The following is a 69,738-nucleotide window of genomic DNA, read 5'->3' as shown; positions in this document are numbered from 1 at the left end:
AATTAAAATCAGTCTTTAAAAAAAGCAAGCAATATGTTAGCTCATAAAGCTCAAACTGCGACCGTGTTCACTGAATGCTGTTAAGACATTAGCTCAAGAGATCATTTGTCGGCAAATTACAAACTCAGCAGTTCAGTTCAAGCAAAATACATAAACAAATCAGGATAGCATAGCAGGATAATGAATTGCTTGACAGGACTTGTAACAAATTATGTTGGAAAAATTACAATAAAAAGGATGACTTGAAAATCCTCAGACCAATATTATTATATACCAGGGATTACTACATATATGCTGGAGTATATAAATAATAAAATTATAAAACTTTCACATATAATTTTCTAGTCCTTACTAAATCACAGTCACATGCAACAGAATCAATTTCAACAAAATCAGTACCTCTACACATTCCTTATAAATTATATAATTATATTAGACACACACACACACACACATAATTATTTAATTATTTAAATAAATCGGTTCGGTTCAGTTTTAATCAATAACCAAAATCGAACTCATGAGCTCGGCTCGATTTTTTAATTTTCGGTTTCGGCTCGGGTTTTTCTGACTCGGTTTCCACTAGTTTCAATTTTTTGCTCAGCCCTAAATAGGGGTGGCAATTTCGAGTAATGGTTCGAGTTGTCTTACCCGGTCCAGTTTTTGGGTCAACCTGAATCCGAAATGGGTTGAAAATTTCAACCCAAACCGACCTATGCAGTACTCGATTGACCTGAAAATAACCTGATGTGTGATATTTAATATATATTCTCGTGTTTTTTTTGTAGGAAATAAAGAAGTCTTATAATAGAAGAAATGGAGTAAAACGTGCATTATTTAAAGTCATTTCTAGCAAAATTCGGATTTTGGGATAAATTGTGTTGTGTTCATTGTTTTGATCAAAATCGGAGTTCTTCAAGTCCGTTTTGTATTTGATGTGTGGAAATAAAAAAATTATAATGAAAAGAATGGAGCAAAAAGTGCATTATTTGAAGTCATTTCTAGCAAAATATGGATTTTGGGATAAATTGTGTTGTGTTCATTGTTTTGATCATAACCGGAGTTCTACAAGTCCGTTTTGGGCCCGTAAACAGTCGTTAGAAAGCTTGCGAGAAGACCTCTAATTCAAGTAAGGTTTCAGAATTTATTGAAAGTCCAATAAGCCCAGAAAATGACCAGAAGCAGAAAGTCCGAATTTTCTGTATTAGACTCCAATTCTATTTAGGAAACTCATTTATATTATTATTATTATAGTCAAAATATAGTATAGATTTCAGTTATTGTTTTATTTTGTAATGTGCTTGGGAGTTACATGAGTTAGAAGTTACATAAAAGAAGTTGCCCAAATGGGACAACCAATAGACACAGGGAGAGACATACCGGAAAAAGTTACGTGCAAGAGAGCAAGGAGGAAGAAAGGAACTGAAAGAAGACACCATATAGAGTTTTTCTTTTCTTCTTTACCTTTCTTCATTGTAACATGGATTTAATGTCTTCATACTTGTATTTAGTTCTTAGTAGTGTGATGTTGAACTAATTTCTCTTATAGGCCTTTAATGGATTCTATTGATTATATATAAGTTGTTTCTTCGTTTCTCTATTCTTGTGGTCATAGTAATTGCTTATATTGATTTGTGTCGATTGCTTCTTAAGGATTGATCACCTTTGAGATTGAATTGGTAACTTAAGAGGACTTGGGAGATAAATCTTAAGTTTAGGCTCAATCAATAAAGTCTAAGATTAAAACTTTATATTAATTTATGGTTGGAACAGGAATGTACCTAAACACCTTGGTTAGTCGATTAAGGTGATGTTTAATGCTATATGTGAGTTTAAATTCTACATAGGGATATGGGGGTTAATTCATAAATAAGAGACATTTGAGATTCAGAAAATCCTTATGAATACTTGTTAGCCTTAGATTAGTAATCAGACCATGAGAATTGATGTACGAGGAGATACTTGTTGATATCAAAAGATGAAATTTTAAGCCTATCTTGTTGATCTTGTGATTGAATTTGTGTTAGTTAATTCTCTAGTATAAATTATTTTAACTTTGTAAGCCAATGTGTATTTTCACTTGAATTAGGAGAACAATGGTGTACGGTACTTAACAACTTATTTCTAGTCTCTGTGGGAAAGAATAAATATACTACTTGTTACGATACGTGCACTTGCGTATAAGTTGTAAAATCGCTAAAATAACCCGTTTTGACCCGAAATTTATTAAAATTAATTATAAAAATTATATTAATCATGATATATTAAAAATATAAAAAATATAATTTAGTGAGATCATAGGTGAATAAATATATTTTTAATAATATATAAATATATCATAAATGTATATAATTTTGTAGTATAAATATATATAATTAACATAATATATTATATATATAAATATTTCGGGTCGGTTTCAGGTACACTGGGTCAACCCGAACCCGATCCGAGTTTTTCAGATAAAAAAACTACCCAACCCAAACCTGACTCGGAATACAAAATCTCCGACATTCATTCGTATTTTCTCGAGTCGGGTTCGTGTCGTGTTTCGGGTTGTGTCGGATTTACCCATAATTGTAACGTAAATGATGAAACTAGATTTGGACTTGTGAACTGGACCCTCTGGGAAATTGGGCCTCGTTGTAGAACAACAAGATTGCCGTCTTGTCTAAAACCACTGGTTGAGATAGATAAATTTAGATCTAAGCAGCTGGGAGTGAGAGATATCAAATCATCAATGGCGCCACCACCAGGACCTTATTCGGGAACCAGCACTCTTGCTTTGGTATACATCACCTCCTGTATATATTTATATTAGATTGTTTTGATCGCTCATTTTCATTTGTCTGTTTGTGTGTATATATTTATGTATAAGGTTGCTCGTGTATCTGCCTTTTCATTTGGACTAGTTTATGGAAGCATCAAGCTCAAGTATCTTCAGGTATTTGTACTGCCCTAATTTTTATTTTGTGTATAATTCATAATTTAAATTTTGTAAATCTATTGATATTTAAATGGGTTTCAGTGGATCAATCTTCCCCATGGATAGGTTAAGAATATACAGTCCCCTGAAATAAATTTAAATGTGACTGAAGCTAGTGGATGAAGGTTTTTTAAAGTTATAAAATTTGAGTTGAAATTTATATATATTGGGGATTTTAGAGCTTACGTCTAGAGCTAAATAGGATATGCTTATTGTTCTTGGGATTATATCCCCGGAAGCACACATGGCCTTGCTATGTCCAAACCCCTTGTTGGCGCAACACTAAAAGTTTGAAAGAACAAATAATGGATTATAATAGAGGAAGAATACATCTTTTGATATATGAGGTGGGGATCTTATTATTAAAGTAACCTTAATCGTCAGCTAATACCATTCTACACTTGATAAATAAGACATTTACTTTTATTACTATAATAACTAGAGTATTTCTGATAATCTGCTTATCCAATTTCATTATGTAACTGCTCAAGATATAATCTTACCGCCTTATGTAAAACTAATACTACATTGCAGTTAACTTTATTCTAATATAAAAACATTATAGATATACAGTTTTTTACTAATTCGTTCCTTCTTCCGCATCACTTAAGTTGTGTCTTAATTTCTTATGTCTTCTAGTGACAGGTGTTTGTTCTTAACTTGGTACAGATTAAGAAAATTGATGACAGCAAGGAAAACAATACTTGGCAGTTCTTAACTTTTAAACGCACTACATATATAACTCAATAGATATATCACTAGTGAAGCATAAATAAATGATAAATAATGTTCAACAATTTCATAGTCATTTAGTTCAATCTCCTGCTATCAAATTCTAGCGCTTCCTCTTCCTCGTCTTCTCCTACTTCTATGACTTGCGTATGATGTGGTCATTATTGTTAAATTGCGGTTAATCACTTAACAAGTAAGAGAAAGAATTTGAGGGAACTGAGATCAACCTAAATGATTTGGAAGCCTTTGTCTTATTAAATGTCACTGGCTGATAGTTGATATTCTCGCTAAGTTTCGACTTGTATTTATGTTTTAACAATTTCAAGTACTATTTTATTTTTTAATATATATATATATAGGCACTTGCTCAAATGAGAACTTTCTTAAAATGAGAACCGTGAGAACTTTTTTAATTTATCAATATCTCATTCATTTGAAGGGCCCCGCCAGGGGCACCTTCACAAAAAATGTATATAATTAAGGTCTCCACCTAGCTAGTCGAAAAAAAATAAATAAAAAAAATCACTGATGATGTGGCAGTGGACTTTTTTTTTTGAAATTTTTTTTGAAATTTTTTTTTTGACTAGCTAGGAAGAGATTAGTTTTATATACATTTTTTATATTGGGTACCCACTAGTTTGATGTTTAGATTAGCTAAAATATGATAAATTAAGGAAGTTCCCACGGTTCTCATTTTAAGAAGTTCTCACTGGAGTAACCCTCTATATAGTAGAAACCACTCTTAAAATAAAAACTACAAACTAGTTTCCCTACCACTATTTATAACTACGGGTATCACTAATTTATACTGCACTAATCACTGTTTTTATACAATATGTAAACAACGATTTTTATTATCATAATTAAGAAAATCTACTTATCTAAACTATTGATAATCGATTATAGATGATCAATTTCATCCGTATAAAGGTTCTTGGCGGTAGGAAGCCGCAAGAGAAGTTGTATGATGATGGTAAGTAGTCGTTAGTTTTGTAAGTTATGATGGAAAGTGTATGTGACTATTAGTGACGATAGACAATGGTGGCAAGTCATAGAAACGTCTGGTAATGGTGGTAAGAGGTCCATTATTACGATTTGGGTGAAGATGATGGTCATATACGTTGAATATATGTGTATATATATATTTATATCCGCGAGATATGGTATATATAAATTAGTGATATGTTATGTACAAATTAGTGATTTCTGTAGTTAAAAATAGTGATAAAAAACTGTCCAGAAACTGGTTTTTAGTTTTTAGGCTAATTTGGTTTCTATTGGAGTAGGACTCTATATATAGAGAGAGAGAGAGAGAAGGGGGGGGGGGGGGGGGGGGGGGGGGTCTTACACGAGTACAAGCCTCCTTAAAATACAAACTACAATGAGAACCGACAAATATTTCATACATATTGCTGGTGTTTATTGCCAATTAACTGCTGTTGGTTTGTTGATCCTTTGCCAGGCAAAGGCCAAGTCCCATCAGAAAGCTGCAGCCAAGGCGCACCACTGATACATATGGTCCTTCGTGGAGTCTGATAGAGTTATAATTCATGATGATAGATATATAGTTATGTCATTTTGTAAAGGCATAATAGGCTGTGATTCTGTTTGTATCTGTTTGATTTTTGTTTAAGAGGTGCTTAAAATGAAATGTGGAACATCTAGGAATAATCTGGTATAATTTGTATACAGAGCCAAGTACAATATTTTAGCAGGGGTTTTGTTTCATGCTATTCAGTTCATACTTTCAGAAAATGTCAAGTAATCCAAGCTTCATCAGGAGAATCTGATTTGTGTTCAATGCATATGCTAATTGGCGACTTGGCAAACTAGCAAAAATTTAAGGAAAGAGCTGGTACTCCAAAAGTGTTTCCAATTTTTGTCCCAGATCTAGTTGGCAACATACGATTCTCACAATAATAATAATGGGACCCCATGTATGCACGATGAATTCTTGATTTGACACATAATATAAAAGATTAATATTTTTAGCAAAGTTTGATAGCGAAACCTATGAGACAAAAGCTGAAAGTAATTTTTTTTTTCTTCCAAAAGTATAGACATAAAACTGCTCTTCAAATAAGGTACATTTAAGTTAAGAGCTTTGAGACAAAAGTTGAAAGTAATTTTTTTTTCTTCCAAAAGTATAGACATAAAACTGCCCTTCAAATAAGCTACTTAAGTTAAGAGCCTTTGTGGATTTTAAGTCAGAGGCTTAAAACTATTTCTAATTTTAAGCCGAAATTTATTTTTGTAAGAAACGGATCTAATATCAGAAATGGATCAGAAACTCAATTCAGAAGTTGGTTTGAGTACTTCTTTCAGTAACCTAATTTTTCAAAACTATCTTTTTGAAAAAAATTACTCATAAGTCATAAATTACTAATAAATTATTTATTTATTATTATTCTTATATTTTTAATAACCCATAAGTCATTAATATATCAAAATCACCCAAATAAACATTTTAAACTCCCAGCTTATCACATTGACTTCAAGTTAAATCGTAAGTCACAATTTAAACTAGTCAAACGAGCTCTAAGACCGCTCTTCATATAAGATCCTTTTGAGTTTACTTATCAAGTTTTACTTGTTTTTGTGTGCAAATTGTTGTCGTCTGCAATAATACCAAAAAGGGCCAAGGTAATCTTGCTCAAATAAGACAATACTATTATAACAATGGTCAAATTAATGGAAAGAAAGAGGTATAGTTAACCACTCTGAAATCTGAAGCTCACCAATTGTAGGCCAAAGTTGATACATTAAACAAAACATACATCATACAATAGAGCAGCTACTTAGGTGATCATACAAGATCACAAGCTGTATACCGAGATTTTGACACCTAGTATCTTGTAACAAGGTACAAAGAACCATAAATGTGTAGCAAAGAATAATAAAGAAAACCTAATACCTGTAGCCAAATCACTGAAAATGAACTGCTAACCAACAGATATGCCGTTGCGTTCATGATCTGTAAAACTCGTCATTAAAGAGTTGAGCAAACTACTTTACATAAATGATGCCTTCTTCATCGGGATCATCCCCATCCCAACTACTATCATCTTTGGTCAAATCAGAGGACCGGTCTCGGTCATCCGCTCTATCTACAACCGTCTTCTCATCTTTTAACCTATCTAATATTGCAATGACCTGAAGAGGTAAAGAGAGTAAGTGAAGACCTAGTTAGTTCAGAAGAATATCTATACATTTCTATTAGGCATTACCATATACATTGGAAATGAACAAGTAGTCAAGTGGTTACTGAAAGTAAATAATTACAAATGAATTTAATCTCAAGAAGCAAAAATGGTATAAACAAGCCAGAGTTTTTATATCAAGGGGTTATCCTAGTATTCTTGCCTTCACCATCTCATTATAAGAGCAAGTAGAAGCCACCATTTTCTTATCCCTATCACTCCTACTTGAGGAAATTGCGGATATATTTGAAATGATTATGTGGATGTATCATGTATCCACTGACCATCCAAGCTTGTGCAATATCCAACACAAACATGTAGCCTATTGAAAGAATTACTGCTTACAAGATAGCATCAACTACTGATGACTTCTGACATAATCTAGACATGTATGATGTATAATACTTTGGAAAACGAAACAAATATTAAAACATTTATGTTGTGTTTGGTTTGGGAGAATAGAATGGAATGAGTAAAATTACTTGAAGCTAACAAAAATAGGAGGAAAGTTTTGAGAAAAAATTAAGTGAGGGTCAAATTGCTATGATGAGATTTGAGAAGAAATTGGGTGTAGGAGAGAATGGAGCATTCCATCTCAAATTGAAGGAGTGATCCTTAGCATATGATGTAAGGAATGGAATGGAAGGAGGTTTGAAATTTCTTAATGTTGTGTTTGGTTGGGTTGAATGATAACGAATGGAATGGAATGAAAAATGAACTATATTATGGGCAATTGTTAAGAAATTTTATTCTTTCCTCCATTCCATTCCTTACATTATGTGCTCGAGATCATACCTTCAATTTGAGATGGAATGCTCCATTCTCTCCTACCCCCAATTTCTTCTCAAATCTCATCATAGCAATTTTGCACTCACTTACATTTATTCCAAAACTTCTCTCCTATCTCTATTAGTTTTAAGTATTTTACTCAAACCATTCTCCTCAACCAAACACAACATAATAATTGTCCATAACATAGTTCATTTTTCATTCCATTCCTTTCAGAATCATTCACCCCAACCAAACACAACAGTAATGTACATAATAACGACGGAAGGAAATCTGAGATAACAACTGGAAGAGGTGTATGAGTATGTAAAAGGCTAAAATCACATAATCCTGCCATATCGTCGTCACTATTGATTCGGTTAAAGGGATGGAGAGGGGGGAACTAGTATTGCATATCTCTATTACTCACATTCTTGATTATAGTTGGAAAATAATAAATCAAAGATATGAACATATATAAATTCTAACACAAGCTTCGAATTGCATTCTTACCCTGCTTCCCCTCTCTATCGATTCATCTTGAATAAACCGGATCTCCGGGGTCAATCTCAATTTCATACGCCTTCCCAACTCGGTGCGCACATATTTGGCTTTCGATTTAAGGCCGGAAATGGCAACATCCTTTCCCCTCTCATCACCAAACACAGATACATATACTTTAGCAACCTAGAACAAACAGTAAAAGGGAAAATCATGTAAAACTAATAATTGATTTATAGATAAGAAAAATTAAAATTAAAAAGCAACCTGCAAATCAGAGGAAACTTCAACATCACTAATAGTAGTGAGACAAGATAGATAGCGGTCAGCCCCTAAAGCAGCCTCAGGAAGCACAGCGAATTGCAAGACATTATCTGAAATCAGCATCGCCGATAGCTCTCTTCGTATCTGTTTGGCCACCATCTTCACTCTTCTCTCGTTAGCCATACACTTTATTAGTGACCCATTTCTGCTCACATTCATATTCATATTCCCTTGACTCCCTTGATTCTTTCTCATTCTTATTGCCCGCAAACTCGGCGCTGCAGCTCTGCATAATGGTATCGGATGCGTTATAACAGCAGGGGTTTGATGCTGGATTCTCAGGGATTGCAGCATCACGAGCTCCTTGTTTTTTCCTATCCTCTCGCTTTTCTTTGCACCCTCTGCCCTTTTGCCAATATCGTTGGATTTTATTGTTTATCAGCCTGTTTGCAAAAATTTAACAAGTTACGACATGTTACAAAAATAGGGAATCAATACTATAATTAATCAAAATTGATTAATTGAGAATTAGTTAGGATAAAAATTGGATGTATTTTAATATTTAATTATTATTATTATGATAATTATAAATTAACAAATATATATTTACTATATCATAAATTCCATAGCTCATATTTAAAAAGATATAATATTTTAATTTTAAAAGATACAATATATATTTCGTTAAGAAAAATTTATAAGAATTAATCGAATTTGAATCGGTGGGTCACATTGTGAGAGATTAATCAAGGATTAGTCAGTTAAATCAAAATATTTTAAAATATCGGTATATTATTATTATTATTATTATTATTATTATTATTATTATTATTATTATTATTATTATTATTATTATTATTATTATTATTATTATTATTTTAAAATGTCTACGTACTTGTAGATGAATTGTATCTCTAAATACAATTTACTCGAACCAGAGATGGACATCGGGTGATCGGGTCACTTCGGATCGGGGAGTGCTATACTCGTTCCCGTTCCTCGAATTCAAATCAAATCCCATCTCCGGCCCCATCTCCATCGGGGATGATTTTTTGTCCATCCCCGGCCCCATCTCCATCGGGGATGATTTTTTGTCCCATGCCCGTCCAAATAGGATTTCGGATATCCACGGTGATTCGGAAATTTTTAATTTAAACAAAAATTTATATTTAAATACTTCATACACAACTGCATGTAGTAAAAGTTTATTAATTTCAATAGGTGCGCACGAAAGTTTAAGAATTGTTGTCTTAAAATTTGTAGCAAAAGTCTTAACACACCAAAAATTAATACATAACACATTAAAAGCTGGCACTACACATGCGCGCGCACATATACATACACACACATGCGCACACATGAGTTGTAATATAACAATCGAGCCGGGTTCGGACCGACAATCGAGAAAGATCGGGTCGGGAGGCGGTACCTTAAATTAGCAAAATTAGTCCGGTTTTATTCGGCCCAAATTTTGCTGCATTCGTGTCCGCAGGTCGCGCACACACCCCATGATTTGCATCCCTGCACGCACGTAGGTGGTGGAGCAATACATTAGTAACACATTTTGACACTACCAAAGTTTTGCTATATAAAGCCTTCAAAGGTTTTTTATCAAACCAATGTGGGACTCAAGGTTTCCTTTTCAATTTTCTACCATCAAGAAAGCAACTTTGGATCATCACAACCCATATTCCTTAGTCGTTTTGAGTGAATAAACATGCATTGAAAAGCTCTCTCGGAGGAGGAGAACATAATCCAAGCATAACCCGCCACGAACACGTAGCCGAGCCTCACTCAGATTGATGCTCAAAATGACAATATTCCAACAAATATTTCTTTTCATTTCTTTGTTATTATAGTGTTGGGTAGTTGAGTCCGTAATAAAAATAGTAACAAATAGTGGAAAATCATAAATAACATTTTTTCAAAGTAAATTATGATTTTCAAATTTTTATAATATATTTTTGATAGACCTTTGTGCTTCGCACAAATTGGTAGAATAAATAAATTAACACGGTAGTTTCTTGTAAAGGTTAGGGCCGTTAGGCACATATTTGTATCACATGGGTGTTTATCATAGACAAGGATGATGTATTTTGCCAAATTCTTACAAATTATTCAGAATTTTTATTTAATCAATATCATGTAGACTTAATTAAAAGGATTAGTAATGGTTGGACACGCTCTTGCCAACCAAAACAAGCTCATCATATTCATGCTTATAAGTAAAAACTACTATCCACCTAATCAATCCAAACTTGAGTTCATTATCTCGGATAAGTGTTTGACGTTCTTATATGTATCAACTTGTTGTGAGGTCTAAGTGCATCCTTGAATTCGTACATACAGGAAGAGCAGTTATGATGGTCTATCCAGTTCTGTGGTTGATAATTTCAGGAGGTATCTACCTGTTGTTAATGCAGCCTTGGCAACCTCAAGTGATTTCTTTGACAAGGACTTAAAAGGAACGTGCAGAAATAACATTGATCCCAGCCTCACAAGAAAAACAAATGATGTTTATGAAGCATAAGGACTTGATCCGTGCGTACTTTCGAGGTTCTCCAGACACCACAGAATCTCAGGCCGGCCTAACTATCTTTTCTATATAAGGGCTCCAAACTAATTGTACTGCAAATTTCTCAAGTGTTCTGAAGAATTTATTAGTAAAACAAGACTCTGAAGCTATTCTGCTATAATCCCGGGTTTGCTCCTAAAGTATGGGGGTTCGTATTCATTCAGTGATAGTACAAGCCAGACAAGCTCTTAAAGAGAAACAGTTGGAAAAGAAACAACAATGCAAAGCAACAAAACCAGGGGTTCCGAAAGGATTCATACCAGTGTATGTTGGAGACGTTCAGCAGAGACGCTTTATAGTTCCAGTATCCTACTTGAATCATCCTAAATTTCAGGAGTTGCTCGAAAGAAGTGCAGAAGAGTTTGATTTCAGCCATCCCATGGGCGGTCTCACAATTCCATGCAAGGAAGATGATTTCATCAGTGTCATCTCCCAACTTAAATTGTTTTGAATCCTGTTGATTTCTGCAGATAAAGTCAATGGAATGGCTAGTTTGCTGTGTCTAGGCTCTTGCAATTTTTGTGATGAGGACTGTAACATTTTTTAGAGCACAAAACCATGAAACATGAATATCTTTACGCAGTCATAGCTGTGTTCCATTGAGCTGAGGAAGCATATCGTTTTCATAATTATCCAACAGGCGGTCTAAAAATTCAATGCAGAGCAGATGCAATTTTTAATTCCAGACCTCGGTAAATAGTTTGTGAATTTAGGAACAAGAAGTAATGCTCAGGAACATCATTACATCAAGATCTTGCAGCAAGGATGTTTGGGCTCGCTTAGTTTAAGAACTCTGTAAAATACTGTAAAACTTAATGTGAGAGAAGTCGCTACAGTTCCAACAGTCAACACAGTGATTTTTATTATTAATATCCACAGAATTCATCAGGTTAATAAAACTGTTTCCTAATTATATTTCTGTTGGTACACTCAAATCTCAATGTTTGGTTTGAATCAGCTTAAAACATTGAGTCCGCATTTGTACACACCTTCAAACATTGAAGGTTAAAAGGGCAATAAGCCAAAACAAAATTTGTTTGTGATTGTGCTTAGTTAGTATTGTAAATATTTCAACAAAACATCAATAATTATTGTGTATAGCAACTACAGTATTTATACTACAGTCTCTCAGACCCTGGCCATTATGAACCTTCATGTCTACTAGTGCTCTCAATTTACAAAATACTACCATCCATATGCCTCTTACATCTAGTATTCCTTGTTTGTCCATTCCGCAGAAATCACAATTTTGATACAATTTTTTCTGATAAACCTCAGACTATCCATGACAATGCTAAAGACATAACCAAGAAATTTTTCCTCATACTTTTTATACTTACTAACAAAAATGTTAGTGGCAACTCGATCTTTTGCTCCTTTGCGGACTACGAGTCAATTTTACTCTACAAGACAACACCATTCTGATCATCTTGATGGTCATTTTTAGTTCCCTTGTAAGGGATCAACAGCTGGAAACACGGAGGGACAATTTTCTGATCTGCGTTGGCGTTCCACCACCACTAGAGCTCCTTACTCCAGAGACAGATTACCAATTCGTATGTTACGTTGCTACAGAGAAATGTTTCTACCAAGGTGAGATTGAGACGAGTTCAAATTTGATAGTTTACCCCTGAAAGGGGAAGTAAGTTTTGGCTGCAACCATTTCTTTACAACTACTCCATTAATTCTAATTTTCCCAAATGATTCATTTCCTATGTATGGTATTGCCAGTCTTCTCAATAATGCTGCAACTGCACGGCTAGTCCTGTTTGCCAAGACAGAACACTCAAACATTCAGAGACATTACAATACTTCACTTCAAACATGGTAAATTATGCCCCCATCAACTTAGACAAGTATGCAAGCTGTTACAACTACTGAAAACATGTTCATCTATCTCTATTCCAGACCACTGCCCAAATCAGCAGTATAAATCTCTTTCTCAAATTTCCTATCTTTAGTGTGAACCGAAAATTGCAAATCAGATCTCCTATGCAATATTTTCAGAAAATATAACAGTTTGAGAAAAAAGGTTGCTCCAAAATATAATAATAACACGGTAGTTTCTTCTAAAGGTTATGCACATATATTCATCACATGGGTGTTAATCAAGTTTTTAGACAAGGATGATGTATTGCCCGAGTGAGCAAATTCTTACAAATTATTCAGAATTTTTATTTATGCAATGTCATGTAGACTTAATTAAACGGATTTGTAATGGTTGGACATGCTCTTTTCAACCAAATATTGAAACAAGCTCATATTCATGCTTATAAGTAAAAACTACTATCCACCTAATCCAACTTAAGTTCATTATCTCGGATAAGTATTTAGCGTGGCGTTCTTATATGTATCAACTTGTTGTGAGGTCTAAGCGCATCCTTGAATTCGTACATACAGAAAGAGCAGTTATGATGGTCTATCCAGTTCTGTGGTTGACAATTGCAGTAGTTATCTACTTGTTGTTAAAGAAGCCTTGACAACCTCAAGTGATTTCTTTGACAAGGACTTAAAGGGAACGTGCAGGAATGTCATAGTGTTTTAGAGTCGAGGGGCATTTCCCAGCCCCACAAGAAAAAACAATGACGTTTAACAAGCACAAGGACTTGATCCGTGCGTACTTTCGAGGTCCTCCAGACACCACAGAATCTGAGGCCGGCCTAACTATCTTTCTATATAAGGGCTCCAAACTAATTGTACTCCAGATTTCTCAAGTGTTCTGAAGAATTTATTAGTAAAACAAGACTCTGAAGCTTTTCTGCTACAATCCCGGGTTTGCTTCTAAAGTATGGGGGTTCGTATTCATTCAGTGATAGTACAAGCCAGGCAAGCTCTTAAAGAGAAACAATTGGAAAAGAAACAACAATGTACAGCAACAAAAACAGGGGTTCCAAAAGGATTCATACCAGTGTATGTTGGAGACGTTCAGCAGAGACGCTTTATAGTTCCAGTATCCTACTTGAATCATCCTAAATTTCAGGAGTTGCTCGAAAGAAGTGCAGAAGAGTTTGATTTTAGCCATCCCATGGGCGGTCTCACAATTCCATGCAAGGAAGATGATTTTATCAGTGTCATCTCCCAACTTAAATTGTTTTGAATCCTGTGAATTTATGCAGATAAAGCCAACGGAATTGCTAGTTTGCTGTGTCTAGGCTCTTGCCATTTTTGTGATGAGGACTGTAACATTTTTTAGAGCACAAAACCATGAATATCTTTACGCAGAAACAATTTTCAAAACAAGTTGTCTGTCATTATACTGTCGTAGCTGTGTTCCATTGAGCTGAGGAAGCATATCGTTTTCATAATTATCCAACAGGCGGACTAAAAATTTAATGCAGCGCAGATGCAATTTCTAATTCCACACCTCGGCAAATAGTTTGTGAACTCAGGAACAAGAAGTAATACTCAGGGACATCAAGATCCTGCAGCAAGGATGTTTGGGCTCCCTTAGTTCAAGAACTGTGTAATATACTGTAAAACTCAATGTGAGAGAAGTCACTAATCCAGAATACAATATATTGTTGCTTCACTACAGTTCAGCATTCAACACAGTGGTTTTTATTATCAATATCCACAGAATTCATCAGGATAATGGAACTGTTTCCTAATCAAATTTCTGTTGGTACACTGTCACAAATCATAATTGATAATTAAAAAAGCATTAAACATTGAGGGATAAAAGAAACATTTATGTATTATTTAGGGGTTAAAAATACCGAGCAAACTTTATTTTCTACAGTGTTCGTTGTCAAGTTTATCCTTCGTTATATACTGTTTTTTAGCTTCATCCAAATACGAGGGCTAATCAGAACATATCGGATACTTGGAGGGTTGAATCGGCCGAGTTAAAACATTGAACCCCATCGATACGCACCCCCCAAACATTGAGGGTTAAAAGGGCAATAAGCCAAAAATGGGTTTGTGATTGTGCTTAGTTATAAAAGAGAGAAAAATGAAAGTTTGTATTGTAAATATTTCAACCAAATCTCAACAATTCTTGTGTAAAGCAATTACAGTATTTATACTACAATCTCTCAGACCCTAGCCATTATGAACCTTCATGCCTACTAGTGCTCTCAATTTACAAAATACTACCATCCATATGCCTCTTACATCTAGTATTTCTTGTTTGTCCATTCCGCAACAATCACAATTTTGATACAATTTTTTCTGGTAAACCTTAGACTATCCACAACAATGCTAAAGACATAACCAAGAAATATTTCCTCATACTTTTTACACCTACGAACAAAAATGTTACAGTGGCAACTCAATCTTTTGCTCCTTCGCAGACTATGAGTCAATCATACTCTACAAGACAACACCATTCTGATCCATAGAGCTCCTCACTAGAGCTCCTCACTCCAGGGACAGATTACCGATTCGTATGTTACGTTGCTGCAGAGAAATGTTTCTACCAAGGTGAGATTGAGATGAGTTCAAATTTGATAGTTTACCCCTGAAAGGGGAAGTAAGTTTTGGCTGCAACCATTTCTTTACAACTACTCCATTAATTCTAATTTTCCCAAATGATTCATTTCCTATGTATGGTATTGCCAGTCTCCTCAATAATGCTGCAACTGCACGGCTAGTCCTGTTTTCCAAGACAGAACACTCAAATATTTAGAGACATTACAATACTTCACTCCAAACATGGTAAATTATGCCCCATCAACTTAGACAAGTAGGCAGGCTGTTACAACTACTGAAAACATGTTCTTCTATCTCTATTCCAGACCACTGCCCAAATCAGCAGCATAAACGTCTTTCTCAAATTTCCTATCTTTAGTGTGAACCGAAAATTGCAAATCAGATCTCCTACGCAATTACTCCAGAAAATATAACAGTTTGAGAAAAAAGGTTGCTACAAAAACTATAGTTTGAAAATAGAACAGAACAAAAGATATTAGAATAAAGGTTGTTACGAGAGCACGAATTCCAATTTTGGCTTGCCCTATTTGAAAACAACAATTTGGACTTCTTCTCTTCCTTCTAATAAATTACTGGTCTCAATATGTGTGCTTCTTATTGAAAATAATGGGGTGCATATACTTTTTATAAAATTCTGGCTTGCCCTATTTGAAAACAACAATTTGGACTTCTTCTCTTCCTTCTAATAAATTACTGGTCTCAATATGTGTGCTTCTTATTGAAAATAATGGGATGCATATACTTTTTAGTTTTATAATTTCTCATACACTGAGATTATTCAAATACAACATAGATCGGAGGTATAGCTGACATTATTGCATTGAAATTGCTAAAAGTATTTTATTGACTTGGGTGCGATTAGTTTTGAAAATGCTGTATCATACCTTCCAGCAAGGTTTATCATCTTGTCCCCCTTTGAAGACTGAACTTGTATTTTGTCTATTGGTAGTAATATAATTATATTAGGCAACTTTACACCTGAAAAAACCAAAGAACCAAAAAGAAGAAAAAAAGTGTTCAGTATAGAATGACTGGTATCCACTTCTTCATATTATCCAGTCATAATCTACAGCAATAATAACTTTCTACCATCGTATTCTGGTAACATTGTTCTGACAATACAGCAACAATTTTGAAAGATAAACAAAAATTATAAAAGAAGGCCAGCCAGATAAGTAAACCAAGCATCATGGCAGAAACTACAGGAGGTCCGAGATGTCAAGGTTAATAAAGCATACTCTCAGATTTATAAATCCTGCTTCAACTAAGATGTTGATATATAGAATTTCCCCAATGGAGAGCAAATGCACTGATAAATTTTCAGATTAATGAACTGAGGTCATTGTTACGATTTGGTCCTCAGCATTCTTAAACATAAGAAATTGTCAAGTAAATATTATTTAAATAAGGATGTATATATATACCAGCGGCAAGACGATGTTTCAGACTCTTTAGAACTGTAAGGAGAAACACCTGCGAATTCTCAGGAAAAAAAATCACAAACAGCATCAGGGAAGCAATATAGTTAGAACATACTAGAATAAAGATGTACATAAACGTGCTCGTAGGCTTTACACTTTCAGTAACATGTATATTACTGTGTCAAGATAGCCCCTAGATAGTTTAATTCATAAAAGTGCCACTACTCTAGGAAAACAAATACCGGTACTTGCAGGGAATATTACCCTCTGCTAAATTGTAAATGCAGTATTCTAGTGACACTTAAGGATAATCACCTCTGCACTATGAATCTGTAGGTTTCGCACATCAACAACTATTGGAATATCTTTGAAAGATACAGAAGGGAGAATTCCAAGTGAAGCAGCTTCCTGCAATGAAACACAAAAACAGATGATATTTCCACTCACTCACTATGTTACCCACACTCGGGTATGGGTGTCGAACACGTGTGCGGATCCAAGAGTCAGATTCATAGTTTTAGGATGATTATAATTCTTGGATATGGATCCTAATAAAAGTAAGCTTAATACAAGTAAAACATCATACAGGCTAATTTATTGTACATTCATAAAATTTAATTTCTACTACACATAAATCACATATGCTTGATTATGTATGTTAAATTGCAACATAAAAACAATTGAATAACATTTATACAAGTCAGTTATGAACCTTGCTCTTTTAAACAAGTCATTTATGGACCTTGCTCTTGTAAACAAGTTGTAACAACACCTTAATTTTCATTTTGAACTAGATGCTACAAGGGTAAAGTGCCCGGTTTTAAGATCATGGATCCGATTCAGATCAAGGATCCGATTCAGATCCCATACCCACACGCATAGCACGTCTGTTAGACACACGCAAAAGGACAAAAATGGAGAGTCCGAGTAACAAAGCTAAAATATAGACTCATTTTTGTGTAACGGAATCTTTTAAATATATATCAAAGACGTAAAGTTGTTTGTACACCTCAAGTAATGAGAAAGCACGGGGATCATATTCCCCGAATCCATCGAGTAGTGAGCAAAGGTTTGAGTTATTTGATGTACTATCAATAACTCCAAGATTTTCAATGAGTCTAGCTCTCAAAGACGAATCATGAGGAAGCCGCAAGCATCCCAAAACCTGTGAAAACTCTTCAGTTGTAGGAACCACACCAGCTATAATTGCTTCCCTGTAAACCCTTAAGACTATCGATGTCCTGCAGAAAAAACAGCTCATATCAGAAACTTCATTACTTCTTCATATTTCATTAAGCCATTAACATAATTGTTTTATGTAATTATTTGTTTGTGTGTCTATTGGCAAGTACGATTAAGGGGAGTCTTAAACAATATAAGAATTTGTTGAGGCCTTTTTCTGTGACCTTGAGATTTTAGATGGGCCGGTTAATTAAAAGAAAACAATGATTTTTTATAAGTAGGGGTGGCAAAACAATCCGATCCAACTGATGCCTGATTCATTTGGATCCAATTGTATTTTACCAAACCTGAAATTCGATTGGATTTAATTTTTTTAACTCGAAAAAGTTCGAATTTTGATTTGGAATAGAGGTGTAGACATGATCCAAAACCCAATTCAAACCCGATCCAAGCCCTAAACTCGATATGCCTGTTTGTGTATATATTACGGTAACATAATATCTAAGTTATAAGCATTACATTAATATCTCAAATATAAAAAAGAAAATATATATTTCATATATTTTATTAGGTCCAGTATTCAAGAATCGCGGAGTCTTAATCATATCTATGTTATACTATTATAACCAAACACAAGGATAATTTGTACGTTTGTTTTTTTTAAAAGGGGCTGAGCATGCTTAATTGGGCCATTACATAGAAAGACATTCACAGATATGCATTTGCTTACATCTCGTCAGCTATACGGCGTGTAAATGACTATATGAACGTAAGCATTTTTGAAACCTTTTTAGACGTATTTACAAATGAGCAAAAGTATGCTGATTTAACACTTTGACATATGCGAAGGAAAACAAGATATCTTCCGCACTGCAATTAAGTCAATGAACTAAACAAATGCTTAAGGTTATAACATAAAGATTTTTATTCATATCTCAAGGGCAATTGCTTATTTCTGCATTGATCTGTTACTATCCTCAATCAAAATACATGTACTAAAAAGCAGCTTAATGTTGAGTGAAGCAGATGTGTACCATTTACTATCGATCTGTGGCCTTCCAGAATTCAAAGACAAGACATCCTCTCCAAGTGTACAGGATTTCTCAAATCGGCGCAAGCATAAAGCTTCGGACATGTAAAACAGAAGATGACCAATTACAGAGTGAAGAACTAAGAAAGCAGCATACAGCATGATCACCCATATTATAACGGAGTTTCTAAATGAAAGATACAAGGATGTGGTTGAAGAAATGACAGCACGACATATTATGCAAAAATGTGTTGATTTCAAGACAGATCAACACAAGTACCATATAGGGAAAGCTTGACAACTACACACAGAAAACTAACTTTTATCCCCATTCTGCGGTTCTACTAGCTAACAGAGGTTGTCTATTCCTACTGTTAAAAGTACCAAACAAAAGAAGTGGGGAGCAAAGTCAAATTTGGACATAATTTTCCTCAGTCACTCTCTTACAAATATATGAAAGAATCTTGGGCTAATTATATCTACTTATCTATATGAGTTGCTTAATCTTGGCCTAACTGTTTACTTATCTATATGACTTGCCTCGGATTTGGTAGAATTAAGTACAGAATGTCATACAATATTGAATAATGAGATGAGCAAAAATGTTCTTGGCCAATTCAACTTTTCTATGAAATTTACATTCTTAGCAGATCGTGTATCTAAGTGTTAAAGATAGGGGATAACTGAGGATCAAGAAGTGTACGAGCCATAGCAAAGGTGCTCCTGGTACTAAAAGAGGTCCAGGGATATCCTTACTCACCCTATACTTGTAATGCATTTAAAAGTAAAAGGGAGATGATTATATCAGCTGAATCGAGAAAATGTTTTGGTGATAGATAGGATAAATTTCAAAAATACTCTGACCTTCGAATTAGCAATTTAATCACTAGTGAAGGGCGATAAGATTTGTATACATATTACATGCCTGTATGCTTATATTAGGTTTCTAGCTAGTAGAATCAGATCTTGTAAATAATTTTTACCTTCACTTTTAAATTACCAAAAGATAAGGAGTCATAACTGTCTGTTCTCTCTTGAAAATCAAACTTAACGCCTTGATATTAACATAGCCCTCCCTAAAATGTATCAAGCATCACAATGGATCGCATTTCCTCATTGTCTACAATTCAATCTTGATGCGACTCATTACAGACAAAAATAAAGTAACTTCAATATCTGGGGGGGGGGGGGGGGGGGGGGTACAGTTTTAGTGCAAAGAGACAAGGTTAAGAATATACTACATTTTAAACGTCGACCTCCGTACAGAATTATACAAGAAGGCACGGTATAACATAGTCAAGGTATTCGCAGCCATAATGAAGTACTAGTACATTCAATGAAGTGAAGACATATATATCAGCAATAATATTTAGAGTAAACTTCTGTGTTACCTATTAAACACCTGCACATAACAAGATTTGGGGCAATGCCGTCCTTTTTTGCTTGAGAAAGAAGCATAAGCCCAACTTCTAGGTCATCATTCCTACAATTGTATTACAACTTGATGAGATTCAGAGCACTGACTCACAAAATAAACATATATCACACTCTGAATTCTATACAAATAGCCCTGCTATGACGGTTTAGAGTCAAATTGTTAAGAATTATAATGTAAAATTGATGTGTTAAATTGCATCCTCGAATTAAAATACTTTAAGGCTTAATTACTTTGTAGTATGTCTACCTTATTACAATTCAATAATAATACCAACTAACAAGAAACATTTATGGGAGTCCATATTATTTTTAGAATTACGAATTTGCAAACGACTGAAAACGTCAAAACGAGACTATGTTGCATAACAAGAACATACTTTTTCTGTGTATAAACTTACTTTTCACATGCCACTAGTAAAATGGAGTATGTAATAGTGTTTGGACATAATCCTACTTTCTTCATGTCAGATAGAACTTCGAGTGCTTTCTGCAGTTGATCGCCATCACCTGCAGTGTAATTGCTCAATTTAATTTTCTATCCTAGTTCAATTAACAAAGAAACTATGATATGATTATTTAAGCAAAGGGAAGCATCCTTTACTCAATTCATCAGATGAAATAAATTATTAATAATAATAATCAAAGCACGATAGATAAGACATACACAAGGCAGTTATTAAGGCATTCATTGTTGAGATTGTTGGTTTTATATTCATGTCTTTAATTTCCTCATGGAGCTCCAGTGCCATCTGCCAATTTTTTGCCTGAAAAAAAAGTAATCTTTAAACCATAACCATAGACAGTGCCAAGCCACTCAAATTACAGATTTGACCTGAAATGAAGTCATGTCTTATTCAATCAAATTCCTAGAAATGGCCGAAGCGAGGGATTGCAGATTACATGTACTTGCAGAATTGAAGCCCCTTATATGATGCATAGACTATTCAACTGTCAGAGTAAAATTTAAGCTAAGACAATGGTCTCCACTGATAGGAAGTGGCAATATAAAGCTTCTTATGAGCATATCCACATTTTGTTATTTGTTGTCAATGCTGTTTAAGGAGTGAACTATGAAAAATTTATGGATGTATTATGCAAGGATATGGAGAAGACACGTCATTATGTTGGCTAAAAAAAAATAATGTTGTCTTTACACAGACCCTCCAAAACAAGCCAGATTGCATGTCACATATCGCTGGAATAAGAGTTTGTAGATTGTGAATTGTGATAGTCCTTCATAATTACATTATCATCAGATTCTTTTGAATTCCATGTGAAACATGGGCTAAATAAGTTGAGCCTATGAGTATCTAATAACTACTGTGTCATGAATTGCTATATCTAGTTCACCAAAGAAACTAAGCGTACTTAGCAATCTGTTTCATTCTATGTGTATGTTGCAAAACCAGTATAAACTTAAAAGACAACTAGAGTCTGCATTGATTGGGGTTTGTCCTTGCTAGTTTCATCAATAAATGGACATCGTGAGCTAGCAAGATAGAAACCAATACCTAAAAGAATTGAAAATCATTTTTTTTACAGTTCATTGCAAATTATAGATGCATATCTTAAATTCTCTGATTTTACTCGGCATAAGCTTACAGCCTATTGTAAGTTAGATTGCTAAAACTGCAGCCACTAAAGATAGGCATAAGTATTATTTGATTCCTCACAAGGTTAGCTTGAGTTTTAGGCTAGGCAGCCCGATTTTAATGCAATACGAGGTAAGTGGAGTAGACCAAACAACTTTGTTAAGAGAAAACAATAAACTTGTAAATGGGATTGGTTTCACATACATTGCTACATGCTCCCATCAACGAGCTGTATGATATGATTCCAACATTCATACCATCACTTTTAGCCTTTTGTAAGATTTCGAAGGCAGATTCCAGCTTATTAGAATGCCCTGCAACATCTATAAATGCACTGATAAACATCTGCAAAAATGAAAGTAATACTTGAGTAAGCTTTATGATATCCTAGCAAGCAGTTCAAAAGAATATAAGTCAGTTTCAAACTTTCAATATATAACGCAATTTTGATTTGTTGCAGATGGAATTTTTGAAATTGCCTGTACAGTGTAGGAAACCATAATAATTATACTTTATTAGAGTAATCACTACTTGAAGTGAATTGTGGTTTAATCAATAATCACGTTAAAAGACATGAGAAGTTTCAACTGTATCCTCCAGGCTCTGGCCTTCATCTTACCCTCTATGTTAGTCATGAGTAGCAACTTAGTGGTTAGTATCTAGAATACAATATGATCCTGGTAAGTCCTCCTCCAAACACCTTATGTTTTTTTGGGTTGGGGTTAATGAATTTGGAAGGACTGGAATGAAATTTGAAATATGTTATGAGTAATTGTTTATAAATTTCATTCCTTCCTCCATTCCATTCCTTGAACCCTATACTAGAGTTCACACCCCCAATTTGAGAAGAAATGCTCCATTCCCTCCTATAGTATAGTCAATGTTTTCTCAAATCTCATCATAACAATTTTGCACTTACAATTTTTTGTCAAAACTTCCTTCCTACCAGTATTACTTTCAATTATTTTTAGTCATTTCATTCCATTCCATTCCTATCCATTCTCCCAAACCAAAAACAACATTAAGGTTTTAGAAAAACTATGGACACGAATGCAAATTATTTCCCCAAGGGCGCCCGTGATCCCCTCTTCAATATAAAAATGGGTTTTTGAGTAAGGGGAGTGTTAATATTATAATATGATCATCGTAAGCCCTCCTAACACCTTATGGTTTTTGGAGAACTGTTCACTTGATAGTTAATATACCTCTTTTGTAATGCATGTGCCGCCTATTTACAATCAAGAGTCAGAACCGTATGATGGCTGAATACTTATTTCGGTAAGTTTCCATTAGCCATGTGATTGGGATACTAGATTCTTAGTCAAAACCATTAATTAATAATATAAATGAAGTGTAGACAAATTAATTGTATTATTCAATCCAACCATCTAACCATTCAGAAAAAAGCAACATTCAGGAATAAAATATAAGCCAATAGGCTATTTGTAACAAGACTTTTGACAGAATAGGAATACGTCAGATGGTCAACAAGTAGAAAGTGACAATACAGTGATACCTCATCAGGGATGACCCCTTTTTCTCTCATGTCATTATAAACATTGCAAGCAAATTCCCAATCACCAGTCAGGCTGCTACTGTTAATAGCAATGGTGTAAAGCTCTGGAGTGCCTCTTATGTTATATTTGCTGATCATATTGTACACCTCTTGTGCCCGAACAACCTAGAAACGTTAGATCATTAATAACTAAAACTGATGTAAAAACTGACAAAGATCGTTCCTCAAAGTGAGTATATATAAATCAACATGTAGGCAACTATTTCTAGTTAAAAGGATCATTCACCTGACCAGCATTTGCGCATGCCTTTATTAAAGCACCAACAGTAACATGGTCAGGATCAACTGGAATGGTCTCGGCTCTCATTTCTGCTAGTACATCAAACGCACGATCCACCGCCCCAGACTGACCACATGCTGAGATAAGTGCATTGAATACAACTCGGTCTGGTTTCACATTCTACTGCATGCAAAAATGCAATCGATATGGAAAAATAAAAAGATACAAGACACAGTAACCATGCTTGCAGATAAAAGGAAACGATGAAAATTGAAAATAAATGAAGACTTAAAAAAAGAGATAAAGATACATCATTGTAAAACCATACTTTAGATCTCATTATGCCATAAGCACCAAATGCCTTGGCAACCATCCCAACTTTAGCACAGCCGTCAATTAGAGCACCATATGTATGGACGTTGGGTTCCACTCCAGCATTAACCATTTCATGGAAAACCTACAACTTCATGAATGTCAATGAGCATGATATTATATTAAAACAACTATAATAAGACTAAATTGTAATTTGCGTCCCTCTATGTTGCCCAAAACTCACTCTAGCCTCTAAAGTCATCAGTATGCATACTTAAACTTTCAGTTGTGTTCCGACTTTACATTTCTCCCATCAAATATTAGTTGATATTGTCTATATTTTGGATTGTTTAACTATTTACTAATCATATAATACAACAATCAAAGAAATAAGTTTAGCCTCTTACAGGACTATGTTGCTTTCTGCTGCCTACATATCTACTTTATTTCCTAATACTCTCTTTCCTGTCTATTTTCTTGCTATCACCCCTCATCGAGAAGCCCATGTTTGGGATTGAAGAGTGGATCAGTATGACATGTATGTTAAGACAATATTTAAACTTGATGCTGAAATTATTTTTTGAGTAATTGGGGTACTGGGGGATTGGACGCAAGGACATTCAGTTATAGATAAAGTTTTGTTCCTAGATGGTATTGTGCAAAAGAAAAGAGACTTGCTAGTTTTGACATGTTTTATAATTAAATCAAAGAAAGATAATTACAAAATTAAAAACAAACAGTAAAATAAAATTTTAAAAATCTGATATATTATCTCAGATGCAGAATTCACAACTTCTAATTTACTTGTGGAACACTCAATAAAAGACTAATTTTACTTCCCAAATGCATATTTTGATTAACCTGTTTGATATTTATTACTCCCTAGTAATAATGTTAAGTGTTACTTACATATGCAAAATTTCTCATTATTATTTTCACATATATTATTACTTTTTATTATTATTCGCTGAGTCTTGCATGCAAGACTCTTAGATGATTGGTGAATCCCCGTACCCGTTTCCCATGTCGCCGTATTTGAGTCTGCGCTTCCTGGATTTTAACTAAAGTTAATACCAATGTACACAATTTAGTTATTCTTCAATTATCCTTGTAAGAGGGCAACCAAGCACTGAATTGACTAAAAAGTTGTCTATATTATATATTATTATAACCAAGATAAGTATATTTATTAATTTGGTTAAGCCCACATTTCGTTAGATCTTTCAAACATATAGATGAAAATCGTTAGATATGATATTAAAGAATGTTCTATATTTACTATTTAAAATATTACCAAGTTTAAGGTTCGAATCCTAACATAATAAATTTAAACAGATATATTATTAGGTTCAAGGATAAAGAAAATTGAGGTTCAAATCTCATCAACCACGAGTGATTAAATTCAATATTATTATACAAATAAAATTATAACTATATGATAACAAAATTTTCACACATGAACTATTAATATTACAATCTTTTATTTATATTATGATTTATTATTTATATAAGAACTTTATCACTATTATATAAATTATTAACACATGAATGAAAAAAATGAAAATATTAAAGTAGTTCCGTATTCCGTGCATCCCATGGTTGTAAGCTACTACATCTATAAAAAGGCAAAATTATCCTTAATTATTCTGTGGATTGTTTGTCGAGCTCCTTAACTAGCGCCCTCATGATTTCAATTAATACTAATTTGAATTGATGGTGTGAAGTGAGTTGCTTAACAGTAGAACATATTGAACTATGCCATTGACCATCTTTCATATACATTATATTGACAAACAGACACGCATATACTGTAAATTATAAGATAGGCAGATGATCACACCTTAAACACTAAATCAACAACATATATACAGATGGGGGCAGAGGATCACACCTTAAACATTGAATCAACTTTTCCGCATTTTGCACAAGTTGATATAAGAGTAGTGTAAAGTTTGCAGTCAGCTTTCAGTTCAGCCTCCTGAACAAGTTGCATTACTTGAAAAGCTCCTACATAGAATGTATAGGTCTCAGAACTAAAGGTAATAATTATATAGTAATAAAGAAAAAAAATGCTTGCAAATTACCCTCAAGATGTTGAGAACTTGCACAAACAGACAAAAGCATGTTAAATGTACTTAAGGTTGGATTAGGGATAAGCTTTGTGAAACGAAAAGCCTCTTTGACAGCTCTTTGTGTTTTGCAGTTCCGGAAGAATCCTGCATGATATATCTGAGACCGATGCACCCCTCCAATCAGCAACTCTTAAATTAATATCAGAAATTGGCATTTTATCTAGCTTGTAAAATACCTTATCCATATCTAGCAAGTTTTGTTTTTCCATATCTTCAAGCAATTCTAAGCAGTCCACTAACCTGTGGCCGAAACTCAATCAAGTAATTTCCAAAACCATGAAGCTGACCCCAAAAGAGGAATATATGAATTAAATATTCAGAGTCAGTGAAAAGGTACTTCACCAGTAATCATATTGATAATTTAGTTCAGAAACCTTTGCTACTTCAGCATTTGTTGGGGGGCTGGGGCAGCAATAATCTAATATTTAAAGAACATGAAATAAGCAAGTTACCTCCCTTCTTTCAGAAGGCGCCTGTAAGCAGTGGATCTTTCAGAACGAGAACGTCTCTCGTTGATGTGTTTTTCCTTTATGTAAGAGGAGATTAATGAACTTCTGTGACCATTCTGATCTATCATCTCTCTCTCATTTTGACTGAAAAACTCGTGTCTTTTTCCTGAGCCTTTGCTTTTTCGAAATGAAACCTCTGCGGAAAATCCAAGATGAGGCCTTCCTTCATGATTCCCTAAAGTATTAAGTGATTAATCGCTGTTAATATTAAGTACGTATAGTTTAAATAACAGAAATTTCTATCATCGCTTTAGTCAAAAAAGGGAGAACATGTACATAAGATGTGAAACTAAATCTCAAGAACAATGCAATTTGTACCGAACAACCTGAAGTAGGAAGAATGTCCAGAGTTGAAAATTTTGCTCCGTTTATATAACTCCTATTCAGTGGATATATGCTATAAGTTTCGCTAGAGGAAGCATGAGAATGCACTGGCTTTACACTATCAGAATTTTCCCCGGGTGGCACATGAGACTGATTAGCCTCATAAAATGTGTGGAGCTCTCGACGGACAGAATCTCCATTTCCAGCATATTTATCAACACGCGCTTCGTCAATAGTTTCATCATTTGGTTTATCAAGTTCAACCACTCCACTAACTACACAATTTAGAGAAACTGTTGCAGCACTTGATTCAATTTCATGACGCAGTTTGTCGACTTGGTCCACCTTTATCTCCGTATGATTAGGTAGAACAAGTGCAGCATCTAGTTGAGAAACCGTCTCTGACAAGGCCAAGTCAGAGCTGGATTTACTTTCCTGAGCATTTTGTTTCACAACGATTTCTTCCTCTTCCAAGTCCAAGTCGACAGGGTGAGCATTAGATTGGGCCTGCAGAACAGGTAGAGAAGACAAAATTGCAGTTCGAGAATGGCTCGACGACGCAAGCTCTGCATTATCTTCCTTGTCATGGACAGTGTTTTGATCATCTACGGGTCCAGGCAACTACAACAAGCATTAGAAGCCTAATTTAAAACGCTGAGAAAACAACAATGATTTCATTTGAGTAGTCTAACTTAATTCATCATGATAATTTATATGAAAAACAAAATTAAAAAAATACAGTAGAAAAAAACATGGAAAACAAGACAAGAAATATAACCTCGTGCTGTTTAGGCTTTCGTTGACGGTAATTAAGATAAGCAGCAGTAATGGCGGAAACAGCAACAACTGCAATCAACACAACGATGGATTGCGAACTTATAGAAGCTTTGACAACGACTAGTCTGCCTCGGGAAGCGTCAATGTCAAAGCCTATCCTCTTCTTCTTCTTCCATTTTTTCCGGTAGCAGAGGTTGCCCGGAGGTCGGAATATGTGGCCGGAGCCGACAAATTGACGGCGGAGAGAGCAAGGAGATGTAAAAGCTGAATTAGAAGATGAGAGAAGAGATAGGGTTTGAGATTTTGGAGAGAAAATCATCATAATTGGGGTTTTTTGGAGTGAGAGGTGTGTGTATGTTCAAGTGAAGATAGAGAGATTCATAGATTGGTTATCAAGTGACATGCTTCTGAGTCTAATCCGTTTTGCTTACTTGGCATCCTCTCGCACTTTCCAATGTTTTTCAACTAACTTATTCCCCACCTTTTTAATACCCGGGGCATGATTTTTGTCACTTTATTTCTTATGCATGTTGAAACCTCGATATCCTCTCGGATTAATTTTTAAGAAATAAATTTTATATCATATATTGAAATAATTTTCCAAATATTCAGAATTTAACAGATATAATAATTATTAATATAATAGTAAAATTTAATAAATTATTTTTAAAGTGATCGTGTACATTTTTGTGAAGTCAAATTACAAAAATATAAATATATCACCAAGAGAAGTTGATAATTTCAACTTTTCAGATTTCAGCTTAGAAGTCAGACGTGCATGTAATTTTACTGTACTTTCTTTATCTTATTCTAATAATCTCTGTTGGAAGTAGTTTTATATTACTCCAATCGGTCATGACATGCAAAGAAAAAAATGAAAGGGATCCCCGATTCATCTCTGGTGTGGAAATAAGTTAATTGTTTTAAAAATGGATTAACGTGAATGTACAAATATAATTCATAATGAACAAACATGATATATTAATCATAGCTCCCGCTTCGTTTAGTTGGTAGCCGAACAAGGTGGGGAGTAGGAGTTAGTTCCACAAAGTCAAAAAAAAAAAGTAATCATTTTAAAACATAATATAACTCGTAATGTATTTGTGATAACACAACCAAGTAAAAGAACATGAACCGATATGTAAGTATAATATAAGAATCAACAGTTTGGAGCTCTGCTACGTGAAGAAACAGACAATCTAATTGACTGAAGCGATCACCCGTCCACTACAAAAAGTTCGTTAACATGTTCAAGTTTCGGTGAAGAATAAAGTTCAAGAAGTTTCTGTTGTAGGAAGTTGTCAGTCCATCTAGTATCAAAAAATTAGAAGATTTCAGTATACTTGTTTTGATTATTCGTAATCAGATTTTGAAGCAACTATAATCAAGGTTGGACTGATCAATGTTGCTCATCAAGAAATGGTACAAAGTTAAATTTTAATATTAGTTGTTTGTGAACCAGACCAGTGCACTAAGCGTCAATATGTACGAAGTCGTTCGATGTATTTATTCAACGAAGAATTGATTAAGTCAAGTAAAGTTGTTCCCTTATCAAATCAAGTCAATCGCTTTCAAATAAAGTCGAATCCGAAATCGTTGTCAAAGGTTTGAATTGAAATACTATTAGATATATGTCACCAGAATCAGAGAAAGCTACGTCTGTTATGTATAATCCACACCGCTGAAACCATAAGATAAAACAATGCCACGAAGAACAGCATACAACGCTCAACCAGTCCCAAAACAGCAGCCTCCTTAAACGAACGACGTGATTGAAGGCGTTAAAAAGAACTACACATGAATGCATATTTGAAAATCAATTTGTTGTCAAAATCCTTCTTCGGATCCGTGGTACTACCTCCATCCCAAATTAGATGTCCCCGTTGACTTTGGGCACGTAACTTTAGGTGCATTGACCGTCTACTTCCGAAATTTATTTTTTTATTTTTTCTTTTATAAATGAAACTTTCATATTTTAATTTTAATTTGCAAAAATAAAATTTTAAAAATAAGTCACGTATCTATGCGGTCAATGAACTTTAAATTGTGTGCCCAAAGTCAACGGGGCCATCTAATTTGGGATGGAGGGAGTATATGTTTTCAAATCAATGTAAAGTCCACAACGCAGAAACCATAACCAATACGTATGAACAGAATTTGGAAAGAGACTGTCATGTACCATAACTTACAGCAATGGCACGAAGAACAACATGCACATCTCATTTAGTTCGATAACAAGACTCTGTGAGCTGATGTCATGATCAAAGGCGTTGTATTTGAATTTATGATGAATGCCGATTTCAAAATCTGATTTGTTTTGAAATCCTTCTTCAGATCCAATGGTATCTGGGTCGAGTAATTTGAAGATTCAAAAATAAGTATCAAAACTTTAATTTGAATAGGGAAGTAATCAGATTGCTTCAAGTTCATAATGAGTCGATCTAGGAGCATGTGAAAATAACCTTAAATACTTAGCTTCGGTAAAAAAACTAGAGGTTCAGGAATTAAAAATAATATAGATATGCATATATGAAATTAGAACAATTCCATACACTTTTCGTGCTCATTCAATATAAAAGCATGCACGAAAGGTATCTAAATATGATCATCACGTATATTGTTGTCTAATTGATTTCAAATCCTCATAATATTCGCCAAATCTTTCATGAAAAATGAGAAGGTTGTGTATTAGATATCATATGACATTTGTTCTATAAACACCCATGTGCAACTAATATGTATTTTCTATATTAAAAGCTCTTAATTTAAGAACCGTTGGATTAGAGCATCTCAAATGGGGTTTCTGAATCATTATTTAAAAAATAATATAATATATGACTCCTAACAAGTTAATACATTGAATATCTGGACAACTTTAACACTACTCTTCATATTTGCTCTGTATTTATTTCATTATTATTATTTGAAAGAAAAGTTGGAGAGAATTGATTAGGACGGAAGGGAAAGGAAGTGAATATTATATTTATTAATAATAAGTTAAGAACAACCAAGTACTTTTTAAAGGAGAGGAGGGAGACAAGACTCTTGAATTTTTAAAGAGCCATTAAGAAGAATTCATTGGAGCACAAAATTTTTACATAAGTTTTAAATTAATTAAAAGTTTGTCTGAAGACCTATTGGAGGTGCAATCTGATTGATAATAATACTAGTGTTTTTGCCCGCGCTCCGCGCACGGGCTTCAAATTTTTATTAAATTTTGTTATTATTATTTCACAAATACATATAATAAATAATTATATTTGAATTTTCAAATAAAGTATAAAGTAGGAAGAAAAAAATTATATTAGACATAACTCTCTTATACTTAAGTTTATTATATATCAAGAAAATTCAAGTGAAATTATATGTCAAACAATATTAAATTAAAATTATATATCAAACAAAACATTATGTTAATAAGAACATCAAAATTATACGTCAAATCGAATAAATAGATTTGAATGACTATCCACTATAATGATAGTTATACTACATTCTTGTTTCACGAGGGATTGGGCAGTCACGATTCTACCCGACCCAAGTCTAACTCGTACCGAGCGAATTGTGTTTTACCAAACCCAAATTATAAAGCTTCGGATAAAAATTTGTTTTTAAACCCGAATAATTTTCGGGTCACGATCGGGTTTGATTCGAACCCGACCTGAAAACCCGGAACTCATTTCGAACCCGAACCCGAATATATATATATACATATATACATACATACATATATACATAATATCTTTTATAATATATTTATTATTTAATATATAATAAAATTAAAACAAAATTAAGATATTTATATTTAATATTTTATATATATTTCATATTATTTGTTGAATAAATAATAATTACTCGTGTAATATCCTTCAAGTTCATGTTTAAGATTCCTGACCTTTTCAAGTTTGGGTTCGATTTTGGTATTTGCGAAACCAATTCGACCGACACAATTGCTATCTGTAATGGTGATACATATCTACTATGATCAAGGTGACCTACATAAAATGTTTAATACGTACTATTAATGACGTAATATTAAAATTTGTAAAAATAGTTTTTATAATATCTATATCACTATGTTAGAAACTTTAATATATATTATTCCCAAAATTAAAAATTGACATATTTGTGACATAGCTAAATATTAGACGACTTTCGGATATTAAATATTAAATAAAAATATAATTATAAATTTCAATTTTAATATTTAAACACTTTATTTATATATAAATTAATATAATTAACGCTTAGTTATATGATACATGATAAACTTAACAACTGTGACAGTATATTCAATATAATTATCTTCTTCAATTTTGATTAGTTGTGTACAAATTCAAAACTCAAAAAATGCTATGATCTATGAAATGTAGTTATTGCATTACCATTCAAAATTTAATATAATTTTTAGTCATTGATTACGCCCAATTTTAGGATTTTTAGGACATGTGATTGGTCTAAAATAAATATGAAATATGATATGACACGTCAAAATTTAAAATAGGTGTTATTGTCGTGGGCTTTTTTTTTTTTGAAATATGTGGCATTGATGATTTGGCACTGTTCCGGATTTATAATATAATTTGGGTTCGATTTTGGTATTTGCGAAACCCGTTTCGACCGACCCATTAATTACGCACAATTTTAGGAATCTTAGGACATCTGATTGGTCTAAAATAGATATAGAATATTATATGACATGGCAAAATTTAAAATAGATGTCATTGACTTGGACTTTTTTTTTTGAAATATCTGACATTGATGATTTGGCATTGTTCACGATTTATAATATAGTTTGGATTCGATTTTGGAATTTGCGAAACCCGTTTCGATCGACCCGATTGCTGTCTTTAAATAATAGTACATATCTATTATGATTAAGTTGACCTACATAAAATGCTTAATGCATACTAATTAATGACGTAATATTATTACAAAAATACTTTTTATAATACTTATATCACTATGTTAGAAAATGTAATATATATTATTCCGAAAATTAAAAAGCAATATATTTGTAACATAGCTAATTTTTAGACGACTTCCGGATATTAAATATTAAATAAAAAATTTTAAACACTTCATTTATTTATATATAAGTTAATAAGTTAATATAATTAAAGCGTAGTTATATGATACATGATAAGCTTAATAATTGTGGCAGTATATTCAATATAAATATTTTCTTCAATTTTAATTAGTTCCGTACAAATTTAACATTCAAAAAATGCTATGATTATGGAATGTCGTTATTGCATTACCATTCAAAATTTAATATAATTGTCAGTCATTGATTACGCTCAATTTTAGGAATTCAAAGATATGTGATTGATTATTTTGATATACTTAAATAAATAAGGGAAATTATAATGACATGGCAAAATCTAAAATATGTGGCATTGAGATGGACTTTTTTTGAAATATGTGGCATTGATGACGTGGCACTGTTCAGGATTTATAATATACATAGATACATAGATTCCCTCCATCCCATTTTAAGTGTCCACTTTGCCAAAATAAAATTTCTCAAAATATGTGTCATACTCTTTAACCCATATAAAATTTATACTATTTCCAATATAGTGTTAAATACAACCAACAAGCCCCCCATAAAAATATTTAGAGGGATTATGAATGTATAGTGTAATTTGAAGTGTAGAAAGCTCCAATACAGAGTAATTAATGAGGTGCGTAATTAATATGTATGAAAATTAAGCTGATTAGCCGTGGGAAGATAATGATCAAAACATTACATTAATTTTTTCTTAATATATGTGAAATTTGCAAAGTGGACACTTAGAATGGGATGGAGGGAGTAATATATACGAAAGTTCCATTATATACGAAGGTGCAATTTGAATCGGGCGGCTCGCGAGCCCGCACGGCTCGAACTTGTTTAATTGGGCCCGGCTCGACTCGTTAAATGAGTCGAATTCGGGTAAGAGTTCCAGCTCGTTCAATTAAACGAGCCGGTTCGACTCGACTTGTGAAATTAAACGAGGCGAGTTCGGGCAGAGGTTCAGGATCGATTAAGTGTAAAATTATACGAGCTCACTCGCTCGACTCGTTAAAATCGGCTCGTTTAGCGAAATGAGTCGGCTCGACTCGACTCGTGAAATTAAACGAGTCGAGTTCAGGCGGAAGTTTAGGCTCGATTAGCTAAACGAGCCGGCACGGCTCACCTCAATTAAATTTGACTCGAATTAAACTCGGTTCGAAACTCGACTTGCACGACTCGAATTACAGCGTTAATTGAATTTTCTTAGAATGTTAGTTAACTCGGGCAAAACTCTCGAGTTAAAAAATAAAAGTTGAAGTTAATCTAATATACCAAATTGGGCGCCAAAACTAAAAAAGAACGTAGAAACGAAATAACTGCTCGTCCATCAACCCTGTTTCTCCCCTGTAAAACCAGATTCACGCATACCCTCCCTCCCTCTGTACATATTTCACAAATAATAACACATCTTCTGCTCCTTGTTCTTTTTTTCTCCAGTGCCTGCCTGCAGGTGCAACTTTTAATTAATTTCATATTAACTATTCCATTCTTCTTTAATTTCGTCTTCTTACTCATTTCTTTAATCATTGTTGTAAATGCAGGTATAATATATATTGTTATGATATAACACTGCTGTTTGTGCATCGTTGGAAAAAATGTTGGGATATTTCCTTTCAACTGTCCTTCTGTAAGTCCCCGATTCTAAGCTTATATTTTTTTTCCGTCATATTTTATATGATCCTGATTTTGTTTTGGCTGTTAAAGGATGGCTTTTGGGTATGTTTACCCAGCATATCAATGCTACAAGGAGATGGAGAAAAATGTAGTAAGTAAGGAGCAAATCTTGTTTTGGTGCCGCTATTGGTACGCTAACTTGCTGGTTTCTGGGTATAGAGTAGTGCTACATGCACAAAATTGAGAACAAAATTTTGCACAGAATGACATGTCAGTTGAGGTGATGTTTTAATCGGTGCTATTTATGTGAATACAGGGATCATTCCAATCAAAACTTAACACGTGTCATCTTGTGAAAAATTTGGACTGTACCCAATTTTGTGCATGAAGCATTTTGGGATACATTTGATATCTACAAGTGTATATAGTTACTCTCTTATATATGTTGTAAACCCCGAATCTTTTAGGATTTTGGTGGCAGTTCTCATCGTCATCGAGAGCTTTGCGGATGTGATTGTATCATGGTAAGGCTCAGGTTGATTAAAAATATATTCTTCATAATTGCAACTAAAAACTAATAGTGTGTTCTTTCTTTTGAAGGTTGCCTTTGTATGGTGAATCTAAGCTTGCATTTGTTATCTACCTTTGGCATCCCAAAACACAAGTGAGTACGCTGATTATTATGAGGTCGTTTGAGCAAATTTAAAAGAGTGAATTTTTGCTTAAAGTAAAAATGTGAATTATGAGAAATAAACAAGTTAATAAAGTGTTTGGAAAAAATGTTGAAGCTCTAAGAGAAAAGCTAGCATTCTCAACTTCTTAAAACTGCTTCCACTTATTTACACCAATGGTCAAGAAAAGCAGAACAAGCCAGAAGCAGCTTTTGCTTCTCTTGAACAAACGGACGTTATGTGTGTGCGCACACGTGACGATTATTGATACACTTGTCCAATTTTTTTTCAGGGGGCAAATTATGTGTACAGTGTTATGCTTCGGCCTATTGTAACGCAACACGAGAAGGAAATCGACAGAACAATAATGGAATTATGGTGTAGAGGTAAGGACATAGCCGTTCAGTTTATGCGAAACGGTGCATATTATGGCCAAACAAGAATTTTCGAGGTTCTGCGATATGTTTCTACTCAAGCTGCGGCAGCTCCCGCCCCAGCTGCAGCAGCCGAAAAAGAAAAAGAAACGGGAAAGGCAAAGTAAATTAGTTGATCCGCCGGTTGCTTAAGCGAATTTCTACATAACTAACAGAGTAGATTACTCGATCAGCCGGTTGCTTGAAGGAATCCTACATAACTTTGTTCATTGTTTTTGTGCATTTTGTTGTTGATATATACACAATCAATTTTCACAATTGTTGACTTGAATGGGGATGCTAGTTTCTACTGACGGATTATATGTCAATATATATGATTTTGGTTTTTTGTTACGGATTATAATCTCAAGGATAGGCAAATGCTGGAAACACAAACCTAATACTAGTTAGAGCACAATCACCCCATTTAAAAGCCAGTATAATAAAATGGTGCTAATTAAACACAAGATACAAATTTCATTTGATTAAAACTGTGACCACTGACCAAAACATAACCATTCAAAGAGCTGACTTGATATATGGTAAAGTTGGTTGTGTGACAAATTCATCATTGTTTTGTAACATGCTATCAAGCTCCCTCGAAAATGTGTTGATGACAAAATTGGGCAGGCAAATAGGCACCAATATTCCATTCTCACCCTTTTTGTTCTTGAAAGGTACATAAAAACTTGCCATTCCAGGAAGAAGACCTGAATAAACAGCTTCACCCCAACCAAAATGCACATCTTCATATCTGGTACGCGTCAAACTCGACACGACAAATGTATTATGGGTTGTGAAATGAGGCCGATTTTTCATGACCATTAGATCGGCTACCGATCTCATATACTCTTCCGTAACCTCAGCCTTGGCTTTTCTAATAAGTTTCACCGCATACTCTAGTGAATTATGAGAAATTATAGTTTTAGCCTTTGCGATGGCTACTGGAAATGCGCATGTGTTTCCATAGTATCCATCTGGCAGAGGAGGATCAAATGCCGCGCGTGCATTAACAAGACATACGAGGCGCACATCCTCCTCAGGATCAATTTGGAGAGCAATAGTGCGACATCGCCAAAGGCTAGCAGTCACAACTTCAAAAGTTGAACACTTGGTGAAATTAGATGGAAGAAAGCGTCGCAGTGCACGAATTTCATCAGGGCCGAAGAAAATGTAACGGTATTCTAATGTTTTTAGTATTTCAGGGGGAATTATTGGCCCCTGGTCACTGATCACTTCATCGTATTCGTGGTGTGTGTACGTGACTCGAAGGGAGTCCCTGGCATTGAGCAGCTCCCTTTGCCATACTGGTGGCACAGACGGGGCATCCGCGCCTCTGGCTATATCACTTAAAGCAGTCATGAATTGTGCAAATCCTCCCATATCACACATGGTGTGATTTAGCCGCACAGCAAGTGTAAATCCTCCACATTTGAAACGAGTCACCTGTAATTAAATGGTCCCCTATTGACTATTATTAGTACTATAAGTAAGAGTTATTTGTAATCATAAATATGTTAGAATATAATATGATCCTGCTAAGCCCTCCTCCCATAACCTCGAGGTTCTGGGAGAATTGGTCACTTAACATGGTATCAGAGCGGGAGAATTGGTCAGTTAACAAAGTAAAATGACGAGGTCAGGTTACCTGCGTGAGTAATAAAGGACAATGAAGAATCCCACTAGAGCCCGGAACATCAAAAAGCAGTTGTTCAGAACAAGGAAAGGGGGGCATAACAGGATTCCCAAAGTGGTCAAGTGCAACATCCGCATCAGCCTCAACAAACATAACTCCTTCGCCATTGCATTCAACCATAAGCTTCCCGCCAGCCCCTTCTCGGAGTCTCCCAGCAAAGGGATAATAAAACACAAGCGTTTTAGCTAATGCAACCCTTATGACATCGACAGGGTCAACATCCTTTGTCATCATCGACTCCTTTTTAGCATAAAACTGTATAACGGGGAGGTGGAGCCGAAGACCCTGTTGATCATCAATATCTGAAAGAAGTTTGTACTCGTAAGGAGTCGGTTTTGCCGGAGTTATCAACTCCGGTGATCGCCTTTTCACGTTGTAACATGCTGAGGTTGACATGCCTAATACAATCCAAGAAAATCTCAAAAAAATATTGGAGACAGTAGGCTTACTTAATTGGTTTCTTGCTGTCTTTACTCTGCATATATGCATGTCCAAGCTATTTATACCATAATTTAGTGATTAAGGATAATGTGTCCTACCAATGATATTAACGATCACTTATATATAGGATAATGTGTTCCCCCAATGAAATTAACGATCACTTAATATATATATGTGTCTTTCAAAGAAGTCTTGTAATTTTATACTACAATGTACAGACCAAATAGATTTCATCGTCCCTTTGTGTTAGTGTAAACTTTTAGTATCATTTTCAAGAATAAACATGCGGTTTGGAGTTTGAACATATATATAAGGTTTGCCTTAACTTCAAAAGATCATTTACTGGGTGAGAAATTATTTATCAGTTAAAAATATGTTTTAGCTATGTGTTTGTATATGTTTTTTTTAATATTTACAATTTTTCAGATATAAAAATGAGTAATATAAAAATATAATAGTATAATTTTCTGAATTGAGCTTGCATACTTGCATATAGAAATAGTTGCAATTGAGCTTGCATATTTTTGAAACTAATTTTGGATTTTGCCGAAAACTCTTTATCTTTTAAAATTATTTATACATTTTTAAAAATCAAATTTTAAAAAATGTAAGTCACTAAAAATATTATGATTTACGATTTCTGATTTCTAAAATTTAAAATGCAATTATTAGTTTTTACACAAATAAGAGTAAAAATAAGATTTATAAATGAGAAGACGGGCTTAAGAAACCATAGGAATCCATAGCCTGTCAAGTTTTCTATATGTACCTATGTACCTGGTATATACCATTAAAACATTAAAAAAAATTATCCGTTAAAACAAAAGAAACAAATAAATGAAAACAAGACGCTGGATCTAGTTCGATGTGACCTATATATAGGATACATGGATTTATGAAATAAAATAACAATCTGTTCTCTCATCTCGTCTGTCTAATTTATCTTCTCTGTCATCTACTTCACTGTGGAATATACTTATGCATATTTATACTTTTGCCTATACTCGTAATTGATAAACGAAAGTCTTTTTCAATAAAATATCACATATATCAAATATAAAATACTATATGAATAAAACATGATTGTAATATAAAATACTATATGATTAAAATAACCCCTATATATCTCTCTCTCTATATATATATATATATAGAGGGTTACTCGAGTGAGAACTTCTTAAAATGAGAACCGTGAGAACTTCCTTAATTTATCATATTTTGACTAATCTAAACATCAAACTAGTGGGTACCCAATATAAAAAGTGTATATAAAACTAGTCTCTCCCTAACTAGTCAAAAAAAAAAAATTCAAAAAAAAAAAGTCCACTGCCACGTCATCAGTGATTTTTTTTTTTTTTTTCGGCTAGCTAGGTGGAGACCTTAATTATATACATTTTTTGTGAAGGTGCCCGTAGCGGGGCCCTTCAAATGAATGAGATATTGATAAATTAGAAAAGTTCTCACGGTTCTCATTTTACGAAAGTTCTCATTTGAGCAAGTGCCTATATATATATTTGTATTTGTAATAGCTACTGCATAGTCCTCTCGCCTGCCACCCACAAGGATGCAGTGTGCCAGTGTCTGAATATAAAACTAAATTAGCATGCAAAGGAATAAACTCAACAGCTTGATTGATGGATACAAAAGTTAACAATGCGTATTCTACAAAGATTAAAATCACAGTATCTGATGAGTATAAAACTAAATTGTTACTATGCAAAGGGATAAATTCAAGAACACCAGAGGTTTACATGAGCTTACTTGATCGATACAAAAAGTACCAATGCGTATATCACAAAGATCAAAATATTCTTTTTACCAGTGTATTTAGCTCTATTACGTTATAACAATGAAACAAGGTAGACATATATCCACCATAACTACCTAGTTTCGAAAATGTAACTGTTCTAAGACTGTTTCTCACCTTTGAGTACTTGAATGATCTCCTCTGATCTTGACTGAATGCCTTTTAAATATTCGCTAAGAATACGCTGTGCATAGGAACCTCCCTCCTGATTTAGTTGGATTTGGACAATTTGATTATGTATAAATATGAGGAACAAGAAAAAGGAAAAAAAGCATAATAATTTGGGGGAACATAGAAAGTTTAGGAAGTGTCAAGAGTTTTAAAATCAGGTAATTTGCTTACTGTTCGAATTAGAGTCCGCTCCATTCGTTTGTTAATGACAGCAAACAACTCTTCAGGTGTAACTTTCCCTTTACCAATAGTTAGTCCATCAAGCAACAGCTTATTCCATTCTTGTTCAGGAGCTGCATAAATTTTAAACCTTTCAGCCTGTCACTATAAACAACTTTAGATAAAATGCATTCTGGTGCAAATATGTGCACTTCAAGTCTTTCTTCTGTTTCCGTCTCTCAAGTATTACCAAAACATGTTGTTTCGTATTAATAATAATAAGGTACAACATAGAATCATTGGTCTGTTAGAGAACAAACAAACAAAGCTTCTGTCAAATTGCCACAACGTTCATGGATCAAACATCCTCAAAATCAATAGCGTCTATAATATATATTCTACAGTGAAAAGAGCAACATCATTTCAGTAGGTAATCAATCTCAAAACTTAATAGGTATCCCGCATTTCTGGCTTCTAAGTATATACAGGTTGCGTTTAATTTAGATATTCAAAGTGGGTCAAGCAACCAGAGTCTATTACTAATTTAATTCAATGCCAATACGTTGTTTGTGCCTTCCATGCAAAATCAACATCCAAAGACTGACATGCTCAACACAGTACATAGTTTGTACTGCCATCATGAGAGTAATTCAAGTTTGCATAAGTCTTTGATAATATTTTCTGCGCAGTGACAGTCATTAAATGTCTGAGATGCAGCGAAATTACCATTGAACCTTATCCAAAACTTATTTTAGTAAAGAAGAAATGATCTTCTGAATTTGGAAAAGTAGATATACAACTGTTTGTATATTGATGAGAAAGAAATCCATGTATAGGTAAAAAGACACCATAAAGAAAAAAAATATAATTTTTACTCTAGACCTTGGTAGTTTACCTGTGATTATAGTCTCAAGAAATTGCTCGGGTAAAATAACTTCAGACCCTGCACCATAACAAAATTACGAATAGATTGACATCTATGTGATTTTTATACGACAACAAACATATATGCATTGAAGCGGGTAAAATATCATGGAACATAGGCTAAAATGATATCTGATATTTGATACACACACACACAAGTTTGTCCGCATCTATTATAAGATTTTAATATATTGACAATATCTTTATATATACTGTTGATGGAGGAATTTGGTAATCAACAAAGATGAGGTTGTGTGTTTAGGGGTGGCTGAGATCGAAGGGATATCTGGTTGCTCATTCATTGCGGGTAGCATCATTCCACATAGGCTGAGCCCTTTCATATATGTCGAGCCCATACAAGTAGGTGCTAGCATATTGAAGGTAAGGACGTCCCCCTTCAGCATAAGGGCTAGCCTCCATCAATGTCTCATTTTATGGAAAGTGCTTTCCCTTTAGGATCGGTTATCCCACATTCATGGGTCTGGTAATAGTGACCCGTTTCATATATATTCATAGTCAAATTTTGGGCATAACATATACATATATGTGCACATATTTTTTGCATATTTGATTATTAACGTTACTTCACATAAAAAGAAATAATATGTTCACCGTATTGCCTATCCAGGAGACCAGGACTGGGTTTAATAAAAATATACATATATTCTGATGTCCTTCAATCAAGGCTGTTTAGTAATCTCTTGCTTATTATTCTATTAACAGGAAACATCATTTCCGTAGTCATGATAACTCTATAATGTAATGCTTCAGACTTGAAGGTTATTCTGTGAAGCTTATATAAACTTCATGGCTATGTGCAAGTACATATACATTTCATGTTTGTGAGATTCGGCCAGAATTGACGAATTGCATCAGAGAATTTAATTAGGGTATATATCATTTTCATCTTGACAATTGAGCTTAATCAGTACTTCAATTTGTTGGACTATATTTTGCTCTAAAGCTTAGAGGCGGATAAGAACACCTTTTTTGGCATAACTACGTTTGGAGAGGACCCTGGAAGCATAGAGTTGCAATACTTTTTGTAACATGGCTTCAAGCCCTGGTTTGTCCCCATCTTCTTTTGCCTGCATAAGATGAATAAGTAACCAAATTGATTGCAACAATCTCCAGGCAGAAGAAGAGGATCAGAAAAGAATGTTTAGCTTCACATGCCCAATTATTATTGTTCTTAAAACCTAAAGACCGATTACCATAATATTTAGGTACAGACAGTGGTATATATTTTCAGCGTCTCAAATTTGATATGGCTAAATTACAATAAAAATCAGCAACATGACCTTAATCAGAATTCCTTTAATAACAAGTGTCATTAACGATACACATTCAGGATATTAATGGGAGAAGACTGTCATTTTGACCTGCCGAAGTTGTGCACTAACTTCTGCCAGGAATCCTTCATCAAGTTGGCCTTCTAATTCCCTCCGGTTTATCTCCTGATGTCAAAAATGCATTAGTGAGAACAAATTAGAAGCCATTTATGATTCTTTAAATATGAAATACACCTAACTGCATCATAATTCTTTTGTATATAAGAACATATTAACAAGGTAAAACATATTTTAATACTTTCTCCATCCGAATGAGAACGTCTGGATCCCTAGGAGGCCAACAAATCTCTTCCTCCTCATCAACTGCAGGTCGTAAGATATCTTTAAGAATATCTGTTGCTGATTCTATTTTTTCCTGCAAGAAAACAAAGATCATGATGATCAGAAACAGTATCGAGTCAAATCAAGTAAAATATTCCTTATTGTACATGGAATCTAGTAGCATATTCTAATACTGCGCAGGAAATGTCCTTTTAGAGCAAAATTGAAAATGAATACCTTTGTCTTGTGAACAATGAGTTCTACAATGCTCATTACTGACGAAGCCAATTCCTCGTAATCCTTCTGCAAATGGAAGAAGATGAAGAAACTTACTCTCAGAGAAGGCCCTGGTAACACTAAAGTTATATTAATGAACAAATACAGATTAAGTCAGAAGCAATGCCTTGTCATCTTCAGATTTGCACGTATCACTTCTAGCTGCAAGTCTTATCCAAAAGCCCTCGTTGAAAGCAAGGACATTTTCTACAACAAGCTTCTGAAGCTTTTGGCAAATAGAAATTACAACAGGAGCTATTGTGAAAAATTAATTGTTCAAGTGCAGAGAAAATATGAGGCTTATGTTGTGTTTGGTTCGGGTGAATAAAAATGGAGCGAATGGAATGAGATTTGAACTATAATTTAGTTAAATGTATAATAATTTCATTCCTTCCACCATTCCATTCCTATCACCCTTAACTAGAGCTCAAGCCCTCCATTTTGTGAAGGAATGCTCCATTCCTTAACATACTTATTTTCTACCCAAATCTTATCATACAAAATTTGCACTCACTCATTTTTTTTCAAAATCCTGCCTCCTACACTCTATTATTTTCTTTTATATATACTCATTCCATTCCATTCCATTCCATTCACCCCAACCAAACACAACGTTAGAGTAATAGTACAATTTCTTCTCAAATGAAATAATTTCCCACTGAAATGATAGATATAGAATGGATTTTGATACCCAAATGTTGTGTTTGGTTGGGGAGAATGGAATCGAATGGAATGGAATGACTAAAAATAAATGAATTTCATTCCATTCCTTCCCTATTCACTCACCCCAACTGTTGTATAATTTGGTAGTAACTTGGATTTTTCTGAAGTCGTGTGAACACTTTCAGATTGAAGTTATTTGTGGTTTACCAAATAATTCAATCGGATAAAATCAGAAATTCTGCAAGAAGAGAAAATGTGTTTTTTTGTTGTGTATTTCAAATGAACCACATATCTTGAAATAATCAATGCAACATCTATATATAGATGTCAACGGATGTGTCTTTTGACAATAGACACGTCTTAATCCAAATAGATTTGTCTAATGGCAATAGACACATTTTATCCCAATAAATGTGTCTAATGTCAATGGACAAATCCAATGCCAATAGACACTTCTTTTCCAATAGATGTGTCTAATGCCAATGAACATGCCTCATAAGCACTAATAATCATAATAAACTCGAACTAAGCATACACTCCGTACTCTCCTGACTTGTTCGATGTAATATTATGATTACATTGATCAACTAGTTAATTCAATTTACACTAAAATAACTAACACCAACCAAACACAATAAATAGTTGTAAAATTGTAATACAAATCTTTAATACATCAGAAGCTTAATATAATGTGCATAGTACAGACATCACAAGGCAGAACTGACAGTATTATATATGAAGAAAAAAATTAAACAAGGTTAAGATATATTCACAAAGTATTAGAAGACAAAAATATTAAGATTCAACAATCACCAAGTAGAATAGAATGCTTTATCTTACTAATAAATCCCGCGGAAAAAATGAGTAATTGGGGTTGCAATATATATAAGCATTGTAACATTGTATCGAGGAATAACCTTGTAGGTTGTAATGAACAAAATAAGCAACAATTACAAAAGCAAGGAAATTACGAAACAAGTGCAAATCTCCACACCATAAACATACTTCTTTTTCATCGGCATCCCTTAGCATATCGATGAGATGGTCCACTTCAACTGTCTTCTTAAACGATTCTTCAGCATCTTTGCTGACTGCACACAGTAAAGTTCTCCTGTTTATCAGAGTTGTGGTATTAATGCTTGCTTGGGGTACTATGTAACTGAAACTGAAATAAGTAGAGAAAAGCTTAATCACCTGCTCACAAATCCAATATTAATCGAAAACAAGTGGCGAATCTTAGCAGAAGCAGAATTAAACCCCCCATTCCATCTGTGGAGCAACAATGATGATGGCTAGAAACAATGAAGAAAACACAAGAGTAAAAAGAAAGCAAGAAGCAGATGCGATATATAAACAAGCAGTGAAAATGGAAACCTGGAGAGGATAGCAGCAACGAGAAAGAGGGGATGAAAGGGTAGTCATATTTTTATACATATGGCGGGATTTAGACTATCTATGACTATGTATATCCTCCATGTATTTCTGCTCAAACTTTATCTCCGCTCCGCTCCTCCTCCGCAGTATCCCCTATTTTTTAATAGTTTGTTTAGAAATTTGTATTTGATTTCAAATTTTTTATTTAATCACATCATATATTTCTGAAAGTCAAATATAATATTATTTTATCTTTTTAGCTTTGAAATAATTATATTATATTTTATTTATTGTATACATAAATTATTTTAAATTTATAAGATATACCGACATTTATAAATGTTAATATTTCAAACACTCCAAAATAAGATAATAAAAATTTTATCAGACAAATAAGTAATAAAAATATAATTATTATATTCATAAATATACTCCTTCTGTCCTAACCATTTTTTTTATATTTTTTTAGTGTTCTATTCAATTTTTTACGTTTCGAAACTTATCAAATATAGTAAGATTTTATAATATGAAAATCAACCTCCATTAATATGAAAATGAATCTCCATTTACTTAGTCGCATCACTGTCTTCACTGTTTCTTATTTTTTCATCTATATTTTATTTACTTTTTAACATTCATGCCCAACCCAAATATATACGGAGGAAATATCATTTTTAGTGATTACCAGTGGAGTCCCGTGCCAGAAATTAGGTCAATATTTCACTCCCTACTTTACCTTCTAATAGTCTTGTTTATTAAAATAAAATGTCGCATAATATTTGTCCTACTTATTTATTTATTAAAAATTATCTATTTTTACGTGTCAATTTTTTTGTGAAGAAAGAAATAAGAATAATAAAATCACCTCGATTTTCTTCAATATATAGAATATACAATTTTGGATTGTGTAATATATATGTCTTTCAATGTAAGAATTTTAGTCAAAACTTCTCAATATATTAGCCTCTCCAAATTTATGTTATGAATTTTATTTTTATAATTGAATACAATCACGTACCTTTCTTATATTTTCAATAAGTTTGGAGTCGTCTCTGGCCCATCAGGGAGTGGGATACTATTGAATTATGAGTTTGTTGATAAATTCAAATTATGATTTATGTTATTCTTTAAGTTGTGATTTTGACACATTAATTTTCAAGTCTTCCGGTAGATTCTAAAAGTAGTCTCAAAATTCAAAGAGGTTAAATTATGAGAGTCTATTAAATTATGATTTAATAGATTTTATATAATTTATGAATTTTAATAGATTTTATATAGTCTATGAACTTTAATATATTGTAACATATTTTGATTTTATGCAGATTCTTGATAAAAATGTCACAAAATTAATAAGAGTCTTTAGGATTGAAACACAATTCTTTAAAATCTCACGGATATTGGAGGGATTTCAAATATACTAAAATACACTAAAAAATCCCGCAAAATTCATCATTATATGAAGTCCAAAAAAGTCCAACAGTATCTAAATGCATCAGATTTTAATGGATTTTAAATAATAACAATTGAATATCATCAGATTTTAAACCATAACGTAAAATCCTGATTGAATACCACCTAACTTTGTAGCATGATATAAAATTCTAATTGAATACCCTAAGATCCTGATACATTTTTTATAATCCAAATTAAATACCCTCGAATTTCATAAATGAAAGGAAAATCCTTCAAAATTTCAATTAAAATACCCCATACATTTGTCGTTTTAGAATAATTGTAAAGCTTTGTATTTGTATATGCAATGAATATTTTCAGGGTCCAGGTGCCTAGCATATGTATGACAGGTCCTCTTAATCAACACACTATTTTCTGGTCATTGGATCAATATCCAGCGACTAGGATTATGTCAAAAGTTTAATGCATCCAGCGCTTTTTAACCGTCTGACAGGGTTAAACAACCTGTCTAGCGGTTAAAAAGTGCGGACAGGCCTCGTCCAGCGCTTTTTAAGCGCTGGATGTAGGTTATAATCCTGAACGGCCAAGAGATCATGGGTTGCTTAAAAGGTCCTTGGCATATGTATGTCAAGTACCAGTATCCATGTTTTTATATATACATTATGCTTACACGATGTTTTTATTTTTCCATGGACGTGAACATTGTTGGGAAACATAGCAGGAATAAAAAAGAAAATAGTACTTCATTTTTGAAGTTTGTTTTGTTAGGACACCTGCAAAGACTACGACGGAAGCTTGAGAGCTAACAAGACAAAGATTACCAATTCAAGAGTATGACAAGTCTCCATCTACTAGAATTGGTTAAGATCCAAATAGAATGTTTTCAAGTTGTTTCTTATGCACTGTAAAGTCGGTATCATTAGCAAATTAGGAAAATCACAAGGGCTGTAATTTGTAAGAAGATGCAAAACAAAATTTGCCATCAGTTTCAAGAACCGGTGATGATAATGATGTTTTGAATTTCTAGTCAAACAGGAAAATATCTCTCATTTTGTAGTATCGGTCATAGAGAATATCTTGTAGCTCTTGGCAGAACTGAAACTTGAGATAATTCATTTTCTTGAGGTTGTAGCAACACCACAAAATAAAAAGTATATATATTTTGTAAAGTAAACATCTTGTGTCATTACAATGTTTTATATCTTGAGTAAACTAATAAGATTGAATCTTGCATACATTGTTAAATTAAGATTTGAAATTATCAGTATTGCATTCAACTTCCCCCCATGCAATACATTCAGGGAACAACAACCGGTATCAGAACGAAGGTCAGGTTGGTTCACAAAGTCATTGTAAAAACATCTAAGATCATGACAAGTATGCAGAAGTCAAGCAGTATCAAGATCTCGATATCTTATAAGAAAAACTACAATATCTGAAAAAAGAAGGTAATGTTGTTCATCAATGCCTCAAACCAACTCTATCCTGATTTGCTAGAGAATGGCCCTTTCATACCACAAAAAGAAGTTCCAGCAACCTTAAGATCATTCTTGCTCACTAGGATCATTCTTGCTCACTAGGTAGCAAAGAAGCCTACTGAGTGGAATAACATATGAAATACTCTCTACTTACACACACACACACACACACACATACATATATATATATATATATATATATATATCATAAATATTCGCGGAGTTCATAATAACATGTGAAATCATCTAAAAAGACCAGCGACTGATATTCTTACTATACATGAAAGAAAGAAGAATGGACTAAAGAAAGTCTGATGAAGTACTAAAATTGAGAAATAGGCATTCATGTTTAGAGCTAAAGTTAACCTATATATAGAGTACATTTTCAGATTCCGTGCATTTTTGCTTGATTGATTCAAGTATGCTCTTAGTTTCTGTTGCATGAGGGTCATCATTGTCCACCTACATTGACGATTAATCATTATACATGTAAGTAAATGGATACTAGATAATAAATAAATATATACATATATAAAAATAACTTTATCCTTATTTCATATTAAGATGTGATTGATGATTAGTTTGTGTTAGTGCAAGACTTCCTCAACATATTGTATAAATCTTACTTATATTATAATAAGATATTTTGTTATCCATATAATGCTAAAATATAACACTATATATGTCAGATCTAAAGATTTAGGTATATAAAATTTTATAATAATATGTCATGTAAGAGCATCTCCAACACTTGAAAAAGCCTTATCAAACAGTCTAGGTGTCATGCCATGAATTGAAAATACATATAACATGTAAAAAAAAGAGGCACTCGAAAGAGACATTTCCCTTAGCAAAAAATATAGCCAACCATTTCATATGGGTTATATATGCCCAATCTCTAGAAACCAATAGTATGATTTTACATCATCTATATATTATCATATTATAATATATTTTTTTTATACAACTTGAAATAATAATAACATACCATTTTTCAAATTTAGTCCATCAATTTAGTCAATCCCATCGGAGCACAGGGTTTTACAGATTCGACAAATTTTACACAATGTCTTAAATGTACAATTTTGCTAATCATTTTTTAGGCACCACCGTTGGAGATGCTCTAAGTTGTAATCTGGAATAATATTTAAAGTTCAATGCAGAAAGATTCATCAATCGAAGAAAAAGTTGTACTATAAACTTAAATTGCCATAACTATATATAACACAACAGACCTCTTCAATTTGGGAAAACACATTTATACAAGTAATTATAATATTTATTCTACGAATCACTACCATCATTCAAGTAATATTAAAAAATTAACAAAAACATCAAGTTAAAGACTATAAATGATAAGACTTGTCAGGTCTAATCAAAATGGTAATATACCTTAGACTGCAGAGTGCAAGAAATATTATAGTAAAAGCTATAAACATCTGCCATTGATCTTGTATTGTGCAATAGTTTTGTCCTAACACCTGTGTATGAAAAATGGAAATTAAACGTGTAATAAATTATAAATAAGCGCACAATTTATCAAAAACACTAATTTATTTAAAAGGACTTCAAATATACCTATGTTTTCATAAAAAAATTAATCAAAAATACGTTCAACGTTGCATATGAGGTTACAATGTAGTTTAAAAACAATTATTTTCTCGGTTGCAGTTTTTACAACAAAGGTTGATATGAGATTTCATATGAAGTTGCAATGTATATTTGAATATTTCTTGAGTAACTTGATTATTTTTGAAAAAAATCCTGTTTCAATTCAAATAGACTGATTGTATATATTTTACAAATTATTTGATAATATAGAATTAAAAAGTATCTTATAAATAAATAGTTGGAACTTACCTAGATTTTCTCTCATGTCCTTTCGGAATACTTCAACGTTGTTATAACATGAAGTAACACTTGCCATAGAAAGAATCTATAAAAAGATCATAGATGTATTATGGATTGCATTCATATGTTACAAATCCTAAAAACTTGATAGTAATTACTAATAACAACATGAGATTAAGTAAAAGCCTATTATAAATCTAATGAATTCCAATACTGTTTTAGTGCATTCGTCATGACTATTGATGAATTCTTGAGCTTTTTAGATTTTGTAAACTAAGGCTAGTTTTGAAACAGACCCGTATATATTATAACCGCAAGATGCATATAGTTGATTATATGTGTGTGTGTGTGTGTGTGAGAGAGAGAGAGAGAGAGAGAGAGAGAGAGAGCAATTGCTCAAATACAAACCTAATTAAAATATGAATTAGAAACTTAATATAGACGCTTGGAAGAATCTAATATAATGGCCCTCTAGAAGTCACCATACACAATTAAAATACACACCCTCAAACATGATCTCAATCCCCCTTTGTTTTTATTTTGATTTTTCCCATCAATCGATGAACATACATATTGTATTTATAAATTTATGAAATTTGTAAGATTGTATTGAAGTAATGATATTTGTGAAACATGTTTTGCAAGATGAAACGTTTTACAAGATATTTTATTTACTGAACATAAATGTACTCCAAGGACTCCAATAAAAAAATAAAATGGTGGACTCCTTGAAACTTTACTCTCTCTCTCTCTCTCTCTCTCTCTCTATATATATATATATATATATATATATATATATATATATAATGTGCATGTATGTATATTGATTAAAATAATTGATCAATGTAAATTTGTAAATTTATTTATTTATATACATATTATAATCTCAGAATAGTTTTTTTTAATTCATCTGTAACAATGTATAAGTATGAAGAGATATACCCGGGGGAGTGCATGAAATCGGAAAAGACCAGGATCTTGAATTCTTGAGGAGAATTCAAGAGAATCTTCGACATGGCGTAGTGCATCTGTAACCATTTCATTAACAAACTGCACTGCCTTCACTGAATTTCCTTCAGACAAGAAGTCCTAATTATAAATGTTAACAGCGGTAAACATATAGTGACTAATTAAAATTTTCAATTCAACCACATAAGGCTAGATATATATACCTCCAGTTTATTGACGTATTTACTCCAAATTTCTTCAGGGCAAAACATTTTTCTTTTAGGTATATCTGTTAAATCTTCATAATAGCTATGAATATTGTGGCTCTTCTGCACTTTATATAATTGATAGTAATATGTTGTATTAGAAATCAGGAATAGATCAAGTAATAGATCTCACAAACAAACTGACTCGCAAAAATAATGTACTTCATTTTGAAAATGAACAAGATGACAATTTTGAAAGCTACAGTTAAGATTAATATAAAATTCCAATTGCATACTTTTACGTGTGTGATAATACCTGCTGTAATAAAGCGGCTTGATAGAAGAATGCATCCGGGGGTAAATTTTCTCCAACCAAGAGATGGGAGAGCTTCGAAGTCCCAAATATCCACGGGGTATTTGTGAGGATAGCATAGTCTTCATAGTCATTCATTGTTTTAATCTACAAGACTTTCAATATGATTACATACATATATATATCCATATATATATATATATATACATGCATGCATGCATACATACATACATACATACATACATACATACATACATACATACATACATACATACATATAGTGTTCTTCTTTGTTCTTCTTTTAAAGATGTTATTCTTTGAGTAATGGCATATATATATATATAACATGACCTCAAATTTGATTACCTCTGAAGGAATAAATTTTGCCATTCCTTCACCTGTATTTAAGATGGCATCCTCGATTATTTTCTGGGACCTATGTAGCCATTAAAAAATATATATATGAATTCTTTCTCAAACACGTGGTAATTTACTTCACGTGTATGAAAATTCCAACATAAATCAAGCAACAAACAGTAAATCTCATGTAAGTATACACATAACGAAAAATAAAAATCATCTATACATATTATAAAAATCGTTACTAGAACCGGAGAAGGGAAATCAAAATTCTAATTAGCGTCTAGATTGGATAATTTTGAAATCTAAATAATTAAACCAAAAACTATCGAAATTATATGTGTGTGTGTGTATTTGCCATTGTTCCATGAAGAACCATCTTATATAGAGTCTCGTGGAGAACCATTTGATTCTACTTTAAAAACTCATTAATAATTTTAAAATTAGTCATACTTATGCATAAAATTTGATTCTAATGTTGAATACTAATCATGCATAACATGCACAACCAATTTAACACATACAATTTGAGCAAAAATTTTGATTTTAAAATTTGGTTCTACTGTAGAATCACGTTGGATGAATGTGGTTCTATAGTAGAACCAGTTTGGATTCTCTAATAAAGTTTCAATGTTTTTGAAGAGGAAAAATGACGAAATTTTATTTTTTAATTACTAGTTATATATATGGATGATGAGATTGATCTATGTATTTAGTATGTGTATATAGGGTGTTATCTACTGGACTATATATAAGGCGGTTCTCTATAGAGTATGACTCATACATATATGTGTGTGTGTGAGATTGTATATAAACATATATATATATATATATATATATATATATATATATATATATATATATATTTGTGTGTGTGTGTGTGTGTGGGGTATAGTTCAACGAGGAACTCACTTATCCGGGTAACTGGGTAACTTTATATCTCAGCCATACAATATGCATGCGCTCAACTTTTATAACTGTATACCTGTAAGCCTAAAACACCAAACCACGTGACTACTTATTCTCAAACACATACCACATATATTTTTCTATTTATTATTATTAACATTCTTTATCTTTTAATTATACTTATTTACTAAACATAAGTTTATAAATAAATAGTTTTATTTATAATCATAATTTTAATCATTAGTTTAAAAATATTATTTATATGTGTAAATATGACTGTAATTAATTTACGGGACACATATTATATTTAATTTACAGAACATAAGTTTATAAATAAATATTTTTATTTATAATCATAATATCGTGTTCTGTAATTAATTTATAGAACATTAGTTTACAAATATTATTTATATGTGTAAATATGGCTGTAATTAATTTACAGGACACATATTATATTTATTTACAGAACATAAGTTCATAAATAAATTTACAACATAAGTTCATAAATAAATTTACAGAACATAAAAATATTTTTTATAAATTTACAGAACATAGAAATATTAATTATCTTTAAAAATATTTTTGTGTTTAGAGTATAGTTATTTACCGAACACATACAATAACTGCTAGTACATAACTGAAGTAACTCCCAGCAAATAGTGCAACCGCTACCACCCACGTATTTTTGAAAAAAGTTCCTAGGTTACCATTTTGACAATTTCCTCACTGAGAAGCCCCCCCCCCCCACCCCACACACACACACACACACACATATATATATATATATATATATATATCAGCGAGGAACCAATATATTCGGGTAACTATGTAACTAATTTCCATTCTTTAGATTAATAAATTAACATTTGATTGCATGACAATGCACATTATCTTTTCCTTTTTAATTTCTACAAAATCTGCTTATATTTGTTTAGGACACAACCTTATTCAAATTGATTTAGTTCATTGAAATATAAATTATTATTTTCATATCTAAATACTAACATAAATATCTTATGTTATTAGGAATATAACCGTTCATCAAACAATATAATCTAATGATTTGTATTTATGTTGCGGTATTTAAGATATATAAAAAATACAAATCATATTCTAATTATAAAATTTAATTCTATTTCATTTTTACAAAACGAACGTCGATTGATTTTTCAAAAACCACCTTTTTTTGACAGAAAATACACTTGCTCGTATCGATATACGCCAATACTCCGAGGAGTTTCTTTCATTTACCGAAAAAGACGTGAAAATGTCTCTGAAAGTTTAGACAATAAGACCTTAATGTCCGAAAAGAAAACGTCCCAACAATTTAAATATTTGATATAGTGTATAAATCTGTATTCTATATTTAAATATTATACAATAAATATATTTTATTATCATGTAATCTCAACCCTTTATCAAATAATAATAAGATCTAACAATTCATTTTTGTCTAATGATACTATACCAAATATTTAAATTAAACTCTTTATATTTGTGATATAAGGATATAATGAAATTTAATAATGGATTAAGATTCGAAACTCATGGTCATTCCTTCAGACCAAACCATAACTATTTAACACAACACTGAGTATACAAAATATATCTTTTAGCTAATATTCCAGTCCATGTTTAATTATGCTAACATGTACTCTTATGTAGATGCGTTCTGTAGATAGCTATCGTAGTATTTCATTTGAAAGAAGTGAGAATGCATAACAATTTCATAAATTATCCATGAAGGCATATTATAAATTTGAGTTAGAAGGTTTAATTTGTTGGGGGCTGGAGATGGAAGAGAAAAAGATGAAGAAAAATGGACCTGGTTTCAAGATCCATAAAGGCGGAATGAAGATGATGATGCCCTTGCATTATTTCTTTATCACCATTCGCACCACCTTCACCCAAAATATACAACAATATTAATAAAATAGGTTGCTAGTAATCGATAAGAGGGTTGAAATTCAGTGAATAAAAGAAGAGCCGAATAATTATATATATATGAATCAACTCACATATAAACTTCCAGTCTCTATCATAAATATGACGATGAAAATTCCTTAAAATGGGTATTTTAACATCTGCCGGAACCTCACTGTCATCCTCTGTCAAAACATTCAAAAACAGATTGTTTCTGATATAAAAAAGTCCGAGTTGTATACAAATATATGTAGGTCAAGTAAGCGAGAAATGTAACATACCTACTGTGTCGACAGCTCGAAGTGCCAAATACAGAACGCAAACCTAATGTGCAGATGATATATCAAGTTATTAAGATATTCATACTCTAAATTACATGCAATAACTTTTTAATTGAACAGTCCAATTGAAAATTATAACTCTAATCATATTTGTTGTCTACAATATTTCTTTAATAAGAGGATAATTGATGATAACATTGCGATGTTGTTGATCGTTGTGTTGAATTGATGCTGATGTATTATAGAGTAAACTTCAGAGTTGTGGCCGAAGTTTACACCAATTTTCAAAAATTTGGCCAGAGTTCCAAATTTTAAAAAAAGTGGCCAAATTTTGGCTTCGCTTTTCAAAAATGTGGCTCCCGTAAAATGTCACTTAACGGGAGCCATATTTTTTAATAACGGAGCCAAAGTTTGGCCACCTTTCTCAGAATTTGGAACTCATTTTTACCCTTTGTTCGTTACTCCCGTCAGTGACATTTAACGGGAGCCACACTTTTAAAAATCAAGGTCAAAGTCTGGCCAGCTTTTTGAGAATTTGAAACTCTGGCCAACTTTATGAAAATCAGTGTAAACTCTGGCCACAATTTTGAGGTTTACTCTATATTATATGCACAGAAGGAGTAGTTTTATGTAACATAAGAATTTGAAGATAAAAAATGAAATTTACTCGGTTACTTATCAAGAGAAATGAATATTCTAAAATGCATAAAAATTTCTAAGAAAAATGATACTCTCTCTGTTTTTTAATATGTCACTTTTGACTTGGGCACGTAGCTTTAGGTGAGTTGATCGGATAGTAAAAATTATCATTTTTAATTGATTTTTTTTGTGAACTAAAATTTTGATTACATATTTTTGTTCATAAAAAGAAAAATTCAAAAATAATATTTTTAACTATCCGATCAAAGCATTTAAAAGTGTTTGCCAAAAAGTCAAACGTCATATATATTAAAAATAGAGGAGTAAAACTTACTTGGTTTTAAGAATGGATAACATATGATATCCCTCAGAATGCATAAAAGTTTTTAAAAAATATTTAATATTTATTTAGTTATACACTGTGCGAATGAGTAATAATGAAGAAGACATTAAAATGGTAGTTTTGGTCCAAACGTTAAAATGTGGTATTTTTTGACTTGACAAATCGTAGGCCATATAATTGCTTGGTATCTCATGCATGGCAGTGTTTTACGAAATTTGAATGTTCATATACATATGCAACTCTCCTTATGATTAAGAGAAATGCTACATGCACAGAACACACTACAAAAATAGTTACAGAATGACGTGGAAATCGAGTTGGTCACGTATAAGATTATTTATTCGTAATAAATCTTGTTTTACCACAACACAAACAGGAATTTACATATATGTTATACATACCGCATCGCGAAGTTTTGGTTGTGAGAGTTGCATAGTCACACCACTGAAGGTTCTGGACACTTTTTGTAGTGTCTCGTAACAGAAATCCCAATGTTGATCATTACAAGCACTAGTCCTACTAGCTGAAACGACTGCATGTTTTTTCCAGGTTGTTGGTGTGATCTCAGCTGCTTTGTGCAACTTTGGTGATGGATAGTTGATGTTCAACCCAATTCCCATTTTCTTCCTGAGCTGATGCTAGCAATAATAATGCATGTGAATTAATGCTATTGCTTCTGCTCAATATTTATGCGGACCAACCCATTTGACTTTTTATGCATTATTAGTTACCACCGCATCAGGGACGGATCTGGAAAGAGGCACGGGACACGTGTCTCCTTACATTTCATTTCAACTGATAGATTTCAAATGACATGATATGAGTTGTCATTTCAAATTCTTATATTTATACTAATATTTGAATGTGCGGATTTGAAAAGAAATACAAATTCAAATTCTCAAACATGTTATTTGATCAAATCCAAAATTTCAAATGAAATCCATATTCCCAAACACGTCATGTGTTTTTCCGAAATTTGTTTAAGTGCCCTAAAGTTTGAATTATAGATCCGCCCTCATCACATCTATGCATAATGCATCCGTACTCAACCATTCGTATATTCTTTCTACGTATTTGTGGCTAGATCCCAATGTACTTGTGTCCAAAAAAACAAACTATTGGCCTAATTTCTTTTTAAATTCTCTGTTGATTCGCAATTGATAGTCAGTATAGTGTTTTATATACTACACACCCGCCAATGATGTATGGTACTAAGTATATAAGAGGGTGTTTACGTAGGTTCGTTCGTCTTACATTTAAGTTGGAACAAAGTCACCGGTTTATGCTTGTCTCGGCCGACATGGCCAATCAGATACAAGATTCCGTACACTCAACCATATTTTACAGGCTTATATAATTCGTTGTTGCATCTTACCATTATATAGATTTGTTTTAAAAAGAGATTTTAATGCTGTGACATTTTCCTCAGAAAAATTTATTACATGTATTTGAATCACAGAACCAATTTAAATTAATGGTGAAAAAATGGGTCTCCCAGTCTGCAACTTAACCAAGTCTACAACTTAAACATGATCATAGAACCTCTCAAAACAGTTAACATAATCTTTGAAATGGCCCAGATCAATAGGTTAACATTAGTAACTCGGCATAAACAAGTAGCAATGTGACCACAACAACAATAACAATAAACCAACATTCATCATACATGAGTTTGCATAAGATGCGAAATACAATATATGCAGTATTTGTCTGAACAGGGTTTAACCCAAAATTTCCAACCACACTAGTCGCACAAACTATGCCTGAACGTGTGGATGATATTCCACCCAAAACTTCTTACCAGTCAACGGACAAAATATTCTTAAATCGGGGAGACTCTGTTTTTACAACAATTTAGTAAAACAAAAAAATCGAATCAATACTTAACTTCATCATCGTGACAAGGCGTGATAGATGAACGGCAGGGGAAAGCAATCTTTTAGGGATTCAAGCAATCCAAAAAGGAGAAAAGGAAAAAAAAAATAAATGAATATAAAACATAAAACCGAAGCCGTGATATGCCACCATTAACCGCCAGAGTGTGATACAGGAGTGGTTACAAACTGGCCATCCTTGTATGCATGGACAAACTGCTGCGGCAAAGCATGCTCCCCCTGATACAAACACATGTTAATGCCGTAACATATCTGACACATAATTGTAGAAGAGACAAAAATGAGCGCCAGACTTCGCAAGAGGACATAAGATACATAGTGAAGTACTCAGTATAAAATTAATGCAGGAACATTGCCACATAGGCATAAGGAGGTGTCGTCGGGCTATTACCCATCAAATGTTAAAACCTTCTTACTTCATTTGCTTGAGATGGCTTTCGCAAAGCCATTTTACGGGAAGGGAGCTATATTGGATTAGGTTTTCTCTCCTTTTTACTGTTTATACAGTCAAGTTTCTTATTTTGGAATAGTTTTAGTGTCCAGATATTTTACCAATTCAGACCTGTGTTTTAGAGTTAATGATTCGTTTTATTATTCTTCTTAGTTCACAAACTACCTATGGAAGTTTGCGCTGAGCTAGCATTCCTTTTCGCAGATTGTCTTTGCAAATCCTAGGCAGAGGTTGCTTTAGTACAGACAAACAGTGATTGTGATTTTTATCAGTAAAAAATAAAAAAAGAAGGTATACAATCATGCAATCAATCCATAACCAACTTCTAAATACTATGGTTGTAGCATTAGGGACCTCTTCCTTTGCCAACAACAAAAGCATGCTACCAGAGGTTAAGAGAGGATAAACCATTAATCTACTTTGAACTAAAATTATCTTCAGTCATGAAGCACTAACAAGAACACACTATCTTGTACAGCTTACAACTAGATCATTAGTACACAAGCACATCACTGCTTTAGTAGATTTCAGTAGTGTTTTTGTACTTAAAGTACCAAGTAATTTGAACCATTAAAAAAAAGGCTGAAAAGAAATACAACAAATATGTTAACAGGAATCTTACTTTAGAGTTGATTCACTTGCAAGTCAACTCTCATAGCATTACTATTAATTTATAATAGTCTTCAACTGGCACGAAGCATGGGCGAATATATACTTCAAAAATTAATATTAATAATCTAATTTTTAACATCATTTCCATTAGTGGTTTAGTATTGTTGGATGCCCACTCGTTTTCTTTTTTTTGCAGGAGGAATTTAACGATACTCTACTGAAATTTGATTAAATGTTATTAACCGATTGATTATATTTTCTCTTAGAGATTTAATTTTTACAATGTTTTTATTATATTGTAAATGGGTTGTAGAAACGATATACATTTTTGTCATTTATCTATAAATGTTTTCCTAATAATAATATGTGTTAATGAGAGTAGGTTTATTTATTTATTATGTTTTTTTGATTAATTTTAAATCATACTTTCAATTTCTTAATTTGTAAGCAAAAGGATATTATTTATCTTGGATCAATTACATGATGGTTTCATGTTTGTCTTGGATTAGAAAAGTTAGAGTTCAGAAGAATTAGATGATGGTTTCATGTTTGTCTTGGAGTGGAACACGTTAGAAATAACAGGAGACATGTTGGTATATATGTCTCATAGTTTATATAATTTTTTTGTTTGTTTTTTAAAATAAGGCAGAGAAAAGAGTAATTCAGAAATGACCAAAATATCAAACCAAACTACAAATTATCCCTATGTCCGGTTATTATAGTTTAGTACAGATTCATTGTGGCTCTAAAGCCTATCACTATCTGTTTCTTATGGCCTTCTTTTTTTCAAGGAGATACTTGGGTGAGATGCCAATGGCATGTGTGATTATAGGAAAACAAAAAGAAGATAAGGAATATACCCAGTCATCGCCAGCACCAGCACCAGGAACTAATACATTAATCTCACTCGACTTGGCTGTCGTTATAGAAGCACCCAAAGAATCTTTGCTTAGATATAATTGGCATCCTCCTGTATTGTCTACTGAAATCGTAGGTGCTGAACCCTAAATAGCAACCAACAAATGACAAAAAGTTTTAGTATAACCTAAACCATTATAATGTTGCAGCAAAGCAAACTGCAACTACTCCATTCTACTCTGGTCACTTGAACATCTAAATCAACATGCAGTAACTGTGTGTACCAATTAAAAAAGTCCGCCTTAAAAAATTTCCACAACCAACATTCATCATTCCACATCCAACATAAAATAATAACACTGGTAAAAGGAGATACCTGGCATTGCACCTCAACACCATTGCAGTTAACAATCTCACAAGCAGCAACCACATCCTGCCACAAAATTGTCACAAAAGTAAGCCTTCATATTAACAATAAACCTGCGACTTTCAGATATTAATTGCACTGACCTTGAATACAACCCCCATCTTAGTGCACTTGTCTATGGTTATGTTGTTAACCTTTCCTGCATATCGTCACCGGAAACATAAGCTAATCATGATATCCTAAATATCAGCCAAGTGGACTATTTGAAAGCAGGTTTTAATTTTGAGGCACATATAAATGTCTCTGACAAGAGATCTAGACCTTGTATCTGGAGAACAGAATCTTTGCATCCGAAGATATATACAGTTTGCTTTGCGTCACAGTCATCAATTACTAAATTCTTCTTACCAATCTGGTACTCTACAACCCACCTGCCAATTATGCAGCGTAATTCACCACCCAGACCTTTTATTTAAGTTACAGACTGAATTATAAAAATGAATCAGTACTCACTTGCGACCCATTTGGAGCTCCAACTTGGGAGGTGCAGTTTTGGAGAAGGAAGATGAGGTAGCGTGGCTGCTTTTTTCATTAGCAGCAACAACACCAGCTCTATCTGCGCGGTTCTTTGTCTTCATATCATCTGTTACCTTTCTTAATCCTGAAGAGCAAAGAGTCAGATTATCATAATATTAAAATTTAAAAAAATGTTCTTAGCAAATAGTATCTATGAAAGCAAGCAACAATGGAAAGATGAAACTTACCAGAAGTCACAGGCTTCCCAGAACTGATCTCTTGAAAAACAGCAGACATCCCCACCTTTGGTCGAGATGAAGAAGGCTGAGGAGCTTCGGAAGTGAAGAGAGAAGCAGGGGGAGGAGGTGGAGGAGCAGGAGCTCTAGTTGTAGGAGCTTTGGGTGTAGCACTAGCAACTGTTTTCCCTGTGGCACTCCAAACAGGACCTAGAGGGTACTGTGCCTTCACAAAATCCCTCAAACCTGGTACATAGAGCTCCTTCAAAGCTTTTGCCCACTCCACATGGGTTGGGTCTTTGTTTCTGTACTCAACGAGAACCTTGAACAATGCAATACAGAAATACAGGCATTAAACACCTGATTAACTTGTGAAATGACCATGTCTACCGAGTTGAATACATATGACCATACAATTTTTTTTTTTTTTTTGGGGGGGGTAATTATGCTAGAGTAGGAAACCACTTGCTTGTTAATTGGGCAAACAGATGAAAGGCTTAATAAATAACACCGAAAATTGCTTTTAGCTTCCAAAACATATAAACAGGCTGTACGTCATAGATATTGTCCTGTGGAGTAGCTAAAACAGAATCTCACCCCATCTATTGAGTATGTGAATTTATCAATTATTAATCATGTAAAGTGCTCAGCATTGTTCCCCAAGAGGAAGACATTTTCTAATTGTTACCAAAATCAATTTATTCATAGGCAGAAACAGATAACAGAACCAATAATCAGGTTGACAATCATGAGAGTCAGTATAAGATCTGCACCTTGTTGTTATAAAATTCCGCCATTTGCCAACTTTCTTCCACATGTGCAATAGGCATGCTCATGCCTATATAAAAGGAGAGATTCATAATGAGAAAGGAAGAAATGACCACATTACAGATTTAGGCTGAAAAAATAATTGTTTTTTCTCACCGCAATCTTTCCCTGTGTATGCTATCCATGCAAGTGCCGATATACTGTCCGCCACACTCTTCAAGTGATTAAAGACATCTGATCGCCTTCCTTCTGTCATTGCATTTGCTTTTATTATCACTTCATTCAACGGTTTAAGAAACTCAACTAATCCTGCCATGTCAGGTTTCTGCACCACGCATTGCGATTATGAATATTGTGTACATCATCAGATCAGCCAAAAAATAAACACATGTAAGTATCCTAATTAAAACCGTTAAAAGTTCGGCTTATCAAACATCAGAACGCATCTCTCATTACTACAATTAATGAGGAGGGATTATCATTAATTTCAACTCAACTATACAGAACTCATAAATCTTCCCTCCCCAATTTTTTCTCCAATCCACGAAAAAAGTCTTTGGTCGCAGGTAAGAACAGTCTCAATAATTTTAACCTTGATAAAGATAACAACATATCAACCAAAATAAGCGACAAACTCCGAAACATATGTTTAGCTTTAGTAATAAAAGAAACGCAATAAATGATTATCTATACCATACTACCAGCTTTTGCATATTAATGCCTAAATCTTCTTCCATAACATTTCACAGCTTTGTCCAGACTTCACAAAACAGTCACTTTGAGTATATATTTTACTGTGGAAAACCCTTCACTAACCCAGCCATATTTCTGAGTGGGACACGCTAGGTTGCCATTTGAATAATCCGAGTTCGTTTTCATAGGAAGATAACTCATCTTCCTTGACTATTATAATAACACATTTTAACATCTTCAAAATTGTGGACATGTTTCACCAAATGTTCTGTGCTAGAAAGCAAAGAAAGAGAGAAAAATTTATGTGTCAACCAATCACACATAGTGATAATAACATACATAGATTTATCGTTATTTCATGGAGAACTGATTAAGCAGCAGCCAAGCTAGAGAAATATACATGAAATGACATATTATAGAAAAAACAGCAACACCGAACAAGGCGATATCCAAATAATAAATTAAGACATTATTTATAAATAACCATGGAACAAGATGAAATCACCTCTATCTATGTAGACAGACAGTTGTATAAATCCATATATCAGATAAAACATATCAAGTGATTTTCTCCTTTTAATTAGGTGATAAGCTACTTTTAAGTAAATAACAAAAAGAAAACAAAAAGGAATGGTAAAGAGTGACCTGAGATTGCTTGATTTGAATGAGAAGTTCCTTTTGAACAGAAAAGGCTTGTTGAAGAAGCTTAGTCACATCTTCAACTTGTCCCCCGATCTTCTTGGCAGCACTCATAAGCCTACCTACATATTGCTCCATGAATTCATCGAATGCAATCACCGATGGATCAATCGCCGCCGCTGCATCTCCACCGCCGCCGCTGCCACTCGAGAGCAACTCCAGCCGCGCCACCGCAGACTCCAATCTCTGTAACAGCTTCTCGTCCATCGCAGATCTGCTGCCGAATTCAAATGGTGAGTTGTGAATTGTGTGATGCGCTGCTGTTTTTGCTTTGCTTGGTTTGTATACACCGAAAGGTATATATAGCGCTTTTTGGGTTATTTGTCGGATAAATATTGTGCTCTGTATAATCAACTGTTTTTTTGAGTCTATTATCAGTCTTTGGTTCGTTTGGTTTTTCCGCATAAACGGAATAGAATTCAAAAATAAAAATGTGAAAATAGAAGAAACTAACTGAATTATTTTATCAATTTAGATTTGATCTGGATATGAAATGAAAATAAATGTGACAAATTTTATATATGATTTTTAAGATATTATATAATTTCAGAGTCAGATATATTTATTTAGAATAATATAATTTATTTATTTAAAAATTAATATCCTTTTTTAATTTTTTTAATAAATAAAAATATAAATTATATCATTTTTCTAGTTTTTAACAACTAAACATAACATGTTTGAAGATTGGATACGGACAATATGGGCCTAAGATTCAATTTGATTACTCATACTACTTGAAGATTGGATTTAAATAAAATGTTGAAATTTGATTTTATTCTCAAGAACGCAATTACGCAAATGAAAATTACGAATTTATTCTCGTTTGACTAATGGTACATGTCAAAATAGATGAAAGAGGTGTAATCTGTTACGAGAGGGAAAGTATATAGATGCAAACTGAATTTTATAAAATTACGTTATTCATTTTGCTTTTAGTCCAAATAAAAGGGATGCAAAATGCAAATAAGTCTCTAGAAAAGTAGCAAACGCTCAAAAATTTAACATATGCAAATTGAATAATTTAATAATATCTTTTAGACCATATTCATTGAGTTTCTTTTTTGAAAAAGTTTAACCAACGTTTAACTAAATAATGAATTATAATTTTATTTTCAATCAATCAAGATAACACCTAAATTTTAAACCAATATATGTGACGTGCTCAACCCCCGAAAAGACTGGTATGAGTACGAACGATTGTATACAAATCTGAAAATTATTACAAACCAAAATTAACTATTCCAAATTTTATTATATCTAACTTTGTTTCATCTTATTACATCTATCTTTGCTTCCTTGTTGTGTGACTTGTTAGGATCGTCACAATTCCTACCTAAGCAAAGTGTCATCCATAAGCAATCCACGAATCTCATGTGATTTTACGTAGTGATGTGCATTCGGTTAATCGAAATCGAAACAGAATTTTTTTTCGGTTAACTGAAATCGAAAATTGTAAAAAAACCCTACCAATACCGAAACGAACTTTACTCGGTTAAAATCGAAACTGAACTCTTTTTTTCGGTTAATACCGAAAACCGAAATTAAAAACCGAAATTTCATTAAACATGTTTAGATGTTTAATATTACAAGTTCAAAATATTTTATACGATTAAATGTTTAATAAGTAACACTAAATAGTTTTAATAGTCCGTCTAATTATCACCCATCAGTAGATTTGTGACCAAAACAAGCATTTACATCTCCCTTTCGAACCTTACTGACTGGCCTCTTCCTCGTTCCTGCATAGCAGCGCATGCCACCAGCAATTTATATTAATATGTAACTATTTATTTATAATATTAAATAAAAATCATATAATGTAAATATATTATTATTACTATTATCTATAATATAATATAAATTCGGTTACTTGGTTAACCGTGGTTAAAAACCAAATAACTGAAATTTTAAAAAAAGTCTACCGAATACCGAACCAAATTATAAAATATGGTTAATCAAACCGAAATATTTTCGGTTAATCGGTTCTATTTCGGTAAACCAAACCGGATGCACACCCCACTTTTACGGTCAGTTTGGATTAATCTTACCATCCTCTGAATCCATCTGAGGCATCTACGAGTAGAGAGAAAATCCACTTTCCCACCCTACTTGCCAGTGAGAGGATGCCTGATACGTTATACGTATTGTTTCATAGCACTCAAGTTATTCAACTGGAGTGATCAAATGTTACCTCCTTATCACGGACAAAAAGGACAGATAGATAATCAAATAGTCAGAGCAATAGCACATATGAGTTTACTTTGGTACATTACTAAGTTCAGAAACATATAGTTTACAAAAACTCAACAGATTGGTGCAAGCTTGTCAAGGGATACAACATGACCAAAGTATTCATGAGTCCCCCAATTAATTTATACTTTACGACATATTGTGTGTGCTACTTCTAAACTACTCTTGATCACACTTCGACATTTGGTTTCTCCAGCACAAACTTCATATGCTTGGCTTCACATTGAGGCGAGAAGCTAGCTTCTGGCCAAGAGACTTGTCAGCCTGCACCACATACCACAACATTAGAAATGTTCACATTACTTACTCTTTAGTATGTTGGAAGTACTCCATTTTTTCTCAAATCAGGGTGTACAGAACCATACCAAACCCCAGTAGGAGATCCATATGCTGCGGATCTCATGGGTAACACGAGGATCAGATAGCGCATCAACAAGACGAGAAATAAAACGTTCTTGCCTGTAAATTATATGAAGACAAGTCACGTAATAGAAATAGAATATTGCCTACATGACCATCCCTTAAAAGGATGTGGTCTTCGAGAACATTTCATACTAAAACAGGACAACTATATTAGTCAAAAGCTTATTTTCTTTAACTGCATAAAAAATGTACATCAAATTTTGGAACAAGGAACTAAGTATACTTTATTCATCATGCAACCAAAAACATACATACCTCTCTGGGGGAAAAGAACGGTATCTCTCTCCTGGTTGCTTAAAGTTGTTTTCTTTCTCAATCATGCACTGCAGATGCACAAAAATTAAAATATATTCAGGATATGCAAGTTTACAACTATCTGCGTTGTTTAGCTATTTCTGTAGTTTCAGTTGATTTAATACTTCAATTTTTAATCATATCTAACTTTTGGAAGTTGCAGACACATAGAAATACTACAAACTCACCCTGTCACGCTTTCCAGTCAAGATAGGAGGAGGAATTGGGTGCCTCTCTGCATGACGCACAGGATCAAACCTTGAAGGAAAGTAATTGACCTGTATGATATTATTAAAGATATGACAAGCAGGGTTAGTTGCAAAGAACGATATCATATACATTTAAAAAAAGATCTTTATAATTTTTGATAAGAAGAGAAGTAGGGAAAGTACAGTACCTCCTCATCCCTGTGCATAAAATTCATTAAACCATCATGGTGATTGTTGTGATGCGTAGTCTTAGGAGCATTGGCTGGAAGCTGTAAATAGTTTGGTCCAAGACGGTGCCTTTGGGTATCAGCATAAGAGAATATCCGAGTCTGGAGCAGCTTATCGTCTGAATAGTAAACACCAGGAACAATAATAGCTGGGCAAAAAGCAAGTTGTTCATTTTCAGCAAAAAAGTTGTCAATATTCTTATTTAACACCAAGCGACCCACTGGCTGCAGGGGCAAGATGTCCTCAGGCCAGGTCTTCGTAACATCAAGGGGGTCGAAGTCAAATCTGTCCTCACGATCAGGGTCTATGATCTGGATAAACAGTTTCCATTCGGGATAGTTCCCAGCTGCAATTGAATCATATAAATCTTGGGTGGCATGGCTGTGATTAGCTCCCCCAATCTTGATGGCTTCATCTTCCAACAAGGACTTCACTCCACAGGTCGGTCTCCAGTGAAATTTCACATAATGTGCTTTCCCAGCCTTGTTAATCAATGTGTAAGTGTTAACACCAGAACCATCCATGTGCCTGTAATCTTGAGGAATGCCAATATCATCTAAGAGGAAGGTAAACATGTGCAAACTCTCTGGGTGGTGGGAAAAGAAGTCCAAGATTCTCCAGTTCTCTTGAATGTGAGACTTTGGATTAGGTTTTAGAGCATGAACCATGTCTGGGAATTTCATTCCATCCCGCACAAAGAATACAGGAAAGTTGTTTCCCACTAAATCAAAATTACCCTGTGCAGAAAAGTAAAATGTAAATAATCCCGTGCATTTTTTTTGTCGTTTAAATTATTCAAGAAAAGCTCCAACAGTGCCAGTTGAGGATTTTGTACAATTATAGCCCTATCTATAGGATGTACTACCATCCATCACTTGAACAATGTGAAACTTAAACAGATGTTGCTACTGATGTATAAACGCAGTTGGTAAACTTCCTAAGCTGCAGCAAACCAAAATGTAATAACCCTCTCAGAGTAAGGTAGGTCAGATTACACAAAATCATTACAATTTCTGGTTCAATCATGTACACAAATTTAATGAGTGATGTAATACTGAATGCCATGTTTTATGATGAATCGGATGATATGCTACTAGTAAGTATCAAATTTCATAGGGCTTTGCATACTAGTGACTATATGTTCCGATTACCTCTCTAGTGTAGAACTTCACAGCGAAACCTCGAGGATCCCTGATAGTTTCAGGGCTTCCACGCTCATGGATGACAGTGGAGAATCGAACAATTACAGGTGTCTGAACTCCTGGGGCTCTAAGGAAATCAGCGCAAGTGAGTTGAGAAATATCATGGGTGACCTCAAAGAACCCTTTGGCACTGGCACCCCTTGCATGGACAACACGCTCAGGGATGCGCTCCCTGTCAAAATTAGCAAGTTTCTCCACCAAATGATAATCCTCAAGGAGAATTGGACCTGTTAAAAAAAACAAAAGTTTGTCATGTGACCGGATTCATATATTTGGAAACATTCGACCAGTGGGTGAGCTTAAATTAAGTGCTTCTTGCTTAAAATAAATAAGTGGAGTAGAAGTTAGAAGCAAAATAAGACTTATAAGTGATTAAAGTGTTTGGGAAATAAGTGGAAACCCTGAAACAAAAGCTAGCATTCCTAGCTTTTTATAAGTGCTTCTTAACTTTTTACACAAACGGTACGAATAAGTGCTTCTAACTTATAAGCCGAGAAGCCCAGCTTATAAGTGCCCGCCAAACACCCACTAAATCATTTGGCATTTAGCCGAGTAATTTGAAACCAGCACTATCCATTAGAAGACAAGTGTTGTTGGACATTATGGAGGGGCTTGACATACAGTCCTCAGCAGTTGCAACAAAAAAACAATTTAGTGTAATAAAAATCATGTAATTGCGCAACCTTATGTCGATTAATCAACAAAAATATTATTTCTCGTATGATGATATTCAGCCTCAACAAAATAGCTATACATAGCATTCTTACAAATGAAGGAAAAAGACAAAACACCCCCACAGCATATCAACTTTCAAAATAAAATTGTACAATAGAATACACAACTAGTCAAATTTAAAGAGAAGCACAGACTATTAAATCTCGATTCTTGCCCCAAAACTAAATGAATTAGTAGTCTAAAAAAGTCGAAAATTGATTAATTAATTAAAAAAAAGGGGGACCTCTGGTTCCAAGAGTCAAAGAAGCGTTGTTGTTCCAAACGGGTGCACCAGAGTTAGTGGTCCAGTACGGAGAGTTGAAAGCACTTGATGCCCGGTGCTGCATCAACGATAACAAGGAATACATAACGAAGATAAAAATTGCAAGTCAAAAAGAATGATTTGATATACGAACAGGGTTTGTACCGATCATACCTTGTAAGGATCCATGCTAGAGAAGCTGTGAGAGAGAGAGTGAGAGAGAGAGAGAGAGGGGGAGGGAGACTCTGAAGACGTCGCGTTGGCCAAGCCGTTCTCCTTTTCGTAAGAGAGACAAATATTTTATATTCCCCTTTTCTTAATTCGGTCTTTCTCATGTGTGCCCAAGGGCACATAATAAGCACCAACTTTCATGAAAATGACTTGTTTTGATTGGTGGAATTGATACCAACTTTCATGAAAATGGCTTGTTTTGATTGGTGGAATTGATGTGAATGCAGGGGGCATTTACATTTATTATCCATCCACCAATCAAAATTTAGAATTCTCATGGGAGTTAGTGATTATTGTGTGCGCTTGGGCATACCACAGAAAATTCGTTCTTAACTTACAATCTACTCTTTGCAGTTCATTTGTTTAAATATGATGATAATGATATATATTATTATCTCTCCATCTTCCTCTTATTTATATAATTGATTTTCATGATTTTACGTGTATATTAAAAAAATTTTATGAATGGTATTATATCAAAATGAAAGATTATGAGTTCTAATATTTTAGATAATATTTTTAGATTTTCAAAAATTTATCTCCTATTTATTTTTATTTAAATCAAATTGAACAATCAAAAACTTTAAAATAAATAGTTGATAAAATTTTAAAATCTAAAAATATTAGCGAAAATAGTAGGACTCAGAATCTTTCATTTGGATGTAATACTATTCATTAAAAAATGTGCGAAACTCAATATATAATACTTTCAGAATTTCGACTAACGATAAAGTGATATTTTTGATACAAATTTTTCTAATGAGTGTCTCATTTGAGTCAATTTGGGAATCAGTGACTCAATTGATACATTTTGACGAAACGAGTCACCTATTTGATATTTATCCCTATTTTATATTCCTCTTTTCTTAATTTACAATCTACTCATTCTAGTTCATTTGTTCAAATAATAATGTTATAAATTATTATCTCTCCATCTTTCTCTTTTTTATATAATAGTTGAGAAGCAGCGCGTGCAGCGGCCTATAAAAATTATATTAATGATTCAAAATTAGTATTTGTAAGATAAAATAAATGTGTGGCAGTCTATAAAAATTATATTAATGATTCAAAATTAATATTTGTAGATTAAAATAAATTTTATATTATAAAATAAATTTTATACTAATAAAATAAATTTTATTAGTGTGTGTGTGTGTGTCTAATATTGCAAGCACAAGTAAATCACACACACGTGTGAAAAGGAACATATAACTTGTTCGGTTAGTTACGCGTCGGAACAAAATCCATGCCAAAGGGTCATTCACAAAAAACAAGGACAATTATATATTGCATGGGAAGGAAACACGTAACTTGTT

General features: G+C 33.3%; 10 protein-coding genes across 12 annotated transcripts; 2 read left to right on the top strand and 8 right to left on the bottom strand.

Annotated features, from left to right (window-relative positions):
- The first annotated feature begins 2,615 nt into the window (after positions 1 to 2,615).
- LOC108225389 (uncharacterized) lies at positions 2,616 to 5,443 on the top strand. Its single transcript, XM_017400238.2, has 3 exons — positions 2,616 to 2,785; positions 2,876 to 2,941; positions 5,178 to 5,443. Exons 1-3 carry the CDS (start codon positions 2,738 to 2,740, stop codon positions 5,223 to 5,225), a joined length of 162 nt encoding a protein of 53 aa, XP_017255727.1. The 5' UTR covers positions 2,616 to 2,737; the 3' UTR covers positions 5,226 to 5,443.
- A 978-nt stretch (positions 5,444 to 6,421) lies between these two features.
- LOC108224936 (probable ribosome-binding factor A, chloroplastic) lies at positions 6,422 to 8,895 on the bottom strand. The gene is made up of 3 exons (XM_017399701.2): positions 8,452 to 8,895; positions 8,197 to 8,370; positions 6,422 to 6,868 (listed from the first exon to the last, which is right to left on the bottom strand). Exons 1-3 carry the CDS (start codon positions 8,800 to 8,802, stop codon positions 6,722 to 6,724), a joined length of 672 nt encoding a protein of 223 aa, XP_017255190.1. The 5' UTR covers positions 8,803 to 8,895; the 3' UTR covers positions 6,422 to 6,721.
- A 6,071-nt stretch (positions 8,896 to 14,966) lies between these two features.
- LOC108227467 (pentatricopeptide repeat-containing protein MRL1, chloroplastic) lies at positions 14,967 to 28,427 on the bottom strand. 2 transcript variants are annotated; one of them, XM_017402615.2, is made up of 19 exons: positions 27,968 to 28,427; positions 27,192 to 27,810; positions 26,809 to 27,040; positions 26,533 to 26,596; positions 26,309 to 26,453; positions 26,116 to 26,231; positions 24,241 to 24,369; positions 23,919 to 24,092; positions 23,633 to 23,797; positions 22,321 to 22,461; positions 21,189 to 21,288; positions 20,923 to 21,031; positions 20,479 to 20,570; positions 19,092 to 19,182; positions 17,885 to 18,116; positions 17,191 to 17,283; positions 16,879 to 16,927; positions 16,339 to 16,432; positions 14,967 to 15,617 (listed from the first exon to the last, which is right to left on the bottom strand). In XM_017402615.2, the coding sequence occupies exons 1-19, from the start codon at positions 28,286 to 28,288 to the stop codon at positions 15,383 to 15,385; spliced, it is 3,201 nt and encodes a 1,066-aa protein (XP_017258104.2). In that variant the 5' UTR covers positions 28,289 to 28,427; the 3' UTR covers positions 14,967 to 15,382. The 2 variants fall into 2 exon arrangements, with proteins under 2 accessions (XP_017258104.2, XP_017258105.2); XM_017402616.2 differs by having other exon boundaries at positions 26,116 to 26,228.
- Positions 28,428 to 34,402: 5,975 nt separating this feature from the next.
- LOC108225684 (putative HVA22-like protein g) lies at positions 34,403 to 36,076 on the top strand. Its single transcript, XM_017400612.2, has 6 exons — positions 34,403 to 34,475; positions 34,567 to 34,652; positions 34,730 to 34,828; positions 35,107 to 35,163; positions 35,240 to 35,303; positions 35,603 to 36,076. Exons 2-6 carry the CDS (start codon positions 34,621 to 34,623, stop codon positions 35,849 to 35,851), a joined length of 501 nt encoding a protein of 166 aa, XP_017256101.1. The 5' UTR covers positions 34,403 to 34,475; positions 34,567 to 34,620; the 3' UTR covers positions 35,852 to 36,076.
- Positions 36,077 to 36,230: 154 nt separating this feature from the next.
- Positions 36,231 to 38,038, bottom strand: LOC108225683 (benzyl alcohol O-benzoyltransferase-like). Its single transcript, XM_017400610.2, has 2 exons — positions 37,372 to 38,038; positions 36,231 to 37,169 (listed from the first exon to the last, which is right to left on the bottom strand). The coding sequence occupies exons 1-2, from the start codon at positions 37,906 to 37,908 to the stop codon at positions 36,243 to 36,245; spliced, it is 1,464 nt and encodes a 487-aa protein (XP_017256099.2). The 5' UTR covers positions 37,909 to 38,038; the 3' UTR covers positions 36,231 to 36,242.
- Positions 38,039 to 39,550: 1,512 nt separating this feature from the next.
- LOC108224766 (uncharacterized) lies at positions 39,551 to 45,010 on the bottom strand. Of its 2 annotated transcripts, XM_017399488.2 has the most exons (11): positions 44,848 to 45,007; positions 44,668 to 44,765; positions 44,479 to 44,584; positions 42,938 to 43,036; positions 42,772 to 42,837; positions 42,512 to 42,628; positions 42,304 to 42,378; positions 41,907 to 42,009; positions 40,893 to 40,940; positions 40,010 to 40,131; positions 39,551 to 39,872 (listed from the first exon to the last, which is right to left on the bottom strand). In XM_017399488.2, the coding sequence occupies exons 1-11, from the start codon at positions 44,905 to 44,907 to the stop codon at positions 39,768 to 39,770; spliced, it is 999 nt and encodes a 332-aa protein (XP_017254977.2). In that variant the 5' UTR covers positions 44,908 to 45,007; the 3' UTR covers positions 39,551 to 39,767. The 2 variants fall into 2 exon arrangements, with proteins under 2 accessions (XP_017254977.2, XP_063935832.1); XM_064079762.1 differs by lacking the exons at positions 39,551 to 39,872; positions 40,010 to 40,131 and adding an exon at positions 40,505 to 40,678 and having other exon boundaries at positions 44,848 to 45,010.
- Positions 45,011 to 47,959: 2,949 nt separating this feature from the next.
- Positions 47,960 to 50,809, bottom strand: LOC108225682 (squalene synthase 2-like). The gene is made up of 5 exons (XM_064080013.1): positions 50,762 to 50,809; positions 50,532 to 50,678; positions 49,599 to 49,674; positions 49,131 to 49,219; positions 47,960 to 48,200 (listed from the first exon to the last, which is right to left on the bottom strand). The coding sequence occupies exons 1-5, from the start codon at positions 50,807 to 50,809 to the stop codon at positions 48,105 to 48,107; spliced, it is 456 nt and encodes a 151-aa protein (XP_063936083.1). The 3' UTR covers positions 47,960 to 48,104.
- A 157-nt stretch (positions 50,810 to 50,966) lies between these two features.
- LOC135147162 (squalene synthase 1-like) lies at positions 50,967 to 56,147 on the bottom strand. Its single transcript, XM_064080012.1, has 7 exons — positions 55,913 to 56,147; positions 54,530 to 54,572; positions 54,344 to 54,433; positions 54,151 to 54,226; positions 51,423 to 51,492; positions 51,060 to 51,203; positions 50,967 to 51,002 (listed from the first exon to the last, which is right to left on the bottom strand). Exons 1-7 carry the CDS (start codon positions 56,129 to 56,131, stop codon positions 50,967 to 50,969), a joined length of 678 nt encoding a protein of 225 aa, XP_063936082.1. The 5' UTR covers positions 56,132 to 56,147.
- A 989-nt stretch (positions 56,148 to 57,136) lies between these two features.
- Positions 57,137 to 62,950, bottom strand: LOC108227594 (cyclase-associated protein 1). Its single transcript, XM_017402830.2, has 10 exons — positions 62,553 to 62,950; positions 61,371 to 61,539; positions 61,220 to 61,284; positions 60,459 to 60,768; positions 60,208 to 60,355; positions 60,016 to 60,125; positions 59,838 to 59,893; positions 59,704 to 59,760; positions 59,330 to 59,473; positions 57,137 to 57,625 (listed from the first exon to the last, which is right to left on the bottom strand). The coding sequence occupies exons 1-10, from the start codon at positions 62,811 to 62,813 to the stop codon at positions 57,539 to 57,541; spliced, it is 1,407 nt and encodes a 468-aa protein (XP_017258319.1). The 5' UTR covers positions 62,814 to 62,950; the 3' UTR covers positions 57,137 to 57,538.
- Positions 62,951 to 64,860: 1,910 nt separating this feature from the next.
- LOC108192997 (catalase) lies at positions 64,861 to 68,517 on the bottom strand. Its single transcript, XM_017359554.2, has 8 exons — positions 68,366 to 68,517; positions 68,174 to 68,270; positions 67,165 to 67,442; positions 65,974 to 66,750; positions 65,765 to 65,854; positions 65,538 to 65,605; positions 65,225 to 65,318; positions 64,861 to 65,123 (listed from the first exon to the last, which is right to left on the bottom strand). Exons 1-8 carry the CDS (start codon positions 68,378 to 68,380, stop codon positions 65,064 to 65,066), a joined length of 1,479 nt encoding a protein of 492 aa, XP_017215043.1. The 5' UTR covers positions 68,381 to 68,517; the 3' UTR covers positions 64,861 to 65,063.
- Between the last annotated feature and the right edge of the window lie 1,221 nt (positions 68,518 to 69,738).

The sequence above is a fragment of the Daucus carota genome, chromosome 6 (assembly GCF_001625215.2).
Source record: "Daucus carota subsp. sativus chromosome 6, DH1 v3.0, whole genome shotgun sequence".
NCBI lineage: Eukaryota > Viridiplantae > Streptophyta > Magnoliopsida > Apiales > Apiaceae > Daucus > Daucus carota.
The sequence above is the reverse complement of the archived record's forward strand: the minus strand, read 5'-3'. Positions and strand labels throughout refer to the sequence as shown.

Bases quoted from the DNA above. Each gene is read 5' to 3' on its own strand.
- LOC108225682 (XM_064080013.1), bottom strand. From the start codon at position 50,809: ATGTTTTGCCCTGAAGAAATTTGGAGTAAATACGTCAATAAACTGGAG. The intron at 50,679-50,761 runs GTATATATATCT...ATTTATAATTAG, and splicing joins AATACGTCAATAAACTGGAG to GACTTCTTGTCTGAAGGAAA. The intron at 48,201-49,130 runs GTATATTACCAT...TCGTCAATGTAG, and splicing joins CTTGCACTCTGCAGTCTAAG to GTGGACAATGATGACCCTCA.
- LOC108192997 (XM_017359554.2), bottom strand. The intron at 65,319-65,537 runs GTATGTATGTTT...TATAATTTACAG, and splicing joins CGTTCTTTTCCCCCAGAGAG to GCAAGAACGTTTTATTTCTC. The intron at 65,124-65,224 runs GTATGGTTCTGT...TATGTGGTGCAG, and splicing joins GGATCTCCTACTGGGGTTTG to GCTGACAAGTCTCTTGGCCA.
- LOC135147162 (XM_064080012.1), bottom strand. From the start codon at position 56,131: ATGGGAATTGGGTTGAACATCAACTATCCATCACCAAAGTTGCACAAA. The intron at 51,204-51,422 runs GTAATCAAATTT...AAAGTCTTGTAG, and splicing joins CAAAATTTATTCCTTCAGAG to ATTAAAACAATGAATGACTA. The intron at 51,003-51,059 runs GTATTATCACAC...TCTTAACTGTAG, and splicing joins AAGCCGCTTTATTACAGCAG to CTTTCAAAATTGTCATCTTG.
- LOC108224766 (XM_017399488.2), bottom strand. From the start codon at position 44,907: ATGTATAAAAATATGACTACCCTTTCATCCCCTCTTTCTCGTTGCTGC. The intron at 44,585-44,667 runs GTGATTAAGCTT...TCTGATAAACAG, and splicing joins AATATTGGATTTGTGAGCAG to GAGAACTTTACTGTGTGCAG. The intron at 42,629-42,771 runs GTATTCATTTTC...GTTTTCTTGCAG, and splicing joins TCATTGTTCACAAGACAAAG to GAAAAAATAGAATCAGCAAC.
- LOC108225683 (XM_017400610.2), bottom strand. From the start codon at position 37,908: ATGCATATATGCAGAGTAAAGACAGCAAGAAACCAATTAAGTAAGCCT. The intron at 37,170-37,371 runs GTAACCTGACCT...ATTTAATTACAG, and splicing joins GTCCTTTATTACTCACGCAG to GTGACTCGTTTCAAATGTGG.
- LOC108227467 (XM_017402615.2), bottom strand. From the start codon at position 28,288: ATGATGATTTTCTCTCCAAAATCTCAAACCCTATCTCTTCTCTCATCT. The intron at 27,041-27,191 runs GTTGTTCGGTAC...TTAATACTTTAG, and splicing joins GGACATTCTTCCTACTTCAG to GGAATCATGAAGGAAGGCCT. The intron at 19,183-20,478 runs GTAACACAGAAG...ACATGTCCGAAG, and splicing joins TATGTGCAGGTGTTTAATAG to CTTTATGCTTGCGCCGATTT.
- LOC108227594 (XM_017402830.2), bottom strand. From the start codon at position 62,813: ATGGACGAGAAGCTGTTACAGAGATTGGAGTCTGCGGTGGCGCGGCTG. The intron at 61,540-62,552 runs GTCACTCTTTAC...TGCGTGGTGCAG, and splicing joins TTCAAATCAAGCAATCTCAG to AAACCTGACATGGCAGGATT. The intron at 59,894-60,015 runs GTCTAGATCTCT...GACGATATGCAG, and splicing joins TTCTGTTCTCCAGATACAAG to GAAAGGTTAACAACATAACC.
- LOC108225389 (XM_017400238.2), top strand. From the start codon at position 2,738: ATGGCGCCACCACCAGGACCTTATTCGGGAACCAGCACTCTTGCTTTG. The intron at 2,786-2,875 runs GTATACATCACC...TTTATGTATAAG, and splicing joins GAACCAGCACTCTTGCTTTG to GTTGCTCGTGTATCTGCCTT. The intron at 2,942-5,177 runs GTATTTGTACTG...ATCCTTTGCCAG, and splicing joins TCAAGCTCAAGTATCTTCAG to GCAAAGGCCAAGTCCCATCA.
- LOC108225684 (XM_017400612.2), top strand. From the start codon at position 34,621: ATGTTGGGATATTTCCTTTCAACTGTCCTTCT. The intron at 34,653-34,729 runs GTAAGTCCCCGA...TGGCTGTTAAAG, and splicing joins TTCCTTTCAACTGTCCTTCT to GATGGCTTTTGGGTATGTTT. The intron at 35,164-35,239 runs GTAAGGCTCAGG...TTTCTTTTGAAG, and splicing joins GCGGATGTGATTGTATCATG to GTTGCCTTTGTATGGTGAAT.
- LOC108224936 (XM_017399701.2), bottom strand. From the start codon at position 8,802: ATGCTGCAATCCCTGAGAATCCAGCATCAAACCCCTGCTGTTATAACG. The intron at 8,371-8,451 runs GTTGCTTTTTAA...TGTTTGTTCTAG, and splicing joins AAGTTTCCTCTGATTTGCAG to GTTGCTAAAGTATATGTATC. The intron at 6,869-8,196 runs GTAAGAATGCAA...TTACCTCTTCAG, and splicing joins CGATAGAGAGGGGAAGCAGG to GTCATTGCAATATTAGATAG.